Source organism: Dryas octopetala, chromosome 3, assembly GCF_963921425.1.
Source record: "Dryas octopetala chromosome 3, drDryOcto1.1, whole genome shotgun sequence".
Classification (NCBI taxonomy): Eukaryota; Viridiplantae; Streptophyta; class Magnoliopsida; order Rosales; family Rosaceae; genus Dryas; species Dryas octopetala.
The window spans coordinates 15414695-15481537 of record NC_141368.1 but is presented as its reverse complement, the minus strand read 5'-3'; the positions used below and the strand labels follow the sequence as shown (position 1 = coordinate 15481537).

At 34.4% G+C, this 66843-nt stretch overlaps 6 protein-coding genes across 15 annotated transcripts; 3 read left to right on the top strand and 3 right to left on the bottom strand.

Moving 5' to 3' along the window:
* Window positions 1-6577: 6577 nt before the first annotated feature.
* Window positions 6578-25173, top strand: LOC147291301 (cytochrome P450 87A3-like). 10 transcript variants are annotated; one of them, XM_086238159.1, is made up of 7 exons: window positions 6578-6713; window positions 7050-7211; window positions 7329-7469; window positions 7556-7645; window positions 7756-7834; window positions 10281-10379; window positions 11020-11444. In XM_086238159.1, exons 3-6 carry the CDS (start codon window positions 7380-7382, stop codon window positions 10301-10303), a joined length of 282 nt encoding a protein of 93 aa, XP_086094285.1. In that variant the 5' UTR covers window positions 6578-6713; window positions 7050-7211; window positions 7329-7379; the 3' UTR covers window positions 10304-10379; window positions 11020-11444. The 10 variants fall into 10 exon arrangements, 8 of the variants coding, with proteins under 8 accessions (XP_086094285.1, XP_086094284.1, XP_086094290.1 ...); XR_015121351.1 differs by lacking the exons at window positions 7329-7469; window positions 7556-7645 and adding an exon at window positions 8143-8222 and having other exon boundaries at window positions 6603-6713; window positions 7050-7106; window positions 10281-10425; XM_086238158.1 differs by lacking the exon at window positions 6578-6713 and having other exon boundaries at window positions 6791-7211.
* Window positions 17607-20342, top strand: LOC147291302 (uncharacterized). Its single transcript, XM_086235913.1, has 4 exons — window positions 17607-17928; window positions 18509-19000; window positions 19092-19241; window positions 20107-20342. Exons 1-4 carry the CDS (start codon window positions 17607-17609, stop codon window positions 20340-20342), a joined length of 1200 nt encoding a protein of 399 aa, XP_086092039.1.
* An 8504-nt stretch (window positions 25174-33677) lies between the features above and the next one.
* Window positions 33678-35963, bottom strand: LOC147291300 (uncharacterized). The gene is made up of 2 exons (XM_086235912.1): window positions 35517-35963; window positions 33678-34316 (listed from the first exon to the last, which is right to left on the bottom strand). Exons 1-2 carry the CDS (start codon window positions 35961-35963, stop codon window positions 33678-33680), a joined length of 1086 nt encoding a protein of 361 aa, XP_086092038.1.
* A 961-nt stretch (window positions 35964-36924) lies between these two features.
* LOC147291299 (uncharacterized) lies at window positions 36925-40049 on the bottom strand. Its single transcript, XM_086235910.1, has 3 exons — window positions 39731-40049; window positions 37166-37651; window positions 36925-37079 (listed from the first exon to the last, which is right to left on the bottom strand). The coding sequence occupies exons 1-3, from the start codon at window positions 40047-40049 to the stop codon at window positions 36925-36927; spliced, it is 960 nt and encodes a 319-aa protein (XP_086092036.1).
* A 16099-nt stretch (window positions 40050-56148) lies between these two features.
* ATX1 (homolog of anti-oxidant 1) lies at window positions 56149-58302 on the top strand. Its single transcript, XM_086236618.1, has 3 exons — window positions 56149-56302; window positions 56966-57041; window positions 57939-58302. Exons 1-3 carry the CDS (start codon window positions 56291-56293, stop codon window positions 58112-58114), a joined length of 264 nt encoding a protein of 87 aa, XP_086092744.1. The 5' UTR covers window positions 56149-56290; the 3' UTR covers window positions 58115-58302.
* A 1664-nt stretch (window positions 58303-59966) lies between these two features.
* LOC147291297 (uncharacterized) lies at window positions 59967-60689 on the bottom strand. Its single transcript, XM_086235909.1, has one exon. It carries the CDS (start codon window positions 60687-60689, stop codon window positions 59967-59969), a length of 723 nt encoding a protein of 240 aa, XP_086092035.1.
* Between the last annotated feature and the right edge of the window lie 6154 nt (window positions 60690-66843).

Genomic DNA, 66843 nt, shown 5'->3' with positions numbered 1-66843 from the left:
AGCCCTTAATTTATAAGAAATTTTTTTTAATTCATAATAAAGTCATTTTAATTTATAAAAAAATCATTTTAATTCATAATAATAGTTATCCCCCGATTTGAAGGGTATTTTCCCCGATTTGAAGGATATTTTTCTTCCTAAGGTGTAGAGTTGGTTTTATAGAGGCTGCATGTTAACTTTTAACTTCGGAATTTTGGAGGTGATCGATATCTTGTTAAAATTTCCACCTGTATCTAACAATAAAGGAACACCTATATCTCCATTATTTCCACCTCCGGGATTTTTTTATCTAACAATAAAGGATCACCTGTATCTCCATTATTTCCACCTGGTACTGTGAATGCTACAGCAAACATGATGGTAATAACCAAAGCACCAACAACTGTAAAAGAAGTTGCTATTTCTTTCATCCACTTTTCTCCATCCTTCATTAAGTCCTTGCGATTTCTGGTAAATAGTTCACCTGCAGTGATACCATCCGCATTTAAAGATAAAAGAGCCTTATAAGGTACAATTCTCCACCTCCTGCATTTCAATTAAACAAAAACCTAGAGATGAGTGGCACAAAGTAATATTTAATCAACTCTCTTCTCCCAACCAACCTTTAAATTCCTTTGCCCTCTAAGAGGCCATATAAAATGAAAGGGTTAATGGTTGGTCATTAGATAAAGTAATTAAATAAAGAGTCATTCACAAAATCACAACTAAATCCAAAAATATAGTTGGTAATTGAGAAAACCAACGTGGCACGGTTTTTTCAATTTCAAAATTTCCCCTAATGTTATCTAAAATATTTACTTCTATAATTAATGAAATTTAAATCTCACAAATTGTGAGATTTATTTACCTAAAAAAATCATTAACTCTGTACCAATAGGTGATTGAAATATACATTTCAATTATACCAATTCGTGGTTGGCACATTTCAAAACTCTAAACTTATACATAAACCCTAAACAAACACCCTAGCTAAAATCTATAATCATATATCCTTAACACTAAACAAATACATGGTTTGTCTCTTAAAATTAACCTAAATTATAAATTTATAATCAAAGGCCTCTAATGGTTCCCAAAGAAGATCAACCAACATTTCATGGATATGTTCATTATTCTTTTTATTTTATTGGATTTTATGAATTCTTTATTCAATTTCAACATAAAATGAATTGAGAGTTCGAAAAACATATTTATTCTGACTCAGATAGAGAAATGCACTAGATCGAGTATGTAACATTTACATTTTTTTGAAGAAATTACGATCGATCACATACTTCGTTTGACTACATTTTGGATTCAAACCATATAGACTGGAATCTTATTTAAGATTGAGGTCGAAAAATCCTAACACATTAGTAACTAACAGGTTTTTAAAAAAATTGTAATTATGTAACCCACCCTTAGAAAAATAAAATCGTAATCATGACACATCAATAAATATTGATTTTTTTTTTTTTAATAAAAAAATTGTAATTGTCTTTGCCTTTTTTTCTTTTCTTTTTTTGTTCTTCTCAGCTAAAATGATCTCCTCTTAATTTTAAGTTAATGAATATAATTTGATATATGTATGGATATTAATTAATGAAGATTATCTAGTTTCAGTTTATATTTGAACGATTGAATCCATATAGACATCACTCAAAGGTTTGGACTCTAATAGATTATCACATGCGTGCTCTCTTTTTTGTTGGGGGTACGTTGCATACACATTTCTATCAATCAAGGGCAAATGTTTACTTTATGTCACATCGATCCTCCATATTCACAATATATCTATACATATGTGGATATGCATACAACAGGTCCATGATTTTAAGGTAACAGAATAATTTACTAAAAAAGTTAGGAACACGAGACTTGTATCTCTTAATATTCAAACCCTAAAATGTTAAGTGTCGTATAATTGATACCTAGACATATCAATCCAGTAAGAGCAACATGATATATTTTTACTGAACAATTTTAGGTTAAGAAAGACTCATAAAATGGACTAAACTCTAAGGCCCCGTTTGGGATTGCGGTGGAAGACCCAAAAGCTACTGTGGATGACAATTCTCAATCACCTACAGCAGTTTTGGTGTTTGGTAAAAAAATTAAAAACTGTTTTTTCTCACAATTTTCAACTCCCCACAACAAAAACAGAAAGCAGGTTTCTAGGTGCTTTTGAAAACTGTAGTGAATCACAGCAACAATGAATATTTTATTTTACCCATAATATCCTCATTGATTTCTATATTTTTAATTTGTTTATTTTTAATTTAAAAATATGTCCATTGTTAGTTGTATTTTATATTGTAATAATTAATTATGATATTTTATTTGCACGATTAAAATTATAATATACCTAAAAAAATAATAGACATTCTTATTTAATAATGTTGTTCTTAAAAAAAATTAATGCTAATAAAAATTTGTAGCAAAAAATTTTAAAAAAAAGTAAAACACATTTTATTTTTATCAAACAAATAAGTAAAAGACACTTTTAGCATCGTATCTATTTTAGTAATTATACACAGTCACAGCACTTTTATATTAACATTTACCAAACACTTTGATACTGTTTTTTGCACTCACAACACTTTTGAAAACATACTTTACCAAACACTCAGCTGTTTTACTTTACAGCTGACTTTACTTCACAACTGTTTTACCTCACAGCTGTTTTTTCACACAGCAATACCAAACTGGCCCTAAGTCTCCCTTAATATTATGACCAATTTTGGATAGAAAACGTCAACGTGAAGGTTAGATTTTTTTTTTTAGCTCAGCCAATCCTTATATATTAATATGGTATTAGTCTATATATAGATGACATATAAAATTGACTAAACTGAGAATGACCTTTTATAAATAATTGATGCATATATTACTCTATTATAAATAATGGACCCTTATATCAAGTATACAATACTAACAATTTTTTCTTCAATTTCATTATTAAAAATAAATACCCAATTCAATCCATGGATGTTCATGTATGTTGTGCCCTAAAAAAATTTGGCACAAAATATACTGAACGAAAGACAACAGTAGGTACTCTACCTAATACCTGATAAAAATTAGAGGAAATTACAGATTTGGTCCATTTATTTTATACCTAGTTCAATTTTGGTCCATAATCTTTTTTAAGTTTTGTTTTGGTCCACTAATTGTTCCATTTGTTCAATAAAGGTCCAGTTCGAAAATTTCAGTTTTGGGGTTTATGATTTTAAATCATTTGAGTTGTGTTTTCTTTAATTATAATTGAAGTATAAGTCATATTTTTAGTCATAAAAACCAATTTGGAGTATTAGATCGAAGAGAATTGAAGTTTGGTGAAGTTTGAAAAATCCAAAAATTTTCTGGGAAAAAGTGGCTGTTTCGGATACCCTATTTTGGGGTTAATTATCTTGAGTTTTAGAATTTCAATTTGAATGATCTTTATATGGTTATAAAGAGGAGATATGATCTTTATATGGTTATAAAGAGGAGATGCATAGCTTTAAAACAAGTATATGTTTGCTAAATTTGGGTGAGATTTGATAGGATAAAATGTGGGCTAAATTTAAGAAAACAAGTATGGACCTTTATTGAACAAGTAAAACAATTAATTGACCAAAACAGAACTTCAAAAAAATTGTGAACCAAAATTGAACTAGATATAAAATAAGTAGACCAAATCTGAAATTTCTTCTACAAATTAATATAAAGAGTACTATATAAGTTATAGTACTACAAACTTGTGTTAAATATACTAATTAATGTATGTCCCTCTTACTTATAATTTGATCCCATTTTGGTTTATGAACTTTAAAAGTTTTAGGGATTTGAACCCAAGGTCACATACAATGCTACCCAAACTCTCAGACCAATCATACAACTATCGCATGTTATAAAAATTTAAAAACACACACACACACAAGATCCATAGTTAGGAATGTAGGAGAAATCCCTTTACCTATAATCCAATGCTCTTCACGTATTCTCTTACATAACCTATGCATTATCATCCGTCTCGAATCAATCGCCTTCTTGTCACGTCACAAATTAAAGAAATCCTTCGGTAATTGGTGTTCCTGGTTGTAGACCTTCAAAGTTAGACTCCACTCCTAAGGAACTCTTCCAAACTTGAGTCTTCTCCTCCATGAGAAGACCTCAAAATATTTTAATAGGAGGGAGCTTCTAAAAAATATGAGCTTGCTCCAGAATAGAAAGAATAATAATCTTTCTAGAGAGAGAAAGAGAAACCAAAGTTAGAGTGAGAAGCTCTCAAACTCTATTTAGTGGTGCCAGTGAAAATGAGGTACAATGGTTTTTATTTATATGCACAAAGGAGTGGGAAGAAGTTGTGAGTTTCCAATGTAGGATAAAATGCTTAAAAGTGTCAAAAATAAGGGAAAAACACACAAGAATTCAAAATGGGTCTTACACAAACTGGTGGACTATCCACTTTGTCTCACAAAACGGATGTGGGTCGCCCAACTGAAGGACACACGGGTTAAGACTGACCCGGTTGCTATAGTACTGCGCGCGTCTAAGGGAACAGATGGCTCAAATTAAAGGAGCTTTAATGAGCTTCAATGGCTGGATTAAAACAGGGTGATCCCTAGCCTATAAAGCAGCGCACTGAATGGTCCAGTACGCGCGGATCCTTGCGCCAGCATAACGTCTATGTCAGCGCCTCCAGCCAATACACGCACACCACGTGTCGCTCCGTCAGTCCAGTCAGCAAATTTTTCAATTTCTTTTGATTTCCTATTTTTTTCTATTTCTCCAAACTTCCAAAATTCACCAAAAATAGTTCATAACTCTAAATAATTCCCAAAAAAATCCTACGGACTCGTATTGATGAGGACTAATTTCCGATAATCTTAAAATAGTCAAAACACTTCCAGAAAAATTATGAAAATTCCTCATCTCATAATTCAATTTCGGAAAATGGAAACAAATTAAATAATCATCAAACTCTTGAATTTCCTTTTTCAAGAATTCACTTTCACACAACTAAACACAACCAAAAGTCTAAGTTAGTTAAAACAAAATTAAGAAAAACTTTAGGGTGCGTTTAGTAACGTTTTTCAAAATGATTTTTCATTTTACAAATTAAAAAAATGACAAAAATGCATTTGGTTATTGTATGAAGAAAACAGTTTTTGAAAAAATACAAATAAAATTTCCAGTTTATAGTGTAAATTCAGAAAACGACTAAATGATGTTTTCAGTGAATTGTAAAAACATAGAGAACACGAGATACAAATAAAAAAAAAAAGCAAATTATCCGTAAGTACCTCAACTATACACTGATTTTCAACTTAGTATCCCAACTTTGAAAACTTGACAAAAAGTACCTCAACTTTCATTTTGTGTCAAAATAGTATCTCTGTTAGTTTTTCTGTCAAATAAACCATTATATGTTGACGTGGCAGAGGTGTTTTCGTCTTTTTCCCCACATTTGAAAGATAATAATATTTTAAAAAACATTTTAATAAATAAATTTCTTAAACAAATTAAAAGAAAAATAAAATAAAAACCTTTCCCCTCCTCCTTCCCCAGCATTGTCCTATGCAGTACGTACCCCTCAGCCTCAGCCCCGTCCCCCTCCCCTCCCCAGCCTCTCTCCCTACCCGACCCACCTTCTCCCCCCACCCCAGTCCGGTCGCACCCCCTCCCCCCCAGCCCTAACCCTGTCGCACCCCCTTCCCCCAGCCAGCCCCTCTCCTTGCCCGACCCACCCTCTCCCTCCCACCCCACACCACTACAATTATATAAATAGACAACGGTAAATGGACAACGGTTCTTATTTTGTCCGTTATCTTAATTTAACACACAACAGGTTTTAAGAAACCGTTATATGAAGGTATCATATCCAATGCTATTTGGTTGGATAGATTGTTCTAATTATTAAAAACAATAGTTTTAGGAAAAACCATTGTGTAGGACAAGTTATACAAAAATTAAAAATTTGCGGGTCTTTGTATTTAACAAGCGCACGCTAGCTTTAATGAAAAATTGATGGCGCCTTAAATATATTCTTTTGGGTCAAACCCTCTGACTTCACCCAGTCATCAGACACAACACTACTCATCCCCCGTTCGAGAAGCACTGGGACTGAAGAAGCACTCAGCCACCCCATCGAACACTCCATCTCTATCCTCAATCTTCACTCCAACCTCATTCGTACACTCATCGCTCAATCTTCACTCATCACTGGGATTGAAGAAGCACTGATCGCTCAATCTTCAACACTTCTGCCATCGCTCAATTCCTAATCACCCATCTTTGTCCGCCTAGCTCATTCCTTATCCCCCATTTCTATGCCCTAATTTCAACACTAATCGACTAAAGAAGCACTCACATTCATCATCTTCGCCTATCACTCAGGTAAATTTGGTTTAGGGTATGAAATTTATTAAATAAAATTAGATATATATATCAATATGGGTATGAAAAATCAGATTTCAATTGGGTCTTTTCCTCTTTAAATAAAAGCCCCAAATTTGGGTTAGGGCATGCATTTCTGTTTTTTGGTTAGAAAAGCCCCAAATATTGGGGTTTTTTTTTTCTGTTCGATTTTGTGCTTTGTTTAGAACTTGATAACATGTCTAATTAATTGACTTTCAGGCGCTTTCTCCCTCACGTACTTTACTCTTTTGTTTTTCCTATGTGCTAGGGCTCTCACATGAAGTTCTCGGTTATTTTCTCTGTGCTAAGGATGTAGAAGAAGTAGCACAAAGGTAAGAAAATGAGAATGATAGTCTGAGCCCATGTTTCTCAATCTCTCTCTCTGTCCCCCCCTTCTTTTCTGCTTCTTTCCATTCTCAGCCGCCATTGAAATGCTTAACCAATGAAGCTTAGAGAGAAGGTTTTCCTCGGTCTCTAATCTCTGAAGCTCATCACTTATTTGATTAGGCTGGGTTTTATCGTGTCTTTAGATTTTCCTTGACTTAGGATTTTGGGTTTATATGTGGGTATAAAATCATGATTAGGATTTCATTTTCATGATGTATAAAATCATAGTACTTGTGATTTTTAATTGGAGATGTGGGTATGTTTTTTTTTTTTTTTTGTAGTTGTTGATGTTTAGGGAGTATTGGATGAGCAATTCTTGCAGCTGCAGCAGGTCCAAGGTGAGAGCTCCCCGAACTTTTTTTCTGAAGTTGTCAACATATACTTCCATATATGGGTCTGAGAAGCTCTTAAGAAAGCAGTTGAGAAAAATAAGTGCTGGCTGGGTAAACTTTTTTCGTGTTATGTTTTTTATTAATATTTTTTTCTCCCTTCTGCAAATTGTTATATTAATTAACAAGTATTTCATTCATTTATTCATCATTTTTTTGACTTTTGAGTAGTTTTAAGGATCCATCATCCTATGGGTAAAATTTAGAAACCAAGGGTCCTCAATGTGTGCTAGCCATGAGACTACTTCTATAGCCTTCACATTGGCTGTGAAGTTCATTGCTGAAAATCCTAAAGTGCTAGAAGAATTAATGGTGTGCATCTTCTTCGGTTGCTTAATTTTTTCAACAACTTAATGCCTCTTTTCATTGAGAAAAAAATATTTTCAAATTAATTGCAGAAAAAGCACGAGGCAATTATTCGAAGCCATGATAATGAGGTCTCTGGAATTACATGGCAAGAATATAATGCCATGACTTTTACACATATGGTGAGTTGGATAATGCTAAAATGCTCTAGGCCTCAATCATTTTGTGTGTTTGTACGTGTTTTGGATTCATCTTTCTAATGGATTTGTTGCTTTCATTTTGAATTGCATAGGTTATTAATGAAATAAATAGGCTTGCTAATCTTGGGCCTGGACTTTTTAGAAAAGTTGTGAAAGATTCTGAGTTGAAAGGCAAGTTCTATATCATAGCATGAATCTTTCTCATTAAGTCATTGCATGCTGTTTTTAGTTCCTTTGACAATAATCTAAAGCTACAAATATGTTTGTACAAACTTAACAAAACTTCATTTTTTAGGAATGAAATACTTTAGGATTCTGTACTGGCAGGACATTTCTTCACATCTACTAGCACTTTAGCACTTTAGTCACATTGGCTGGACATTTCTTTTCTCTTTTTTTTTTGATAACTCTTGTTGCCTTTCGATGGTAATTGCTCTACCTTATATTCTTTTTTTAAAAAAATGGTTTTAATTTGATAGTTTGAGAAAGCATTGAACAGCTCAAAAGCAGAAAGTGGGAATGAAAGCTAGCTTGCAATTTACAGAGCTTGAAAGTGTTGGTAGCTCTCTGTCTCTGTCTCTGTCTTTGTCTCTCTCTTTCCCTCTCATTGATCAATCATTTGGTTGTGAATTGGTATATATGACTAACCTTATTGCATGAATTGGTTGATGAATTTGAATAATCAAGGATATAGATTGACATTATAGCATGACAGATGACAATCTAAGGATTAAAAAATAAGGTGTGAATAGGTGATAATCTAAGTCTTGTTTTTGGTAATTTCTTTTGAATTTTTTATTACTGGTTTATGGATTTTCTTTATGGTTCAAGTCCTACTTTGTAAAGAGATTTGATAGAAAGAAGGTTGCAAGCCTTTTTAGGGAAATTTTTTTTAAAACTCTTGAAGTTTTATTTAAAGTTGAGTTTGTAAAACCCTTAGTTTTCCTCGACAAGCCTTATAACAGAACTTGGTTTATGAACTAAACTTTCTTCTGTTTTAAAAAGTCTCTTCAAATAGAATTTGCTTGTTCTTGTTTGGTAAATTTAATTTATTTGAAAAGTAAAAGAAAGAGCAACCATACACTTTGGTTTTTCTGTGTGATCTTCCACAACCCCTCTAACTGGTGTGATACTTTGTAACCTTTAGGGAATCAAGCATGTGTATGTGTATTGCATATCTGGTTTGGTTGCTACTATGTTTTATTTCAACCTACTTCTTGTATAAATGTATGGCCTTCAAGTGTGTGTAATGTGAGTTACTGACTCACATTGAAATACTTAGGTTATTAAAGGGAATGTTGCAAATAAAAAGAGAAATAAGAAATAAGCTATTTTAATTAAGTGAGTTAATAGTTCAGCATAAAATCAAAGGAAAGGTTCATTTTCAACATAATGTTAAGATTTGGATTTATGGTCAATAAGACAGATGAACTTGATTACAAAGAATGACTTTTGCTGCATAATGTACTTAATTGATCAAACCAGTAGGTCTGCAACTAGTCATGCTTTTAGTAATTTTGACTTTATTATATAGTGTTATATGAGCTACAAACTGAATTATTTGAAATGAATTTATATATTGATTCTTATTCCTTGAATTCCTTTTTGCAATTTGCATTCTTAAAGTCTACCTGACTGTGCATGCTCTTCATGTTTGTAAATTTGTGATATATATGCGATGATATTAAGAATCTCTTATTCAAACTTTGTACATTGTACAGTAACAAATAGAACTATGTCTTCAAATAGTAACAGTATATGTATGCACTACCCTTCACTTATACCAATTTCTTTCATTAAGTGATCAAATAGATCTTCCTTAAGTCATCAAATAGATCGATCAAACATTCATAATACACTCAAATGCATGAATAAATCAAATGGTATGGAAACCATGTTTTCAAAACCTCACAGGAATAATTAGGAACACAGTCCCTTTACAATATGATGTATTGCATTAATAAATTTAGAAATTTCAAGGTGTTTGCTCTGTGATTTAAGTTTATATGTAGAAACCAAGACCCTATTTCTTTGGCTTTTCACTCTATTCAACGTAGATAACCTTGCTCTAAAACACAAATAACAGATTGCCTAATGGTTTTTAATTATTATCTACCCCTAAATTTGAGTTGTGAAAATCGAGCTACACCCTGTGGTAAGGGAACCTAAGTTGAGTTGTGAAACCTGTAAAACCCCTTTGATGATGCATTTGAGTATGTTTGCATGTTTGGTATTGGCAAGAGAGTCTAAGGTTCTGAGTTTTCATACAAAAATCTCATTTCACTTGGTTTTGGTGGTCTCTGACCCTGTTGCACTAGTTTTGAAAACTGTACTGTTTGGTGAGGTATTTTGATCTGAATTTTGGTGAACAGAAACTAGACACCCTAATGGTTATTTCAAGACCGAAATCATCTTAATCTGACATCGGATGCATTTTTGGTGTAATTTCTAAGTTTGCCCTGAAAATCTGAAACCTGACAGCAATATTCCTCTCTTGCATACCTATGTTTTTCACTTGCCCTTATATTCCCTGTGACTTTGCCCTTAAACATCAAATAACAGATTGCTAAATGAACTGTATATGTGCTCATTCTAATTAATGTTTATTTGTATTTAGGGCATTCCTCAACAACCAAGTGACAATGAGTGTGGTTATTTTGTTATGCGCTTTATGAAGGAAATAATTGAAGATGAGGGCTTAGCTTTTGTGAATAAGATATGAATTAGTCAGCCAACCTGACATTATGTTGGTCATGTTTTTGGTATGAGCAGTGATATGATAATTGTCTTTTACTTGGACATTTTGAACCCTTGGTACTCTTAGGAGCTATATAATATCATGTCAAAATGACTTATAAATTGTTTAAACCTTGCTGGGCATTTATAAATGGGTATTCGAATCTCGAGAAAGAAGTTAATGTATTGTTGCAATTTATAATGCTTTAATTTGTTTTGTGGCTGAAAGCTTGAAAATGTAGTAAAGGAATAAAAGGAAACAAATTAGTTGGGGGAGTCTGTTTTGGGTGCAGATTGGAAATATTTGGTGGATTCTTTCAAAATTGTGGAAGTGGACAGGTTATATTGGCCCCTGTTTGATGATCACTTGTGTTAATATATTGGAGCTTGATTCTGGATATAGGCCCCTATTTTATCTTGTGGATGCTAACTATATATATATATGCTTGCTACTGGATGTTGAAACCTGACAGGGGCATATTCTTCTCTTGCATGCCTTTGTTTTTCAATACACCTACTTAGGGGCGTGCATGTTCTTTATTTTTTTCTTTCTACTGGACTGTTTGCATTTTTGGTTGAATTTTATTTTTAATTAGTACTCCATCTTTGCCTTGTTTCAGTGGGAACGAAGGCAAGACAACACTTATACCCAAGAAGATATCGATGAAGTCCAGGCTGAATGGGCAAACTTCGTGGCCAGTTTATGTAGACATTTATGGTTGGATTTTTGCATGACACCTTTTTGACGTAGGCCATATGTTTAGCTAGACTAGCTTGAGGTATATATGATATATTGATTACTTTGCTAGATTAGCTTGGGATGATTGATAGGCTAGCTGCTGGATAATATTTTGATATATATATGGCAGCAATTAGGTTGATTAATTAGATTGATGCCTAGTTTTTTGGAAAGGTATATATGGAGGGTTTTTGTTTATGGCATATATGGCTGGTTTTGTGAATGAAATTGGGTTAAGGGAGCAAGGTACATATATACAATTACTACCTTCAAATATCTTATATTATTTGGTACTTTAGAAATTCCAATCCTTTATTATTGTGAATTGGTATTTTGTAAATGTATAATTTATTAGGAATGTTAATTATGAAGGAAATCAATTTGGAACAATTAATGGTTGTACCAAAACAACCTATCTCATCAATCAGATTGTGCATTGTTTGTTCATAATTGCATTGTGGTCAAAGACAATTGGGAGTTTCTAAAAACAGATGTAAACATGCACATTATACAACAGTTTTTCGATCAAAAGCGTGGTCTGTGCCCTTGACTTACAATGGTTCAATATCATAAACCATTGTCTAATTCTTAAGCATACCACACAAATCTCAAAAAGCCATTGTGCTAAGTGCCTTTATACAATAGTTTCTAACCCAAAATCGATGTACCAAATAAGTATATACAACGGTTATATGGTTAATATTCAATTTTCTTAATGCATTAATACAACGGTTTCATATAAACACCGTAGTTTGAAAAACCTATAGACATGGCAATACACCTATTTTCCAATAGCTTACACAACGGTTTTTAACAATACACAGTTGTTTTAATGACTATTTCACCTCGTGTTTCTACCTAAAATAGTTGTAAAACCAATTCTTTACTTAACGTAACCGTTGTTTAACATATCTCTACACATCGGTTCTTAACTATAAACCGATGTTTAAATTGGTACTCAACAACGGTATCCTCCAAATCATTGATTTTAAAGGTTGTATATACAACGGTGGTACATCTATAACCGTTGTGTAGGTGCGCCAGGACAACGGTTTTTATTCGTTGTCTATTGTGGTATGAATAGACATCGGTTGATTAGACGACGGTAAATTAGAAACTCACACAACGGTTAAAATCCGTCGTCTGATTGCTATTTTGTAGTAGTGCCAGCCCCCACCCAGCCCTCCTCCACCCATCCTCTCCCCTTCCCGCCCCCACCCATCCCCTCCCCTCCCCTACCCATCCTCCCACCTCTCCCTGCCCAACCCACCCTTCCCCCCACCCCACCCCAGCCCTCACCCATCCCCTCCGCCCCCACCCATCCTCGGATCCCACCTCTCCCTACCCGACCCACCCTCTCCCCCCCACCCCAGTCTCGTCGCACCCCTCCCCCCCATTCCCAGTCTCGTCGCACCCCTCCCCCCCACTCCCAGTCTTGTCGCACCCCTCCCCCCAAGCCCCAGCCCCGTCGCACCCCCCTACCCAGCCCCTCCCCGACACCCTCATACAGCTCCTCCCCGACCCACCCCAACCCCAACCCAACCCCCTCACCGCACATTACCCAATCCTGACCATCCCTACCCATCCCCCAAATTTTTTTAAAATTTCTAAAAGTTTTAATTTTTTAAGAATTTTTTTTATTGAAAAGTTTCTAAAAATATTATTATCTTTTAAATGTGGGAAAAAAGACGAAAATACCCTTGCCACGTCAGCAGATAATGGTTTATTTGAAAGAAAAACTAACGGAGGTACTTTTTTGTCAGGTTTTCAAAGTTGGGGTACTAAGTTGAAAGTCAGTGTATAGTTAAGGTACTAAATTGTAATTTGCTCTTTTAAAAATATTATTATCTTTTAAATGTGGAAAAAAAGACGAAAATACTCCTGCCACGTCAACAAATAACGGTTTATTTGACAGAAAAACTAACGGAGGTACTATTTTGACACAAAATGAAAATTGAGGTACTTTTTGTCAAGTTTTCAAAGTTGGGGTACTAAGTTGAAAATCAGTATATAGTTGAGGTACTTACGGATAATTTGCTCAAAAATAAAATTACAACTAAAAAAACAAAAAAAATAAAAAAACATGCGATCTGCACCTCCTCCCCACCAAGCCAGACCCACCTCCGGTGGCAGCCTAATCCGCCGCCGCTGCCCACCTCACCCATCTCTCCTCTATTCCTCTATTTCTTTCTCTTTCTTTATCTATTTCTCTTTCTCTTTATCCATCTCTGTCTCTCTGGGATGTTGAGAAAATACATCCGTTCAACTAGATCATAAGTGATTGCAATCTTGTCTCCATGAATAACATGACCACCAACAACTCTTCCACCTCCAAGGTAGTCGCGCCGACCGAGGTGGGTAAGGGTTGAGTTTTATGAAACTCCTATATTTTTTAATTATTTTATGAAATTGATTAATAATAATTTATAATTAATATCTTTTGTGAATATAATTATTTGGTTGTAATAATTGGTTAATATAAAATGTGTTTTCGTTATTTTTGTTTTTCAAAAGGGTAAATTACAATTATATACCTCAATTATACACCAATTTTCAACTTGGTACCTCAAGTTCAAAAAATTGCATTAAGGTACACTAACTACGAAATCGTGTCAATTAGGTAGCTTTGTTAGTCTGACCGTCAGAAAGGCCGTTATCTGATGACGTGACACACCACTAAAAGGCTTCATTTCAATTTAGTACCTCAACTTTACCATCTTTTTCAAGTTCATACCTCAATTTAAAAAACTTGCAAATAAATAAATGTTTTCCAGTTTTCCAGTTTTTATCTCAACTTCACCCCAACTTTTGACCTATCAAATTTTCACCAAAATCAACAATCTTATACTCATTTTGAAGCTATGAAGCTCCTCATTATAACCATATAGACATAATTCAAAAAAGAGCTTTGAAATGCGAGATAAGTAGTCACAAATTAGGCTACCCGAAATTGCCAATTTGTTTGGAAAATTTGGCAGTTTCGGGTAGCCTACTTTGTGACCAATTATCTCGGGTTTCATAACTCATTTTTGCATGATTTTTATATGGTTGTAAAGAGGAGATTCATAGCTTCAAAATGAGTATAAAATTGATAATTTTGGTGGAGATTTGATGGGTCAAAAGCTAGGGTGAAGTTGAGATAAAAACTAAAAAACATTTATTTATTTACAAGTTTTTGAACTTGAGGTATGAACTTGAAAAACATGGTAAAGTTGAGGTACTAAATTGAAATGAAGCCTTTTAGTGGTATGTCCCGTCATCAGATAACGGCCTTTTTGACGGCCATACTAACAGAGGTACCTAATTGACACGGTTTCGTAGTTGGGGTACCTTAATGTAACTTTTTGAATTTGAGGTATAAAGTTGAAAAGTAGTGTATAGTTGAGGTATATAATTGTAATTAACCCAACAATTGTTTTTCAATTACGTTATCAGACATCTTCTCATATTTGAGAATGCAAAATTTAATTTGTCATTTCATTTTACAATACAGTTTTTAGAAAATTATTCTGTAAAACGTTACCAGACGGACCTTTAATTCCTTAAAACAAACCTTAAGAACAAGGTTAGAGGCTTAAGCTAGTAACAAAATTAACATAAGCCAAAAATTCAGGGTCTTACAACTCACCACCATTTTTTGTTCACCACTATCACCACTTTATTATGTGGGCGACACCTATAATGTATATTAAAAATAATTCACTGGGGTTAACTTTTTAGAAAGAACATATTAAATATTATTTTTATGTGAAAGAAAAATAATTTAGGAATAAAAAATTGAAAAAATAAGAAAACCCATCTAAATCCCATCGAATCTACACAAGCCGTCCCCTTCGTCCGGCCATTTTTTCGGCTGCCCCTCCCTCCAACATCGACTCCCCAAATCCAGCCAGTCACCACTCATGTCCTTTCTCTTTCTCTTTCATTTTTTTTTTCTCCCTCACACCACTCATGTCCCGAGTTCCACTATTTTCAACCCAAATACCCACCCATTCACAATTGGGTGTATCAGAGCAAATGCCCTCCCAATTCAACTCCCACAAGCAAAAATTGCATCCTGTACTCCACCCACAAATTGAAAAAATAAAAAAAATCAAGTCCAAATATTGACATTGATATGCAAAAATTGACTTTAGGATTTGGATGGTGTATGTGAAGAGTCTTTGTGGGGCAGTCGAGTCTTTAGCAATATTTGGTTTTGATGGGATGAAGGAGATTTGGGATTTTGAGAGGCATGATTGGTTGGGTTTGTGGAGAAGAATGAGGTGTTTCATATTAACCATGGTCCATGGAATTGCATGGTAAATATCTTGCAAATCTGGGTAATATATGGAAGCTCATGTATGGTGAAGTTTCATGGTCAGTTTATTACAGTGATGACATGTTTACTAATCCGTAATTGTAATCAAAATAAAGAATTGGATTCCGATTACGGATTACTTATTTGTTTACTAACCATATGAGAATAAAAACATAAGTGAGGCCCATACGAAATTAGGAATTCAACTCCTTATTTTGGAGGAATTGGATTCTTGGGTGGGAGGTAGTAATCCAATTCCTTATTTTGGAGGAATTCAATTCCTTATTTTTTCCCATTATACCCTCACATTTTTAATTAGCATATAAAATAATTCATTTAAAACAAGGGCATTTTAGTAATCAAATGCTCATATGATATCATTCCTACTCTGATTCTAAATAGTTTAATAAACTGCTTCAATGGGAATCCAATTCATCCTCAATCCAATTCCTCCTCAATTTAATTCCTCCTCAATCCAATTCGATCATCATCAATTCAATTCCTCCTAATCCGATTACGGATTAATAAACATGCCATGAAGTTTTAGACATTTGGGAGAAATCAAGACTTGAGAAATATTATGGTTGTTCATTTTGGTTAGAAATTAGTACGTATCAGGTAAAGGTAGAAACCAAAGGCTTGATAAGCTTATGCTTTGTAGAGGAACACAGAACAGTAGTAGAACACAACCACTCCATTTTCAATATCACGAAGCTCATGAGAGACAAAGAAGAGGGAAAGAGAAAGAAATGGAGAGAGATGAGGGGAGGGTGAACGTCACCGTTGCCAACGCCGGAGTAGGAGAGTCGCCGGTGTCAGACCGACTGGCGTCGGTGGTGGAGATGTGTGCAGCTGCTGGTGGGTTGGGTTCTTGATTTATTTATTTATATTTGTATTTTGGATATTAATTTTCCTTTCATAATAGTTCAATGGGAATCCAATTCTTCCGTTAGTAAATAGTTTTAGCCACACCAAAGGTTTTAGAGCAAAAGTATATTTGTTAGTAGATCTATATTTATTCATTGATTGTAAGTTGTGATTAAATATAGCATTCATTACAAAACACATCTTATAAATCACTATACAAAGTTCCCTCAAATGTGGCATCACTTAAATCAACACCCAATATATGGATATATTGCTAATTCTAATATCATGAAGAAAATTAAAACATCTAACCCAAAACCTATTGACAATTGATGGAGAGACTCAATACTTTATAAATCACACTATGTAAGAACTAGTACTTGACTTTCTGATGTGGAATTCTTTCCCAAAATAATAGTCAACCTCCGCATGATTGGCTATAGCCTGGAAGATAGGATTAGATAACAATGCCATACAGTTAATGATCGATAAAAGGAGATCGATTAGCTTAGAATGATAGAATTGAAGATCGATCCTTGAGCAATGAGCAAAGCCAGGTATGTTCATATATTGTTTGTGCTAATGATCGATATTGAACTTCTGTTAGTAACAGTTACTGTACTTTGCTTTTTGGTCCACCAAGGAATAGTGTCAGGTCGTTGGAATCACATTTTGGGGTTAGCCAAAAGATTGGTTAGTGCATTATTAATTTACTTATTTACTTACCCATTAGTGTTTTGAACAATCTACTTAACTAATGTTTAAAGTTTGGTAGTCGAAACAAATTTCCCGATATATGATTTGAGCGCGAGTTTAGAGCTACTTCTAGTAAATCGTATTGGTCAACCAACATAAGGGTTCACATGGCCAACTGTAATACGAATGAGCATCTTCTTAGTCCATGTCAAGTCTTTTTTTTTTTTTTTTTTTCTTAGTGATGTCAAGTCTTTCTCAAATTGCTGATTAACAATGGTAGTTGCGGTCTTTATGGCTGCCTTCTATTTTCCAATTGAAACAACGTTCGATTTATTGTTAGTTTATGTATATATTAGGAGAAGTTTTGATTTTCTTTTTCTTTTGACTTTGCTTAACATCAAGTCTTTCTTTAATTTCTGATTTACAACTTGCGATTTCTTAATTATTTTCTGTTAATCTATACATGAGAAGTTTGAATCGTCTCATTGTTGACTAGACCAGGTTACCACCAAACCAGCTTAATTTGTTTTGATAACCCCAACTCAAAGTGTGAGTAGTTATACTTTGTTTCTGGATAATTAAATTGATCGAAGTACAGATTGAACATGGAAGCTACAGTGATCCCTAGTGCAATTGTTCTTCAAGTCCTGAACCAAAAAAACTATGAGGACTGGAGCGTACGAGTCAAAACCTACTTGTTAGGTGAAGATCTTTGGGACGTTGTGGAAGCCACCGCTGAACCTCCGAAGCGCGAACATGGTGAAGCTAAATTTGTGGCTTGGAGGAAGAAAAATGCCAAGGCTTTGCATGCCATACAGATTTCCTGCGGGCCTGAAACTTTTACTTTGATACGTGACGAAAGTGTGGCCAAAATTGCTTGGGATAATCTGGCAGCAAAGTTCAACCCAGGACTACCAAATAACCCAGGTATCTCTTGCTCTTTAATATATCAATTAATTATCTCCAATTGTTTGTGCTTCAAATTCAAGTAGAATCACAAAGAAAAATAACATATTAGTGGACCAATTTCAATTTAATTCAGTAGTACAAGACTACAAGGCTAATTACGTTGTTGGTCAATGTAGTTTAAGTCAAGTTCCAGTTAAATTTCTATAATTTCAATTGTGTCAATTAAATGATCATATATGCATAGTTTTCTATAATTGGACACACTCTTAATTCTATTAATTTGTTCGACAAAAATAGCACGTGAGGCACATGAGGGTATTTTAAGACTTTGGATGGATTAGCTTTATTTTTGAAATTTAAACTACCGTAAATTTTGCTAGTTGCATGCTTAAGGATGTGTCCTTAAATTGCAAATATTAAAAAACTAGAAGAACAAAATTAACACAATTGATACTACAATAAGCTTAATAAACTACACGGACCAAAAATATAATTATTTTTATTGGCCAGGGACCAAAAACATAATTTAACCATACTAGAGTAATGATTATGAGGAGTCGAAAAAACAATTAGTTATGAAATGACAAAAACTTGACAGGACATGACAGCAATGCCGACGACTTTCGTCAGTATGATTTTCTCTACAACGCTGTGAAGAACGGTAATTGGGATGCTGCAAATAAGTTTCTTATCGAACATCCCGATGCAAAAGGAGCAAGAATTACATATTTAGGCAAGACTGCTCTTCACACCGCAGCCGATAATGGGCACACCGATATAGTGATAAAGTTGGTGGACATGATGCAAGAGAAAGATTTGGAAATAAAAGGGTATGATGGTAAAACAGCCCTTGTTATTGCTACCAATAAAGGAAATACTCAAATGGTTGAATGCATGGTGACAAAGAACAAGAATATAGTTCGCATTGCCGATGCTTCCAAGAGATTGCCAGTTGTTTTGGCTTATCGCAATAGCAATTGGGATTTGGCTTGGTATCTTTATAAAGCCACTCCACTCGAAGATTTAAAGCCAGAGAATGGCCCAAATGGTGCTACACTTGTTTCTCAATGTTTTTATGCAAAAAAATTTGGTGAGTATACTTTTAAATATAACCAATTATTACTAACATTCATATTTTTTGTCGCATAATTTTTATGTGTTTTAATTTAAACTAAATACAGATATTACGTGGGATTTAATTCAGCGTTATCCACGCTTGGCTATCACTAAAGACCTCTTTGAGGTATCACCTATATATGCATTGGCTTCTGTGCCTTGCGTATTCCGAAGTGGAAAGAGACTCAACTTTTGGCAAAAGAGGATTTATGACAGTTAGTAGTACAACATTCTCTTCTCATGCTATTAACTAAATCCTTTCAATACATATAGCTAGCACGTATTTTTGGGACAAAATTAATGATGCAAAAATGGACAATTGTATTTGATCTTCATAATTAATCTTTAATATATAGCCTCCACCTTGAATCAATTCACAATTCTTGACAACCTCCTCGATCTCTAACCCTACCTTGAGCTGTCAACCAAACCTAGTTGTCCAATGTCTCTAAGCACGCGATCATCCAATTTGTTAGCAGTTGTCAAGTTCAACACCAGCGTGAGCTATTCACTGGTCCTTACAACTCTACTTCGAATCCAATCATAATTATTTTCTTAAGTCTGCTCCACTTAATGCTCCAAATTTGTATCTCAAACGTCATTTATATATGCTCCAACTCGAATCATCACATGCCATGTATCCTAACCGATCCATCAACTCTGATACCGGCCACTTGTTGGGGCCATATCTTTCGAATCCACGTTGTACTGATATTATCTTGAATTTAACGAGAAAATATCCCTCTTCATATACCTAAGGATACATCAACGTGATAAATTATCTGTAACCTTAGCCGTCACCTCTATTTTCTCTCTTCTCTCTCCTCAAGCCCTCCCACAGTCGCACATTCCAGGGAGGGTGAGGGGAGCTAGCCTTCCTTCCAATCCACTCCCCTCCCCTCCCCTCCCCTTCTCTCCCTTCCCGTCCCCTTCTCCCCCAACTCAGGGATACTCTCCTCCCTCAATAGTGAGAGTTTTCCATACTTCCATTTTGGAAGTCTTTCCTACTGCATCTTGCAGCTTTGTTTTTCTCCTTTATTTTCACTTGTTTTGGCTTGTTTGGTGCTTTAATATTCTCAGGTTTTCTCAGACGCTCATCTCAAGGTGTTTGGTTGGCACTATTTTCGCCGGTACCAGTCATGTTTCCACCAGTTACTACTGCTCGATCTGCCATTATGAGCTACTATCGGCCTCAACTTAGAGTTGTTGGTAAGATCATGGACTCTAACGCGACAAGTTCGCTAAGTCCTTCGGCGCCTCACTGGCTAAATGTAGCTCCGTTTGGTGGCTATAATGTCTGCTCAACACCAATGTGATGAGATCTTGAAATTTCTGTGGGCTTTGATGCTCCACTTCTGTAGGCTTTTGCCTCCTTGTAAGCCGTTGGGCTCTTTCTTTGTATTTACTCTGCCTTTTGGCTGATCTAATGCAATGAGATGCTTTATAAAAAATAAAAAAAATAAAAAATAAAAAAAATAAAGATACATCAACGTAGAATAAATCTATTTGTGATCCACAAAACTCCTAACACATACAAATATATTTTGAATGGAGCATGTAATAAAGTGTGAAGATTTCCGCCTAGGGAGAAAAGAAACACAAACAAAAAGGAATATATATATATATATATATATATATATATAAAGAAGATATCCCCATGGTAAATATAAATTTTTTCATATCTTTTTGCTTCACTAGCTATTTTATTTTATTTAAATTTAATTGTGTTGTTTTAATAGTGATGATGACGAATAGTTCAAATTATTGATTTGGTTTTGTTCCTTTCTTCATCGGTATACACATACGACCTACTCCTGTAATTCATGACGTCAATGATATTTCTGTAAATGTTCAACATTCGGAAAATGACCAAGGTAATTAAACAAAAATATATAATTCAATTAGGTTTGTGGCATCAACATAAAATAATAATAATAATTTATCAAAATTTGATCTTAAACAAATAATCCAAAATGTTAACTCAGCTTGCATTCTTTCTTCGTAGGTATACAGCTACAACTTGCTCCTCCTTGCTCAGGTATGTTGCATCTCAGTAGTCGTACTGATCTGGTTGATCTGTTTAGCAACATTTGAAATCATGTTTTTAATTAATATCCCCTTTTTCTTTTTAGTGATACGTTTGTATGTTATTTTTTTTCATTAAGAGTAGTTGAAAACAAAACAACTAATCTTAGATTAGAACTAATATGTCTATGAACATTAACTCAAGCAACGTGGAGTAGTACAATTTTTTTGTTGTCAAAATGCATGTTAAATTACACTACTACAATTATATAAATAGACAACGGTGAATAGACAACGGTTCTTATTTTATCTGTTATCTTAATTTATCACACAACGGTTTTTAAGAAACCGTTATATTAAGTTATCATATCCAATACTATTTTGTATGATGGTTTTTCTAAATTATTAAACACAATAGTTCTAGGCAAAACCGTTGTATTGGGTAAGTTACACAAAAATAAAAAATTTGCGGATCATTGTATTTTCCAAAGCGCACGCCCGCTTTAATGAAAAAATCCTCGCGCGCCTTAAGTTTTTTTGGGTCTAAGCCCTCTGACTTCACTTTACCTACTTTCAGACACTCACAACACATCCACATTCAAACTCCATCTCCATCCTCACAACTCTCAGATCTTAGCCCTAAGATTTTCACCGTCCTCATCGATTTTAGCCCATTCCTCGATCGCCCATCCCTGTCCTTCTTACTCATATGGTCCCTCGATCTTAGCCCATTCCTCATTGCTCATCTCTGCCCCTCTAACTCAGTCCCTCGATCTTCACAGTCCAAATCGTCTTAAAAGAGCGTCTCTGATCGAAGTCGTCCATCGATCTTCACAAATCAACTGAAGAAGCACTCCGCGTTCATCATCTTCGCACATCAGTTTGGTTAGGGTTTGAAATTTATGGCAAGATTGGAAGCAAGATCAGTTTAGGGTTTTTCAAATTCCAGGTATATTTTTGGTTAGTGTTTGAAATTTTTGGCAAGATTGGAAGCAAGATTGAAATTTTGTTAAAATGCAACATGATTTCTCCTAGTTATATTTCTTGTGGTTTATGGACTCTTAGTTCTGCATTTCTTAGTTCCCCCTATTTTCAAAGAATTTATATATATAATCAGAGGGAAAGTCTGCTTTGTGTACTCGATCCAATTGGCCTTGTAGGGAATTATAGTCAATTGATATTTGTCTCTAACTGGCCTTGCAGGGAAGAATAGCCAATTGATACTTGTTATGTAATGAATAGTTAAAACACAGGCGCAGAGAAAGATGTATATTTTTATGTGTTTTGTGCAGCCCATCCTCCCACCTGACTCACCACTGAGCCACCAGCTTAGGTAAAGCAAAAAAGATGTATATTTTTTTCCTGGTTTTCTGTGGTTTGCCTTTTTAGTCATTCTCTCACTAGTATTTGTTATATATATGTGGTGTTTTTTAGTTTCGTATTCTTCTATAAGAATTGGGTTTTTTCTATTTGAGATTCATTAGTTTTGGTACATATGAAATCAGTTTATATATATGCTTTTAATTTATGAGTTCTCTGTTTGGTTGATGATATAAGAGTGAGGTTGATCATTTTCTGGAATATAGGTTCACGTCTAACATCTCGACTCAACCTAATCACATGCATGTTCTTATTGAGAAATATCCCTTTTTAGTGTAAAATGTAATGGTTTGTGCAAACAAATCAACAATCTCTAAATGTATATTTTTCAGAAATTACAATTTGTGAAAAACTTTTCATGATTTTACAATTATGCTGTAGTGAAGAATGAAACAAGCACACTGGTGGAGGTGGTGTGGTCTAAACTGTGGGGTCAAATAACTTTCAATATATGTTTGTGCCAACTTTCAATCTCCATCTGGAGGACAGGTGCGTTGTGAGTCAAAGTACGATTTTGTTTGAAGTAATTACTCCACTTTTAATAGTTTTAATTGGATTAGAAAATTACTTGTCATTGTTTATAGAAGTATATATAGTGATAAAGGCTTGGCTTAGTAAGACGTACATTTATCATATATAGCTTTGATAATTTGGTAAATGAAATATTTATGCAGTATGTCTAGCACACAAAACAAGTACATCAGTCATATACAACTTCTGATATATTACCTTCGGTAGTCAATCATCTCTTAATTGATCGTTGTCATAACTTGTAAACTGTGACCATTAATAAGAACTTAATTCCAGTAATTATATTATCTTTGGTCTCTTATTCATTCACATAAACTGTTACATCAAATTCTGTTTAAAATTTATTTTTCCCCCCCTAAATGTTTGTGCAGGTGATGAAAATGTTCCTCTTGTATTGTCACTTGGTTTATTAATGGTTTGCATTTGACTCTCCGATTAACAATTCTTCTCAATCTGTAGGAAGTTTATTGTTAACGAATTTTGCTAGTTGTAGGCTGCTTGTTATTTAATTATGTATTTATTTCAATTCTTGATTGCAGACTTTGGCTGCAGGCTTAGCTATGATTGGTCGCATGGGAAAGCGAGCAAATTTCAATCAAGTCAAAGTCGACCCTAAAACCACTAAGACTGAGTAGTTTATAGCAAAACAATTCTTCAACCTCAGGTTTTTCTTTGCATTAAGCTCACTTTTAAATGATCTTTGACTTTATTTATTTATTTTTTTAGTGGAATACATTTCATATTACTTGTAGTTTTAGGTAAAGTATGTTATTTATTTCATTTTGGGTCAGATTATAGAAGTTTTGTGCCCCAACAGAGAAATAAATGCTTCAAAATTTTTTTGATGAGAAACCAAATTTTTATTAAAAATAGAGGAAGAGTACAAAGGAAGTAAAGGATAATACTGAAAACATGACAATAAATGATGTATCCAATATGCAGAATTAGAGTCAAGTATATATGTCTGGGCCAAAAAAAAAAAAAAGAGTCAAGTATATATGTGTGTTTATTTATACATCAGTAAGGTGTAGAACAATTTTAGTCATTGGTGTTAATTGGAATTTGGAATCAAATTGAATCATCACATGCGTTAAATGAATTTATATATTGATTTCTTATTCCTTGAATTCCTTTTTGCAATTTGCATTCTTAAAGTCAACCTGACTGTGCATGCTCTTCATGTTTGTAAATTTGTGATATGCGATGGTATTAAGAATCTCTTATTCATACTTTGTACATTGTACAGTAACAAATAGAACTATGTCTTCTGTTAGTAACAGTATATGCATGCACTACCCCTTATACCAATTTCTTTCATTAAGTGATCAAATAGATCTCCATTAAGTCATCAAATAGATCGATCAAACATTCATAATACACTCAAATGCATGAATAAATCAAATGGTATGGAAACCATGTTTTCAAAACCTCACAGAAATAATTAGGAACACAGTCCCTTTACAATATGATGTATTGCATTAATAAATTTAGAAATTTCAAGGTGTTTGCTCTGTGATTTAAGTTTATATGTAGAAACCAAGACCCTATTTCTTTGGCTTTTCACTCTATATATTCAACGTAGATAACCTTGCTCTAAAACACAAATAACAGATTGCCTAATGGTTTTTAATAATTATCTACCCCTAGATTTGAGTTGTGAAAATCGAGCTACACCCTGTGGTAAGGGAACCTAAGTTGAGTTGTGAAACCTGTAAAACCCCTTTGATGATGCATTTGAGTATGTTTGCATGTTTGGTATTGGCAAGAGAGTCTAAGGTTCTGAGTTTTCATACAAAAATCTCATTTCACTTGGTTTTGGTGGTCTCTGACCCCGTTGCACTAGTTTTGAAAACTGTACTGTTTGGTGAGGTATTTTGATCTGAATTTTGGTGAACAGAAACTAGACACCCTAATGGTTATTTCAAGACCGAAATCATCTTAATCTGACATCGGATGCATTTTTGGTGTAATTTCTAAGTTTGCCCTGAAAATCTGAAACCTGATAGCAATATTCCTCTCTTGCATGCCTATGTTTTTCACTTGCCCTTATATTCCCTGTGACTTTGCCCTTAAGCATCAAATAACAGATTGCTAAATGAACTGTATATGTGCTCATTCTAATTAATGTTTATTTGTATTTAGGGCATTCCTCAACAACCAAGTGACAAGGAGTGTGGTTATTTTGTTATGCGTTTTATGAAGGAAATAATTAAAGATGAGGGCTTAGCTTTTGTGAATAAGGTATGAATTAGTCAGCCAACCTGACATTATGTTGTTCATGTTTTTGGTATGAGCAGTGATATGATAATTATCTTTTACTTGGACATTTTGAACCCTTGGTACTCTTAGGAGCTATATAATATCATGTCAAAATGACTTATAAATTGTGTAGACCTTGCTGGGCATTTATAAATGGGTATTCGAATCTCGAGAAAGAAGTTAATGTATTGTTGCAATTTATAATGCTTTAATTTGTTTTGTGGCTGAAAGCTTGGAAATGTAGTAAAGGAATAAAAGGAAACAAATTAGTTGGGGGAGTCTGTTTTGGGTGCAGATTGGGAATACTTGGTGGATTCTTTCAAAATTGTGAAAGTGGACCGGTTATATTGGCCCCTATTTGATGATCACTTGTGTTAATATATTGGAGCTTGATTCTGGATATAGGCCCTTATTTTATCTTGTGGATGCTAACTATATATATATATGCTTGCTACTGGATGTTGAAACCTGACAGGGGCATATTTTTCTCTTGCATGCCTATGTTTTTCAATACACCTACTTAGGGGCGCGCATGTTCTTTATTTTTTTCTTTCTGCTGGACTGTTTGCATTTTTGGTTGAATTTTATTTTTAATTAGTACTCCCATCTTTGTCTTGTTTCAGTGGGAACGAAGGCAGGACCACTTATACCCAAGAAGATATCGATGAAGTCGGGGTTGAATGGGCAAACTTCGTGGGCCAATTTATGTAGACATTTCTGGTTGGATTTTTGCATGACACCTTTTTTACGTAGGCCATATGTTTAGCTAGACTAGCTTGGGGTATATATGATATATTGATTACTTTGCTAGATTAGCTTGGGATGATTGATAGGCTAGCTGCTGGATAATATTTTGATATATATATATATGGCAGCAATTAGGTTGATTAATTAGATTGATGCCTAGTTTTTTGGAAAGGTATATATGGAGGGTTTTTGTTAATGGCATATATGGCTGGTTTTGTGAATGAAATTGGGGTAATGGAGCAAGGTACATATATAGAATTACTACCTTCAAATATCTTATATTATTTGGTACTTTAGAAATTCCAATCCTTTATTATTGTGAATTGGTATTTTGTAAATGTATAATTTATTAGGAATGTTAATTATGAAGGGAATCAATTTGGAACAATTAATGGTTGTACCAAAACAACCTATCTCATCAATCAGATTGTCCATTGTTTGTTCATAATTGCATTGTGGTCAAAGACAATTGGGAGTTTCTAAAAACGGATGTAAACAGGCACATTATACAACAGTTTTTCGATCAAAAGCGTGGTCTGTGCCCTTGACTTACAATGATTCAATATCATAAACCATTGTCTAATTCTTAAGCATACCACACAAATCTCAAAAAGCCATTGTGCTAAGTGCCTTCATACAATAGTTTCTAACCCAAAATCGATGTACCAAATAAGTATATACAACGGTTATATAGTTAATATTCAATTTTCTTAATGTATTAATACAACGGTTTCATATAAACACCGTAGTTTGAAAAACCTATAGACATGGAAATACACTTATTTTCCAATAGCTTACACAATGGTTTTTAACAATACACCGTTGTTTTAATGACTATTTCACCTCGTGTTTCTACCTAAAATAGTTGTAAAACCAATTCTTTATTTAACTTAACCGTTGTTTAATATATCTCTACACATCGGTTCTTAATTATAAACCGATGTTTAAATTGGTACTCAACAACGGTATCCACCAAATCATTGATTTTAAAGGTTGTATATACAACGGTGGTACATCTATAACCGTTGTGTAGGTGCACCAGGACAACGGTTTTTATCCGTTGTCTATTGAGGTATGAATAGACATCGATCGATTAGACGACGGTAAATTATAAACTCACACAACGGTTAAAATCCGTCGTCTGATTGCTATTTTGTCGCCATACCCCTCGCCGCCCCATCTCCCACCGCTGCAGCAAACTCAGAAAAATCCAATGAAAAAAAACTCACGACACCCAGCAAAACCCAAAAAAAAAAAAAAAACCCAGAAAATGGTTGATTTTTTGAAAGATCAAACCAATCAAAACCCAGAAAATTTTCAGATCTGGTAGAATTTGTAGTCGCCGTATGGCCATGTGGCGACCACAAATTCGACCAAATCGTGCTATAGCACATTCCGACCACCAGATCTAAGTTTTCAAAATTTTTTTTTTGTTTTTTTTTTGTTTTTTTTCAGATTTGGGTTGGGAGAGAAGGGAAGAAAGATAGAAAGATAAGATGATGGATCGCTGGCTGGTGCCCACCACCATCCTCCACCTCCCCCACCGACATCTTATCTTTGTCTCACTTTCTTTGTTTCTCTCTTTCTCCCCTTCCCTCGCAACCTATTTAGAGAAAAACTCAGATCTGAGTTTTCGAATTTTTTTTTGTTTTTTTTTTTTTCATATTTGGGTTAGGAGAGAATGAGAAAGAGATACAGAGAGAAGATGATGGGTCGTTGGCCAGTGAGGGAGATCACTCTCCATGGCTGCTGTAGGAAGAAGGCGGAGGAGGGTTTGGCTACTACAACAACTTGTCGAATTTTTGGTCGACACATGGTGGGCTCTGGCGACATTTTCGTATATAAAGGGGTGTTTTGGTCTGAAAAATGCAAAAGGGTAATTATTGTTAGTTTTAGGGCTAGGGAGTCCAAAAAGTTTAAAGGGTATTTAAAAGGGTTATTGAATAAAATTTCTCATATATGTAGTGTACCTCCATGACTCTGTTAGTAACAGGTCTCTAAATTACACTAAAAAGTTAGGGCTCGTTTGGTACGTCGGACTGTACTGACTAATTTCTGTCGGATGATATTAATCTATTCCGGATAGTATTGATTGTTTATCCAAAATATTATCAGACGTTTGGTACTGTTCCAGATAAACAGTCTAACTAAGTTATATTGTGTTTGGTGCTACATCAGATAGCAGCGTATCAGACTATAAATTTTTTAAATTCTTTGATAACTTAGTGAAAATTGAAATTCATATGACACAAATTATTTTTGGCAAGATTCATATGACAAGAACATTTTTTTTCTTTTGTTTTTGCCAAGATCTATAGGACAAGAGGACATGAACTAACCAATTCTCATAATTGTAGGACTTAAGATCATATGTTTTATATATAATCATATGTTTCAGTGAAGTTTAAGAGCTCAAAAAAGTGTCTATTCTTAGCAATATGAACCAAAAGCCTACTCTGATGAACCACATCTTCAGTGATGCTAGAACTCATCTTATCCCAAAAATAATGATTCTGCACCACAAAGTCCCAAGGAACACAATCAAACAGCGCAGTACCACCTTATTCATACACAATGATTTCTAAACCCAAATGTTTACATGAACTTCGCAAAACAAATGAATTCAACCCATTTTCCAAAATAACCCCCGCACCCAACTGGAAAATTCCAAATTTTTTATATCTTAAGCCTCGATATAACCCCAAACTACCACAAACCCACCTCCAAAGTTTGCAAATTTAACACAATCTAAACAGCCCACCAAGGATTTTATTGAAGAAAATCAATGATTGCCATCGACCAACATTGAGAACTTCAAAAAATCCTAACTTCAACAATACCCACCAGAGTTTTCTCATAATTGTCTGCAACTTTGAAGAAAAACTCTAAAAAAGATAAACAAAACCCTATTTGAAGAAAAACACTACCGAAGCAAAACTTTGAAGAAAAAATCATAACCTAATTCCCATAAAAATGTAATAAAATCTGAATTAGATGAGTTTTCATATAGAAAGCGTAGAAAGCATGTTTTTGTTTTCCCAAATCTTTATAATTAAGCGTGTATTATCTAATCCTAGGTGTATGTGTTGTATTAGTTAGTCAGGTAAAGAGAGTATTAAAAACCAAGTTCGGTTTACATAGTCAGATAATTAATTAATACAAGTTGACATCAAACAACTGACATAGACTATTTACTCGTATTCAGAGTCTAATACGGTGTACCAAACATGCCCTTAGATCATTAGTTAGTCACAACAAAGTTTGCTACTACAGTATCCATAGAATTTGTCGCTAAATGTATTACTTGTGAATAGTGCCATGACTACCTACAAGTTTTAGTGACAGTTATTGGCATTAAAACTGCTTTAGTTACATAAACTTTCGTTAGTAAATAGTTTTAGCCACACCAAAGGTTTTAGAGCAAAAGTATATTTGTTAGTAGATCTATATTTATTCATTGATTGTAAGTTGTGATTAAATATAGCATTCATTACAAAACACACCTTATAAATCACTATACAAAGTACCCTCACATATGACATCACTTGATGCAGTACAATCGACCAAGGTTTACAAGCGTAAACCTAAAAGAACAAGAATCCTGAAATCCACCAAAAAATTGAGAGAAAACCCCAATAGTTAAGTTGATAAATTCTGAATAATAATCATTCAGCAATTGTAAAATTGCTTAAATACGCTTAAGAAATCCTAGGGAGCAAATAACCTTATAATTAAGGCCCACAGGTAATTACAAATCCAAATGAAATATAAACAAAAATAAATAAAATGTCTGAAAGTTTAAAACGCAAATTTGAGGCCCTAAACGACCTTGGAAGGCCGAAAAAGCTCATATATCATGGCAAAGCGATGAGTTAGACTCGTCTCTCGATTCCCTTCGAATCGATATGCAATAGTGCCACTCTCAGAGCCAAATCTGCCGACTAGTAGAAATCATTTTTCGGATTTCTTGGATTTGCAACGATCAAGTTGTTGCATAAATTTTTCCACCAACTATTCAGCATCATCACTTAAGCCAACACCCAATACACCCAATATATGGATATATTTCTAATTCTAATACCATGAAGAAAATTAAAACAGCTAACCAAAAACCTATTGACAATAGATGGAGAGACTCAATACTTTATAAATCACTATGTAAGAACTTGACTTTCTTACGTGGAATTTTTTCCCAAAATAATAATCAACCTCCGCATGCTTGGCTATAGCCTGGAAGATAGGATTAGATAACAATGCCATACAGTTAATGATCGATAAAAGGAGATCGATTAGCCTAGAATGATAGAATTGAAGATCGATCCTTGAGCAATGAGCAAAGCCAGGTATGTTCATATATTGTTTGTGCTAATGATCGATATTGAACTTCTGTTAGTAACAGTTACTGTACTTTGCTTTTTGGTCCACCAAGGAATAGTATCAGGTCCCCTAAAAGCAATCTCATGCTAGGTTCCCTATTATGAGCTTGAGGCGGGCTGTTAGTGTATGAGTTAGTAGTTAATAAGTTTTACTGTTACAGTTAGTTATTAAGAGTATATAAAGTCATGTCCTCTCCCTCTGTAATACTTACATGAAGCAATGTAGTCTCTTTAAATTTTTCGTACTCTCTCTTCTCTCTCTTTCTCTCATTTTCTCAGCAATCCTAACATGGTATCATAGCCATCGGCTAGCGCCATTGACGATCCTTCAAGCTTGGATGTTTGCGTCATCTTCTTCTTCTTAGGTTCTTCGTACCTCACTTCTCTGCTTCGTATCTTCCATTTCTTTTCGTTTCTTTAATCCAGGTGCTTCGATTCTTATCTCTCTTCATTTCTTCAATTTCTTCCTTCGTTTCTGGATTTGGTTCTTCATATCTTCCTATTTTTCTTTAATTCTCTGTATGGGGTCTTCGATTCTTCTCAAATTCTTGCTATAATCTTCGATTCTTAGAATCTTTGTATCTTCATTCTGCTACACTTTCCTCGATTCTCAATCCACGTTCTTCGATTCTCAACATTTCTTGTCAATTTCTACAACCTGAAACCAAAACCCCAATTCTTGATTCTGAAATTTTCTTCTTTCTTCGATTCTTATCTTTCTTATTCTTTGATTCTGACAAATTATGAAATTCCAATTCAGTATTTCGATTTGCATTTCTTGTTCTTTGATAGTTTATCTGTCCATTTGCAAATCCTTTTAGTAAGTTCCCCATTTTTTAACCCAGCCCCAATTATTGGTTCTTGACATTTTCTCCATTCCTTGGATACCCATCTATTGAAATTTGGATTCTTTGAATACCCATTTTGTTCTGATCAATGGGTAGGACTGAAAGTCAGCTAATGGATGCCAAGAGTGATGGGGTTTTCTCTGTTTGTCATTTGGAGTTTCACTCGAGTCCACAGAGGGGAGTGATAATCACTCTGGTGTGAGTCGTCTGGCTTCTGGATCATTGCAATTTGCAATGGCCGACTGGGTTTCTCTATGGTTGATGTCATCAAGCACAAAGGTTGTCACCAAGCCTGATTCAATCCACTCTTCATGCTGCTAATTTGAGTTGATACAAAGCAGCAAAACTAAAGTTGTTGATCATGGGTACCAGAAATGCAGTTGTTGATGAGTTATTTGCAATGACTGACAGAGAAATATGCTCAGTCCACAGGAATGACAATCCGTTTATTGGTAATTTGTGTTATATCTATACTGGGCATAATTTGGAGCATGAGAAGTCCTTGGGTGTCACAAAAGGTTTTGAAGAATTATTATGCAGGGTATTGATCAACCAACAGCTAAGGACAGTGAGACTAGGCAACAACAATATTGGTGGCTCAGTAGTTTGATCTGTGGGCTGCTATTGTGCACTTGTTTGAGCTTGTTTCCAACACCTTTTGTAGCCACTAAGGAACTAAAGGCAATCTCATGCTAGGTTCCCTATCATGAGCTTGAGGGGGGCTGTTAGTGTATGAGTTAGTAGTTAATAAGTTTTACTGTTACAGTTAGTTACTAAGAGTATATAAAGTCATGTCCTCTCCCTCTGTAATACTTACATGAAGCAATGTAGTCTCTTTAAATTTTTTCTACTCTGTCTCCTTCTCTCTCTTTCTCTCATTTTCTCAGCAATCCTAACAGTTAGAAATACAAAGGAACCAGATATAGCTCATCTATTAAATGGGCAACCAGCCCAATTAATTAGCACCACAATAGGCTTCTAAAAGAGGTGTGCATGGAACCCTTATAGATGAAAATGCGATGGCAGAGAGTTCATTTTATATGTGTAGCTTAATTAGAATGCGTAGTTTCACAGTGGTTGGTTCGAGGAGAATGCATAAGTTTGTTAACAATCAATCTATGCTGAGTCAACATGCTTAGTCAGCATGCTTAATTAGTTAATCTTAGTCTTATAAGCTGTGATGCTGCCACTTGTCAATCAGATTAGTTTGTTAGGACAGCTGTGTTAGTTAAGCCTGGTGAGCTAGCTTGTTTGTTGTGCGGTTGTTATACAGCTTTAGCTATATAAGCTTCGCTACTCACTCTCTCTGTTATTCGGTTAATCACATCAAGAATCATCAAAACTATTTTCTCTTTCTTTCATTTTTTCTCTCGTTTTCTCTTTCTCTGAAACCAAACAAAGTTGACATACATCATAACTTCCAAAGCAATATTAAATCTTGTCCAAGTTAAGTATTGAAGCTAGAGTGACAAGTGGGTAATATATAATTGAACTAGACTCGAGTCACTCGATCAACTGCATGCATTAGTAATTTAGTATTGTTGAAAGATACCCCAAATCAGAAATATAATGTCATGAACCTTTCACCTATTGCTAATTGATTTTAGATTAGAAAATTTAACTTTTAGTTGTACATGCTTAATTCATTAAAAAATTGTTCAAGCTTAGTACTATTAGTAGATCTCGCAGTATATTTCTTGGACAACAAGTCATACTATATTTGAATTGAGAGAGGACTACATATGACAATATATTGCTTGCATGTCTATGAACTTCAAGAGCAATAAATAGTGGAGTCAGGAACGCGGCCCAGATCTTTGAGAGGAAACATGATGTTGAGTTGTTGACTAAAGAGCTTTACAATCCACTAATCCACATATGAGCTACTAGTGATAACAATAAATATATATAGAGCATAATGAGTGCTTAGTATATGAAAGGATTAATCTAGAGAACAAAACGTGTTGTAGCTCTTCATACCTATAGTAACTATATAAGAAGAAAGGATGATTAATACTAAGAAGAATTTTAGGTTTGACGATACAAAATTTTGATTTTGGTCAATGGTTAATTTATTACTAGCTATAATCATTGTGTACGTAGGGATGAGGATTTAGGGTTTAGTTGTCTGCCCAAAACTCAGGAGCTTTACAATAAACCCCTAATTGAGTGCCAATTGAACCACTTGTGAAATAAAAAATAAAAAACTTACATTGTACATGTATGCATGTGTTTTTGTGTAGAATATTCTCTTGTGATAAAATCTGAAATGTTATATTATCAGGTTGTCCACTGATTAAATGGACTCTTATTTGAATGTGTAGTGGTAGATTCACAATATGATAACATATCTTAGGAAAAAAAAAAAAAAGGGCAATCTAGTAATACAACATATTATTAAGAAAAGTATAAGAACGTACAGAAACGCCATATTATTTTACTCCGACCAATTATTCTCAGACAAAACACCGGATATATATGCAAGTCATCGTTTGGGAGATGCATCTGGTATTTGTAACCACTTTTCAACTTCCTTGTTAAAAATTCCTGCTCCTAAAGTACAAATTAAAATCTTACGAAAGAGGCGAATCTTCAGTACAGCAAATAAGGTGACCGGAATAATAGAAAGAAAAATAATTGGAAAGACGGTCCACGGTTTTTCTTTGAGAGTTAGGAGAACGGCAGCACAAAAGGCTATCATCATGGTTGCAATGGAGAAAAAAAGGGTGAAAAGCCCTATTACCATGTTTATGGGCAAGGACCTGAGGAAATCGTTTTCTGAATAACGTGATGTGAGGATTCCCAGAAACATCAATGATGAAGTTGTGGCAGAAAATAGCGATACAGCATCTGACAGTATAAATACCATAAATAACCTTTCGTTTATGAATATGGGAAAGCCTGTGATTTGGTCGTTTCCTCCAGGAACTGTGAATGCTGTAGCAAACATAATGGTAACGATAAGAGCACCTACAACTGAAAAAGAAGTTGCCGTGTCTCTCATCCACTTTTCTCCATCCTTCAACAGTTCTTTGTGATTCTTGGTAAATAGGTCACGAGGTGTCATATAATCAGTGTGATTCCCTATTTCAAGAAACTTTTTAGGTACAACAGACTCCACCTCCTGCATTTGTTGGAATAAGCAAGTCAATACTCCATTACGTGGGTTCACATGGCTTGGTGGCTGTCTTCATTAAACAACCCACAATTAATGCTTTCTACTTTGTCATGGTTTCACACTAGTTTGCATGAGTATATATTGGTGGCCTTTTTTTTTCATCTACCCACCCTTGTTTTAGCTAGCTGCACCTAGATAGGCTAGATATGATAGCTCTACTTCTATTTATTGTGTTCATTAGACTTTCTACAACTTGCATTAAGTATGATTGTGTCTGTAAACTCCCTATATAAGGGATGAGTCTGTATGTTTGATTGTAAGCAGTTTTCATTCAATAATAAGAGAAACATATTTTCTCTATAAATACGTGTTCTCAGTATTTTGTGAGTGTTCATCAGTAAGTGAGTGAGTTGGAGGAGAAAGAGGGTGCAGACTGAGTTCGAAAACTCAGAACAAGAAGACATCCCAGAACCGATCAATTGGCCTTCCCAAACAGACCAATCGGTTTTGCCTTTTTATCATGCTGCTCTGTTTGTCTTCTTCGCATTGGGTCGTTGCAGTTTATTGTATTGTGTGTGTTTAGTTCGAAAACTAATCACCCAGTGAGCTTGGTTATCAAGTTTGAGAACCAACGGCATTTTCATTGAACAAAATCCTAAGAGATGTGACCACAAAGTATTTAACTTTATTTTTCCAAGAAACAATATTGATAACATGGTGTTAACATAATAACATATATGGTTTCTGATTTTTTTCTTTTAAATTTTCATATTTATTCTTTTATTGTACAGTAATTGGCTTATTAACAACTTTTTGAAACATGGCTGGTGGCTTTTTTTTCTTAATTTTAATATTTAGTTTTTCTTAGACGTACAGAAGTTGGCTCAAGAACAACTTCTTATTGATTATGGTTGTTGTTATTTTACGAATTTATCCATTTTAAGTAAAAAAAAAAATTCTACATGACATTTTTATTAACCATGGACGACAATTTTGAAAGAACAAATGTTTCACCAATGACCTTATATATAAAGATATGTGACAAAAAACTTTTAAAACTTTAGATATCCTAAGAAACTGTTTTACTCAATTAATTTACCATTTTACCATCAACATATAATAAAAGTGATTTATAAATATTGTTTCATAATATCATACATATATGGAGAAAGTAATTAATTTAGAAAGATATAAAGAAATTCTAACCTTGAACCATTGTAGTTCTCTCTGCATTTGCAAAGCTGCACCTGAGATGTCATTAAATCGTGCAAATGGGGACATGAATGCTGCCATATGTAACATGCTATTGTTGGAATTATCTGTAAGAGTTGTAATCGCATTTTTCATATCGAGCCCGTGGATAAGATTGTAAACTTTTTCTTGACGACATTCAATGGCATAGTGAAATATGCTCCTTCCCATATCATTAGTGCTCCGCACGAGTTCTCGATTCACTTTACATATACGTTTAATAAACTCAGGAATCCCTCTCTCCACAGCTCGAAATATTGATGCTTGTACCATGCCATCTTGCATATTTTTCTTATTTAAATCTTTTATCACTTCACACATGTAATCTAAAAATTGACTGGATCGGCTATGGATCAATTTCATTTCATATATGCGGTTGATTCCTAATTGAAATTGAAACATTTTTTTTTTTTTGGCCAAGGAAATTGAAAGATTAGTACGCTTGAAAAGGTCCATATATGTTACAAAAAATGTCAAAAACAAAATTAACAATATGATGTATGGCATGCCCAAAAGCTGACGAAGATGCCAAACAAGCCCTCGCAATAAAATTAACTTTAGAGTAATCTACTGTTAATATAATTATTAAATCTCACTTTCTACCTATCCATTTTCTTTTTTCTACTCCCGGCCCACACCCTTTTTACCCTTCATATTGTAACTTTCCATCACTCTCCACATGCATTGCATGTGTGACTTTTCTACTTATTCATTATTAGATGATGAAGTCGTTGATGATGCAACATACCTGACTTAATTACACCCTTTCGGTTAGTTTGACTATTTTCTGAATTAGGAACATATATAAAATGATCATCGGGAGCACGAGCAGGAGCAGGTTGTATCTGTATCCCTATGAAAAAAAATAAAATAAAATAAAATCAGAAAAAGATAAATCAATACTTTGAACATTTTTTATGGATTAAGTATTCATCATCATCACCATCATCAATATACCAAACTTATGGTTTGGTGAACCTCAAAATCTCTATAATTTTCAGAGAAAAACGGTTAATAACGCAATATTATTGAAAAAGTAAATAGTAAAACAAAAATTAGTTACAAATAAGCATTTTTGTATATATATATATATATATATGTAAAATAGGAAAAAAATAACAAAAATAAAAAACCCATAAACCTTAAACCTAAAGAATTGGTGCTTTAAGGAGAGAGCCCTAAGCATGGCCTATGGCATGGCCACCGGAGAGAACGTTCATATCCATGGGAGTCAAGGACATGACCATAATATCAGTTATTATTATTAGTGTTATTAATTCCATTAAAAATGGATCGAACTATCATAAAATATGGGCTATAACATTGAAAGTAATTAATTGCAAGAGAAAAGGGAAAGTTGTTACTAACAGTCATAGATCCATTGCTTCCAAAATATGAGACGCTCTCCACTCTTAAATGCGGAAGGCACACCAGCCAGTGCGTATATAGGGGATACCCCATACAGATCTTTTGTAATGGCCAAACTTGGGCATTTTTGAATTAAATCCCATGCAATATCTATAAAGAGAAAAAACGAAATTATGCAGCAACAAATTAATTTGAAGTTTCAACTAGAAATTAGTTATATTTCAAATTACTCTTACCAAATTTTTTTGCATAAAAACATTGGGAAACAAGGGTAGCACCGTTTGGGCCATTCTCTAGATCTTTAGGTGGAGTTTTAGAATAGAGATAAGAAGCCAAATCCCAAAAGCCATTACGAAAGGCCAAGACAACTGGCAATCTGTTGTCAGCATTGGCAATGCTAACTATTTCCTGGTTCTTTGTAACCATGCAGTCAACCATTTCGATGTCTCCTTTATTGGTAGCAACAATAAGAGCTGTTTTACCATCATCCCCTTTTATTTTCAAATCTTCTTTTTCCATCGAGTTCACCAACTCTTTCACTATATCCCGGTGCCCAGCCGCAGCTGCGGTGTGAAGAGCTGTCTTCCCTGAATATGTAATTTTTGCTCTTACTGCATCAGTATTTTTGGAAATAAACTCTTTTGTAGCATCCAAGTCACCACTCTTCACTGCCTTTAAGAAATCTCGATAGTCACATAAGTCATTGGAGATGTTGTCACATCCTGTCAAATTTTTCTTATTCATTACTGTTTTCCTAATAATGAAATTTTAAAACTCACCAAATGACGTGTCATTACATATCTCAATATCTTAGTTATATATTAGAAGATTAAGAGTGGCTTCAGATTTGAATAAATGAAAACAAAATTAAATCATTTGATAAACAAATTTAATTAGTGTTTCAATTCCCGTACCCGTCAAAATCCTTGTTGGGTAGTGCTAGGGTGCCCTAATGACATGATAATGTTAAATACATCTAATAATGTATTTGCAACATAAGCTCTTAAAAACACTCATTTAACCAATTTTAAAATCTTACAAAACTTAAATTAAAATTAAAAAGAAAAAGAAAGATTTCAAGACCAAATAAAATTAAAACCTAGCTAAAAGTACACGTTCATCTCTTAAAAAATTTGGCCCCAATTTTAGAACCCTAAAAAACTATTGCGTCATATCTCTTATTGCATTATGATTTAGAAGAATTTTTTTCAATTCATTCATTAAGGTATAATTCACTCTATCGAATCATTTGTGATAGTTATCTATATCTAAGAAAGCAGTTATTCATCAAGATCAAAGAAACAAAATGGGAACCTCCAATGAAGAAATCAAAGAAAAGTGAAAGAGAAAGGCATAACCATTTTCCTAATTCACATAATTTGAAAACAAAATTATAGCCTTCCTACATGTTTTGTATAGCCATTTATATATAACATAAACTTAGAGTTTTTAAAAGCAATATTTTTGACATTCTAAATTTCTAATCTCTTTTCAATTTGATCTTCACGTTCATATGATAGAGGACTTGAATATATTGGGGTTCAAAGCTTTCTTAGGGTTTGAGTTTCAAATTTGAGAAATTTTTTATTTATGGTTTGAAAATAAAATTAGAACCTCCTACATGTTTTTTTAGCCATTTATAAGTAAAACACATGAATTGAAACATGCTATTCGAGTTGATCAATTTAATTAGTCCATACATTTTTGAAGAAAAATGTATGGATCATTTTTGGAAATCGGTCATTTTTAAGTCAAACTTGCGAGTTTAAACAAGTTATTAGTTTTAATTTGAGAAAAAATTTCAGTTAGGTGCAATTAATATTGCAAATGACGTAAAGCCCGATGACCATATTAGCAAAATTTAAACCACTAAGGCCTAATGTGATTTTAGGTTAAAGCACAATGACTAAATATGTAGTTTACTCTTGATTTTATACCTTTCATATTCGAGTTATTTACACTTACAATCCTTGAGGTTTATTGTCTTTTCACATATACTCCTCTAAAGTTTCAAAACTGTTACATATAACCCCTTGCAAGAGAAAACAATAAATAAACAAAGAAGAAGATATTTGTATTAATTGAGGTTGAATCTTATACCTTGAGTAATCTTATTAGGCCATTCCTCCCCCCTAACATGTCATTTTGCTTACCTTCTCATCATTTTTCGTCTCACAGTACAACAGTTTTGAAACTTCAGGAGGTTGTATGTGTAATTTTTAAAACTTCAGGGGTGTATTTGAAAAGAAGATAAACCTCAAGAGGTGTAAGTGTAAATAATTCTTTCATGTTCAGACCCAAAAAAAAAAAAAATGTTCAAATAGTCAATTTTTAAAAGCTATTATTAATTACAAGCTTTAAAGCCCGGCCCTATTAATTTTGTTTATTGAAATAGAGATCTTACAAGTTACAATGAGCTTGAACATCACCGGTTGATCGACGTGAAAAACTAGACGTTTCACAAGTTGACATAGTTTATGATTTGGACTAAAAGTGCTAATAGAATGAAACAACAGGGAAGAAAAATGCAGAAAACAAAACTATAGGGATGAAAATGCAAACTGGTTAAACTACACGGATGGAAAATTGCCTTTCAGCCAATATTTAAAAATAAACACAAAACAACCCCAACAAGACATAATTACGAGAGTCTAGTATCTAATATACATACTTAATTAGTTAATTACTAGTGAAAGAAAACTTAGAGAAATATCAATAACATAAGTACAGAAATTTAATTAATACCTTGACTTTGAGTTCAATATTTTTCCTTAAGTACTTGTTTTGATGAAGAGAGATACCTGGGTTGTTACTTGGCTTGAACTTTGCTTCCAACGTATCCCAAGCACCTTTAGCGGTCCTCTTGTCAAAGATCAAAGAAAAAGTATCTGGCGTGCCAGAAATCTGGATTGCATGCAAAGCCTTGGCATCGTTCTTCCTCCAAGCCTTGAATTTAGCTTCACCATGTTGTTTCATAGGAGGTTCAGTGGTTGATTCCACCACCTCCCAAAGATCTTTAGCCAACAAATATGTTTGCAGCTGAACACTCCACTTCTCATAGTTATCTTGGTTCAGTGGTTCAAGAACAACTGCACTTGGGGTCTTTACTGTAGCTTCCATGCTGATGATAATATCTATCAGTCTATCAAAACTGATCGATGATCATTTAATTTTGTGTCCAGCATATTTGGAAAATAAAAATTGAGAATTAAACCCAAAACGGATGAAACAAAGTATAAGAACTACTCACAGATTGAATTGGGGATATCTGAACAAATTAAGCTGCAGCTTGTAAATATATTCATGTATATGTGCACATATATATAGTAGTGGTTTGCTGCTAACCAGCTGCCTTGGGTCAACAATGAGATAATTCAAACTTCTCGTATATAGATAAACAAAAATTTTCAAACTACACATACGTACACCACCAACTTAATACATCACATACAGATTCAAACCATCTAATTTTTAAAATTTTTTAAAAAATATGCTGATTAATCATTTACACGTAAAAAATTAGTCAAATTAAAATCGATTAGCCATATATCGAACTGTAAGCAACTAATATACAAACGCAAAAAAACTGAAATAATTATTATATCAAATGACTAATATATCAATTTAGCTTATTGTTTTGCATAGATGGTCTTTGAAAAATACTTAAAAAATTAACAATTTGGATCATAAAATTATATCGTGAGGTGGACTAAAGAAATTGAGATGTTCCATTTTAAGTGTTTGAAAATTTCTCCTATTGATAAACAAATAACAAATTGCACATTTTAAATCTGCAATTAAAGAAAGACTTGACATCAATGAAAATAAAAACTTGACGTCACTGAAAATAAAAAAGACTTGACATTAGTGAAAATAAAAAAGACTTGGCATGGACTTTGAAGATGCCTATATTCAAATTACAGTTGGCAGCCCTGTAGACCCTAAATTTTGTCCAACTGTTACGATTTAATAGAAGTAGCTAGCTCTAAACGTACTCCTGCTTAGATCGATTAGAGAAATTTGTTTCTTAGATTAAAAAATAAAAATAAGAGAGAGAGAGAGAGAGAGAGAGAGAGAGAGAGAGAGAGAAATTTGTTTCAACTACCAAACTTTAAACATGTAATCAATTAACTAGGTAAAAATTAACTTTAAATCAATCAAAATCCTATTTTTGTAAATAAATTAATCAAAGTCAGCTATAAACACAGAAAAGAAATGGACTTATATACAAAGAGAATGTATCATTGCATAATCTAGTACAATTATTCATTCAGATATAGAAGCTACGTAGAAGCTGAAAGGCATATATAATTATTAATTGTATATTTGTATGATATCATATTAGTATTACATGCATGTAGGCTTGACATGCATCAGCATATATGTTGTACCTTGATTACATATACAATTTAATAAACACTTTATTAAATCAAACTAGTTGCATTAGATTATGCAATTGGTTGAGCTTAAATATGCATAATTAGTCCGGCTTTGGAACGATATATGATAGTTGCACAACCACAAATTTCACCAGGAAGGTTCACTTTATATATATATAGGGAAAAATTTACAAACATGACACATATTTTGATGGTTGTTTCATTTCAGAATATTAATTTTGATTCATGTTAATGAAGGACACATACTTTTATTTTGTGTCAATTAAGGACCCTGTTTTATCTCAACTTTGACCTGACATTGGACCCATCAAAACTCCATCAAATTTAGCAAACTTATACTTGGTTTAAAGCTATGCATCTCCTCTTTACAACCATATAAAGATCACTCAAATCGGACATCTACAACTCCAAATAATTGGCCCAAAAATAGGGTACCCAAAATTATCCAATTGAACCTCTGGAAAAAAATTTGAAAAATCGGACAATTTCGGGTACACAACTTTGGGGCAGATTATCTGAAGTTATAGAGATCTGATTTTGGTGATCTTTATATGGTTATAAAGATAAGATGCATATCTTTAAACCCAGTATAATTTTTCTGAATTTGGTGGAGTTTTGATGGGTCTAACGTCAGTCCAAAGTTGAGACAAAAATTGAAAAAAAAAATATAGTCCTTAATTGACACAAAATGAAAGTATGTGTTTTTTCATTAACACATAACAAAATTAATGTCTTGAAATAAAACAACCATTAAAGTATGTGTCATGTTTGTAAATTTTTCCCATATATATATATATATATGAAGATTTCTTATGGGTTGGAGGAAGTTCATGAAATCAGAGGTGAGAAATTTAAAATTTTGAATAGAGGGCAATGATCGGTCAAACAAGGATACATACATGAATCTTGTTTTTTTTTTTTTTTTTTTTTTTGAGTAAGACAGGAATCTTGTTGATTATCTAAATGTAAAAATAGCTTTGGCCAAAAAAATTAATTATAAAAATAGCTCATGCTGGCATTTTTCATTCAAAATGTCGGGATGATCAACCAAAATTTAGAGTGAAATGAATGAGGGAAAAATGATGCATGAGGAAAAAATTATAAGATCTAAATGGAAGGAACCATTTTGCCTCAAAGATTTGGATGAAAAATGTGTAAATTGACCGAAGAACCTCAATTAGCAAAATTGAAAAAGTCAGGGTCCTTAATTTTCCAAATTAGAAGTCTGGGGAGCAAACTGATACAAGTGTAATAATCTGGGAAGCAAAATAGTATTAATCCTTTTTTATAATGGGCAGCACTTTGTCCTTTTATTAATTTGAGTTCGGCCCGACCCAAGGAGTGGCACCAGCCCGGCCCAAAACATGAATATTAGGCTAGCCCAACTAAGCCTCTATTTTTACCCATCCGTTGCAATCTCTCTCTCTCTCTCTCTCTCTCTCTCTCTCTCTCTCGCCATAAAAGGAAGCCAGTATGAGTGAAAGGTAAAAAAGAAAGAGATAATTAAGGAATGAAAAAGGGGTTGGAATGAAAAAGGGGTTGTAGAGAAGGAGAGGAATGGGGAGGAGGGGAAGTCTTCGACAAGCATGGCTCTGAGATGGTGCGGACTGTGCACAAACATTTTAATTTAGCTACGATTTAATCATGGTGATAATCAAACGGATAAATAATTTTAAATTCAATTGATTATTGCATGAATGATATTTCAAAGGAGACAAAAAAGTAAAAATAAAATAACAGACAGTTTAAATGATCGATGTTAGAATCACATTTGGGGTGAGCCTAAAAGATGTTGAGAGTAATGTGGAGCAATGTCTCACATCGGAAAATTAGACCTTAGCATATGTGCTTATAAGTTTTGGGCCTCTCCACCCATTGCCAATTAGTTTTGAGTTGGATGCTCTAATTATATCATGGTATCAGAGCTTGGTTATCCGCGTGTAAGGCTCAACGGCCACACGTGCTCCCACGTCACCCAATACAATTTGTTCACGTGTAAGGCTCAAAAATCTCGTCATACGTGCGGGGCCGTGTTGAGAGTAATGTGGAGCAATGTCCCACATCGGAAAACTAGAGCTTAGTATATGTGCTTATAGTCTTGGGCCTCTCTACCCATTGCCAATTGGTTTTGGATTGGATACTCTAATTTTATCAAAAGATTGGTTAGTGCCTTATTAATTTACTTACCCATTAGTGTTTGAAAAATCTACTTAACTAATGTTTAAATTTTGGTAGTCGAAACAAATTTCCCGATATATGATTTGAGCAGGAGTTTAGATCTACTTCTAGTAAATCGTATTAGTCAACCAACATTAGGGTTCACATGGCCAACTGTAATGCGAATGATCGAGCATCTTCTTAGTCCATGTAAAGTTTTTTTTTTTTTTTTTTTATTGATGTCAAGTCTTTCTTTAATTTTCTGATTAACAAGTGGTAGTACGTTGCAGTCTTTATGGTTGCCTTCTATTTTCCAATTGAAACAACGTGCGATTTGTTGTTAGTTTATGTATATATATTAGGAGAAGTTTTGATTTTCTTTTTCTTTTGACTTTGCTTAATATCAAGTCTTTCTTTAATTTCTGATTTACAACTTGCGATTTCTTAATCTATACATGAGAAGTTTGAAACTTTGAATCGTCTCATTGTTGACTAGACCAGCTGGTTACCACCAAACCCTCACATATATACAAGCTGCGCTTAATTTGTTTTAATAACCCCAACTCAAAGTGTGAGTACGTAGTTATATATACTTTGTTTCTGGATAAATTGATCGAAGTACAGCTTTATTTTCACTATTTAAAGTACCCTAAATTTTGCTTGTTGCATGCTTAAGGATGTATCCTCAAATTGCAAATATTAATAAACTACACACAATTGATTCTACAATAAGCTTACCCATTAGTGTTTGAAAAATCTACTTAACTAATGTTTAAATTTTGGTAGTCGAAACAAATTTCCCGATATATGATTTGAGCAGGAGTTTAGATCTACTTCTAGTAAATCGTATTAGTCAACCAACATTAGGTTTCACATGGCCAACTGTAATGCGAATGATCGAGCATCTTCTTAGTCCATGTAAAGTTTTTTTATTTTTTTTTTTATTTTTTTATTGATGTCAAGTCTTTCTTTAATTTTCTGATTAACAAGTGGTAGTACGTTGCAGTCTTTATGGTTGCCTTCTATTTTCCAATTGAAACAACGTGCGATTTGTTGTTAGTTTATGTATATATATTAGGAGAAGTTTTGATTTTCTTTTTCTTTTGGCTTTGCTTAATATCAAGTCTTTCTTTAATTTCTGATTTACAACTTGCGATTTCTTAATCTATACATGAGAAGTTTGAAACTTTGCATCGTCTCATTGTTGACTAGACCAGCTGGTTACCACCAAACCCTCACATATATACAAGCTGCGCTCAATTTGTTTTGATAACCCCAACTCAAAGTGTGAGTACGTAGTTATATATACTTTGTTTCTGGATAAATAGATCGAAGTACAGCTTTATTTTCACTATTTAAAGTACCCTAAATTTTGCTTGTTGCATGCTTATGTATCCTCAAATTGCAAATATTAATAAACTACACACAATTGATTCTACAATAAGCTTAATAAACTACATGGACAAAACACATAATTTAACCATACTAGAGTAATGATTATGAGGAGTCGAAAAAACAATTAGTAATTAATGAAATGACAAAAACTTGAAAGGACATGACAGCAATGCCAACGACTTCGATCTGTTAGTATATATGATTTTCTCTACAATGCTGTGAAGAATGGTGATTGGAATGCTGCAAATAAGTTTCTTATCGAACATCCAGATGCAAGAGGAGCAAGAATTACATATTTAGGCAAGACTGCTCTTCACAGAGAAACCGTGGACTGCATGTCATTCCAATTGGACCAATTGTTTTGCTTTCTTGTGTTCCAGTCACCTTATTTGCTGTGATGAAAATTCCCCTCCTTTTTCAGATTTTAATTTCTATTTATGGAGCAGGAATATTTGAGAAGAACTTCAAAAGTTGGCTATAAATACTAGCTTGTTGATGCATGCTACGCCATGTATATCATTGGGTTTGCTTCTAAGAAGTTCTTTATGGTACATCGAACATGATCATGTATATTGTCTATATCTTATTTAAGAACTGAGATGATGGTGGCCAAAAAAAAAAAAGATCGAACTGAGATCGATGATGATTATGATCGTGATCGTGATCAAGATCATATATGATGATGACAAGTGTCTGAATAATGGAAGGGTTTTTTATTCCTCCATTATGTAATGTAGATTTGATCGAGTACTAGCTACGTTAGTCCAAAAAAACAAAAAAGAAGAGTACTACGTACGTACGTACTTTGGTATTACATATTACTTTCAGAGCTAAAAAATTGTTGTCTCCAGAGCAACATACACTCCTCGATCACATACATATGGTACAACCACTACATATCCATGTAGTGTTCTGGAAACATCAATTTTAATAACTTGGACAATAACACTTCTAATTAAAAGAGTAGTGCGTAAAGTACTTAATACTTTGATGCATAATTAGCATATAGTTGTTGATCAACGAGCCACCACAGCAGGACTCTGTTTGGGAAATTCAGGCTTACTTTTGGAATTAACAAATGCAGATTGTTTCCTATGACTTCCCTGCTCGCTCTCCTCTTCGATGGTTTCCAACCTTTTCCCGAAACTCGGCCTCCGAACAAGACTGGGCGGCGCTGCTTCAGATCCCTGCAGTGTGAACTGATTTGGTGATCTTGACATGTCTCTAGCTTGCTCTCCCTTCTCTTCAAGTTCTCTCTATGCAATTATTTGATGACTAGCTTAATGTTGTTTTGAGGAACCACCAGAGTAGACCCTTATAAGGAGAGGAAGCTATCCCACTTGCTTGCGTCATATATTCTAGCTGCACTTAAAATCTCATCCTTTTATCATTGCATGGAATTTATTCATTATTTTCTTTTGCCAGTTAGTAAATGTGGTCCAAATAATTGAATTCAATATTAAAGCTCTCAAAGAATAGTACCTCTTGTGTGTTAGCTGGTCTCCAAAGCTTTCAGGTCAGTAAATTTGTCTCATATATCTACCTACTATCATCTTAAGACTTACGAGTAATGGCATGTGGGAAGGGCCTTGAACTAGGTATAACATGTAATTTTCAGCTATTTAGATCGAAGTAGAGTTCGTGTGTACTGTTAAATCAAGTTTGCTCACCAAATAATGTGACGTACATTATATTTCAATTATTTTTAATTTTATTTACTTTTAACAAGTAAGATATTAATCAATAAATTTGATGAGTTTAACATTATTGTTAGAATTATTAATATACGAAAACAAATAACTTTTTATAAAAGAGTGAATATATCATGCTTAATTGCGCAACTTAGCCCACTTAGAAGTATTATTCAGGAATAAATAGCTTTCAAAGAGTAAGCTAGTAGTGATTGCCCAACTTGGTCAAATTGGAAGGTTGTAGTTTTGGATGCCATTATTAATAATATTGTTGCGAAACTTGGCCAATGAATATAAGCTGGCCATTCAATATGCCCCAGATATGCGTTTCGATCTGTCATCAATATTATTCTCATTGATCAAATCAGAATCACCATGATTGGATGATACATGCACTTTCAAAGATTAATCCATGCATGAGATGGATCGATATATTCTCAATTGGAAAAGTGAATTTTGGATGCTCACGCTTAGATGGATAAAAAGGGGAATCTGTTCTCTTCCTTTTTATTAATTTTCTTCTGTGGTGGTTTGAATAGAGAATGTAAAAGATGAAAGATGACTGAATTCGTGGTCCTGTTACCATTTGTGGGCACCATTTATTCTCTAGCTACAAGCCATTTAACTATATCATGTGCATATAATATTATGCAACAATATTTAAATATCATAAACCAAAATGTTCTTTTATCAGACAATTTGGTAATATAATAATGTTATATTATCTGAACTCATCGTTCAAATAATGCATATTATTATTGTTATGTTATTGATCATCTGATAAGAGAATATTACTCCTATTAATATTAGACCGGTAGATGAAGATTCGAAAAACTTCTATAACTTTTAGTGAATCAATTAAGATGGCAATTAGGCTGGATTTTGAAGATAATCAAGCATAGAAGTATCTAAAGAGTATGACTTGATAAAGCAGTATTTATGTAAGGATTCAATTTGATAATTATAACGACTATCTCAAAAAAATCAGGATATTAATTATTTCGGAGATCTGATCTAATCTAATCAGACATCACTTTGACACAACATATTCTAGAAGTTCTAAGTCTTTCTTAGTTAAGTTGTTTTTTAGTTTTGCTAAGATTCTCATTCCAGTATTGATTTTAGTTCATGCAAAAAACTTCAAGTTCTTTGTTACTCATTTCAAGTTTTAACAAAAAACTGGTTGCAATTGGTATTGATATCATTCTAGTATCGATCTTGTTGCTTTAATTTTTGGGCCCCTTTTGTGTCTTATGGGCCTTGGTAGTAGTTTTGTTGTGTTGGGCCCTTATGTTAGGATTTCCTCGGCTTTTGGGATTTTAACTTTGACGGCTTGGTATGTGAAACTAGAGAAATTCGTACACATGTTATAAGTGGATTGGTAACAATACATCATCATGTCGATTATTTGGTGTTATAATCACATACAATAATTTTCTGTGGAACTGATCAGTAGTATATATATTCTAGGACCAATTACAAAAAAAATCAATAAATATTTTCAATATTACAAATTAGTCAATGAATTTTTTAAAAATACCATGATAGTCAGTATTGACCAAAATGCAATTAAGGAGAAACAATGTGAATTAACAACTAGACAAAAACAAAAAGAAATTTACGGATCTTGCCACTGTGCTAACATGCTGCTAACATCACCAATTTTTTTTTGTAAATTACATGTAAGTCAATAACAACCATATACTTTTTTGAAATGGTAACTATGTGATAATTATCATTATTTAATTGGTAATTGTGTGGCAGTTATCATTTTTATGCTCGGCTCTCTGATTTGCGATGACGACACGCTTAACGAACAAATTGTGTCATTTAACTTAAGGATATTTTTGGCTGTATTTATGATTAGTTGTCTAGTAGTAGGAATTAATCAACTTTTTTTTGTATTTATGAAGGGGATACTCAACTTACCAGTAGAACTAGATTTAACGTACTTTAACCAAGATTCGAGGTGAGGTTCCAAATATGAGTTATGGATCCCTCGTATATGATTTCGGGTTTTAGTTTAATTTATTCATTGGCCCTCCTTTCTTTTGTTTGTTTTTTCTTCATACCCTTATCCGGCCGAACCACTAAGTTATGATAAAAACAACTTTCATAATGCCAATAAGTATTCACATGCCACACTACAACAAATTATGGCCAAAGTCCTCTATTTTTTGCACCCATAGATGAGAGGGTGCCTATTGACAAATGAGGTGGTCACTAATACTTATTGTTAGTGATTACTATGTTTATAGTGGAGATAATAGTTGCCTTAGAACCCACTAATTTGTAACATAGTTGATTTTTTGGTAACTCCATAAACATAGTAACCAAATTGGAAAATTAGCGGGATAATTTTTCTTTTCCCACCCCTAACCCAAACTAAATTTATAAAGGTAGTTGTGCACAAGACCTCTTTTCTTTGAAACTAAAGTTGAAAAAGTGACAATTGACATTTTGGGTTTAGGGATGAATTTATAAAATATTTCATTAAAATTATTTTTCTATGAATTTATAAAAATTTTTGTTTTAAAAAGAAATGCTTTTATAATTAAATTGGTTTAAGGTTTTAATTTGACAAAATTAAATGTTTAGATTTTAAATGAGTTTTTGGTCTAGCTGGATAGGGCTCAGGACTACGAGAGTGTAGACACAAAGAAGACGTCAAACGGAGCTACGACCATCAAGTTTCGGGTATTTTAAGTTAAAGGGAAATTTTGTAAAATAAACGGTCCAGATCGTTGGAAACACGATTGAGATGTGAGCTTCTAAATATAAGTCTATTATTAATTACTCTATAATGTTATATACCTATCATTGTTTATGTATGTATAATTATATATAAATTTATATAAAGTTATAAACTAGTTAGTAGTTTTTTTTTTTCCCATGAAACTAGTTAGTAGTTATATAAAGTTATAACTTATAAGCTTAAATTGTTGATATCCTAATCCTAATGTTTTTTTTTTTTTCCCAAACCCCAATCTAAACCCTATTATTTATGTTAATATCTTAATACCCAAAAATGCTCTAAAGCTAACTAGTTAGTAAGATAATACAATACTAACCATCATTTTGGGCTCACTACACAATATAATCTTATAATCCAAACCGTTCATATTTTAGGTCTCTATTCAAAGATTAACCTTGCAAAAAATCAATCAAATCAGAAATCATTTAGCCATTCGATTATCATTACAATCATTTCATGTTTTATTGAAAAACTTGTGTTCGTCCATTTACATGAGCACAATTAGCTTACTAATAGTTGGCTAAATGATTTCCGATTTTGTTACTTTTTTTTAAGGAGGATCTTTAAATGAGAGCCTACAAAATAAACGGTTCAAATCATGAAATTACATTACCTAGTGGGCTCAAAATGATAGTTAGCGTTATATTATCTTACTAAATGGTTAGCTCTAGAGCACTCCTCTCTTAATACCTATCATTATTTATGTAAGTATAATTATATATAAACTAGTTTTTTTTTTTTTCCCAAACCCCAATTTGCCCAACCAAACCCTAATCACCCAAATCCCAACCAAACCTCAATCAAACCCCCATTAAACAAAACAGTAAAATGTGAGACCCCGTATTTTTACAATATTTTATTTTGAGGTTATTCCAAAATTTTGGCGAATTTATTTGAAAAATAAAAAGGTTTTGGATTAATTTTAATTTTTGTTTTAAATTAAGTTTGACCGAAAATTGACTTTTTGTTATATTGGGCTTTTGGTTTCGAACTTGGACTCGTTGGATAGGTCTCGAACTAACGAGTCCATGGACTCGAACCGTAGATTCATCGAAGTTACAGATTGAGAGTTATGGGCGTTTGAAGTGAAGGGCAGTTTTGTAATTTTGTGACTTAGGGTTTAATGAGTATAAAAGCTTCATTTTCAGACCTTTTCCCTCATTTTTCTCTCCCAGTCGTCACCCTCACTCTCTCTTTCTCTCTGTTCTCTCTCCCTGTCTTTTTTCCTCTGCAATCGGCGCCTGCGCGTCTAGCGAAGGATGCCGGCGAGGCCACCACCCAAAGAAGCACCACCTCCCTTTATGTCTTCCCCAGTGACCCGTTAGCCCATAAAAACCCCAGAAAAGAAAACCCAACCCCAAATCCGATCCTAGCACTCGCTGGCGATCTTAGTTTTCCGGCGGAATTAGATGGTCGGACCACTTGGGTCCTCTCCCTCTTGCCAAGGCGAATATGGTGGTTTGTTCGAATTGTTCATCGGACCACCCCAACTGGCCAATCAAAGCCAGAGAAGTCGCGGCTGCTCCGGCTGCTTTTCTGGCAAATCCAACAGTCGATTTGAGTCGACTCAAGTATAGAAATCGATCCTCTCAACTTGCTCTTGCTGTTTGTTGGCTCCGATTTTATAAATTATTGAATTGATTTTGAATTTGGGTTTATTTGTGTTCTAACCTTCTACTTAATTTCTAGATTTTGGGTTATTTGTGTTCTAGACTTCTAGTTAAATTGAGTTCAAAACTCTTGTATAATTAGTTTATTTTCTGGATTTTTTAGGTTTTTGGGTTCAATTAGTTTCTCCTTTATTGCTGTAAATTTATGGTAATGATCAAAAGGTATGTTTTCACTTCTATTAATTATAACTTCGATTATGGCATGTTTATAACTCCAAAATATGGTTTTGTTTATATTTAACTTTGACCAAACAAAATTTCTTTTTAACTTATGTTTCTTTCCCTTGTGAGTTTATACTTTGTGGTTTTGCTTGGTTGTGATTTAGGATAAGAAGACCAAGAAGAAGACTTGAGGACCGAACCTCATAGGAAAGGACCGGACCTCCAGAAGCTGAGAAGAAGATTGATGACCGGACCTCATGGGAGAGGACCAGACCTCTAGTAGCTGAGAAGAAGATTGAGGATCGGACCTCCAGAAGCTGAGAAGAAGATTAAGGACCGGACCTCCAGTAGCTTGAAAGTGCAAAACCTCCATCTTCATTTGCACTTTTATTCTTTCTTCCTTTCCATCCTTCACTTTTTTAATCAACAACCCCATCCTCTTCATTTCTTTTTTGTTCTTTATCCCACAAACCCCACATGTTTAGTATTGTTTTGTTTATTTGAATTCTTCTCTTGTATTTTTCCTGTAAAAGAATGTTTGGTTGTATTTGTTAAAATTAATGAATATTGAAGAAAATTGGTTCCAACTTCTGAGTACGTTTTTACTCTTCTTCTTTGTGATTCAAAGAAGGTTCGTCCCTAGCACAATAGCTAGTCCCCTTCCAGCTTTTGCTGCATGGAATGAGTTTTAATGTAAGATTTAATCTCACTGCAGGATATGTTTGGTGGGAAAATGAATTTTGAATTCTAATTAGTTAGTCACCAAAATTCATGGAGACATTGTCTATTGCTTATGTTCTAACACTAATACAGCAACCTTACATCTAATGGTGAAGGGAAAAACCAATTAACTGGAGCATTAGTGAGAGTTGAGAAACTTCCCATAAAGTAATTATCTTTATGGAGGGATAATTTTCCCTCCTGGAGTCTTGGTTGTTAACTATCCTACACGAGGAAAGTGTTTCTTTAGGCCAAGAGCTGTAATGAGAGTTGAGAAACTTCCCATAAAGTAAAAAAAATAAATAAATAAGGACTTAAACTCTAAATAATGTTGTCTGTTGACATTAAGATGGTGACATTAATGGTAAGTTCAAAACATATGTAATGGGAAGTGTATACATTTTATGGAAATTGGTCACACCACATCAGCATGCAACACAGTATTAGGAACATACTCAGTAATTTCTCCCAAACGTTTACATAATTCTTTTAGTCAATGATGTATTTAATTTTTCTTTTTTGTCTTCTTGTTTTGCTCAGAACGAGATTTGAAGTAAGATTTAAGGAATATGAGCAAAGCAATTTAAGTTGAGACAGATTTGAAAAAATTATATAAAGTGGATTATATATAACAGCCTCTTGTTTGAATGGACATAAAACAAATGAAAAAAAAAGATTGAGAACGTACGAAAGATCCTTTTTTCTTTCCTGTACAAATCTAGCTCTTCATTATAATAAAAACTGATCCAGAATCCAAACACAGATTGGCCAATCGAGCATCTGCTAACTTGATATGTTGCCATTCTGTTAGCACTTTGTTCCTAGAAAATTACTTTTATTTCCATGGCAAGCATTTTATGCAATAAATATATGCGTGATAAATCCAACTCAAAATTCTAGCGTCCAATAATTTTATTCTCACAAAAAATCAAACTAAAGAATCCCAAACCACCACCAACTTGATAAAGCTACAGTTTATCGTCATCGCAGTTATATTTAGTCCTTAACAAAAAAAAAAAAAAAAAGGATTTATTACACTGATATATATGTATATCAAGAAGTTTCAAGTATGAGATTTCATATTTATGGGATCTCAATATGGGGCCCATTTCACATTGTATTTCAATGATCTGAACTGTTTATTTTTAAGTCTATATTTAAAGATCATCATTGTAAAAAATTAAGCAAATCGAAAACCATTAAGCTATCAAACTTATATCAAATAAATAGACGAACAAAATATTTTTGATAAAACACTTAAAATAGTAATCATTTAATCAACGGTCAAATGATTTCCGATGAATCTAATTTTTTGCAAGCACGATCCTTCAATGGAGACAAAAAAACTAGACGGTTCCGATTATCGAAATAAAATGTTGAGTGGGTCCCATAAGAGATTCCACAAATAAGCTTAAATGTGAAATCTCACACCTGAAGGAGGGGCATATATATATATATATATATATATAATAAAACATAACGGATTTTGAATTATCTCCGGATTCGAATGGCGCACTAAGATCGTTTCGGCTTAAATCCAATAATCTGTTATCTATTTTCCAAATTTACTTTTCCGTCCATGAGAATTGGTTTGCCGCCTCTCTCTTCTTAATTAATTGCTGCATCTCTCTCCTTAATTAATTTTTCCAAATTTATTTTCCGTTATCTATTAAATTGATTACGTATGCTTAATTGCCAAAATATCGGTGTTTGTGCAATTGAAAAAGTTTCCGTTATCTATTAAACTGATTACGCTTGCCAAAATATCGGTGTTTGCGCAATAAAAAGAGCCGACTAATATATATATATATATATATAAGAATAATCTAAAACTAATTGGTTAGTAAGTTAATACAAAGCTAACCACCATGTTGAGCCCACTGCACAATGTAATCTCAAAATCCGAACCGTCTATTTTTTAGGCCCTACTTCAAAGTTCAATCCAGTAAAAAATCTCTAAAATTGGAAGTCATTTAGCTATTTGATTATAATAACAACTATTTATATGTTTTTATCGAAAATATTGATCGTCTATTTAGTTGATCTCAATTAGATGACTACATGATTTTTGATTTAGTTGATTTTTTGCAATGATGATCTTTGAAATATGGCCTAAATAATTGATGGTTCGGATTATGAGATTAGTTATGTGGTGGGCCCAAAAACTACGTACAACAATAGAAAGAGAAAAAGATGAAAAAATAAGAGAGAAATCACTTAAATTACTTACTAGCCATGGCTTGTATTGAAAGAGTCTTGGATTGAAAGAGGCTTGGAGAGCATGCTGATGATGGTATGGACAGAGCTATGGACAGATGTATGACACATGAATGAAGGGAATTGGGAAACACATCTGAATGAGATTGAAAATTGATGAAATAGATTATTTAATTGGGGCCATTTTAGTAAAATAGTTAAACTAAGAGCCTGTTTGACACTGCTTCTTATAAGTATTTTTACTTAGTATCGCTTTTATTATAATCGCTTCTGCTAAAAAGCACAAATATATTTTTATAAATTCTAAAAGTAGTTCATGCAAAAAAAACTTCGAAGTGCTTCTTGAAAAAGGACATGTTAGGTACTTCTCAAAAAACCCCTTAAAATCGATTTTATAACCCAAAAGTACTTTATAACCAAAAAATACTCTAATTTATTTTTTTCAAACGCTACTAAAAGCGCTTCTACTAATCTGAAAGCGCTTTTGGAAATTCTAAAAACAGTGTCAAACAGGCCCTAAATACATAATATTTTTTACTCAGAAAAATGGAGCAGGGACACGTGTCCCCTTTGGTCCCCACGTGGCTCTATCCATGGCACTATGTGATTAGGTCTAAAGCTTTCATATATGTTGACTTCAATTTTTTGTTTCTTTTAAATTTGTGAGAGGAGAAATGTACATATATATAGTTGGCTTATATAACGTCTCTTTCACAATAACTAATTATACGACTTTCACATGATAAGTGACCGTAAAAAGAATATTTGTATACACTCTTCACTTGAAAGATTTGCTGTTTTGAGAAAAAATTGTTAGTGGAACCTATTGAACAACTTCTGGTGAGGAGCCAATTACTTGACCTAGCAAAAGGATATATGATATATCTGTTGGTGTACCAACAAGTAGTGTGTTTAATTAGGTTCAGAAACCTTCCAAGCTTCAACATGTAGTACAGCTTGAACAGAGCGTACGTTAAGAAGTTGAAGTACTTCATGGCCAAAAAAAAAAAAAAGAAGTTGCAGTACATAGTACATTCCAAAAGCTTGTACTTTTTCTTCTTTCTATTGAGATCGAAAGTTGTACGATATGCACCAACCAAAGGTTCGTATAACTTTTGGCCTTTCCAATCCCATATATGAGTGCACAACCCAAAAGGAAAATTCCCTTAAAACTGCAATGTAGTGTTTAGTGCTTAGTGTTCGAACGCTGACAGAGACAATGGGGATATCCACAATGGGACACATTTTTTTATTTATAATTGGATGACTTTGATAAGTGAATTCAAAGGCAACCTTAAAATCAAATTAATGACATAGTCAAGTTTAGTCATGTGCATTATGTTGGGGGAATAAGAGAAAGTGAATTGCTATTTTTATTCCTAATCAAGTAAAGGTCACGTGCTTGGCACTTGACTAAAACTAATAAAAAATATAGACGGAATTGACAGAATGAATCTTGTGGAGTGCCAAAAGCTGTGTTTAGGTTTATAAACCCTTAAATTTTTATTATAATCAACAGTAAAACCCTTAAATGTTTATTGAGATTGGCCGGAGGGTACATAGTAGTGTGACATGAGAATTTTATTGCCTCGAAATTACAACATAAAGATTCTCAATTTATTATGATTAACCCAAATAATCACGACATACTACTAGATATTATAATTTGCAGAAGTCCAGAAAATATTGTTACTATTATTATTTCTAAAGATGATAAATTATTTTCTAAACATTCAGTAACCAACTCTATACAATAACAAACTCTCATTTTATAGACTTAACACTGTTTATTTTATTTAAAAATGGCAAGACTAGTTGTAAAGTATAAGAACAGATATTTGTTTCAAAAAGCAAAAACAGTTATTTATAATTGTTTGATCCAATAGGACCAATACAATAGATAATATAAGTGAAAGAAAAAGTTTACTGAAAACGAAATAACAATAAATATTTCTTTTACGTTACGTTATGTCATGGGTGATAAATCCAACCCCAAAATGCGGGTCAACCACTCAACCCTACCTGATCCTGACTCCACTAACCCAACCCAACCCGACCCACCGCCAAAAACAATATGATTCGTTGAATCGTTTTTCCCCATTATAAAAACAACACCAAATCGATTTTATCATACATTCTCCAACAACAAATCTCTTAATTCTCTGTTGCTTCTCAGAAAACCATATAGCCGAAGATGGCGTCTCAGGTACCCTGCTCTGCTCTTCTTCTTTGATTTAACACTGTCATGTATTTGGGTTTTCTTGTGCTTCTTTCAATTTGATATCTGGGGTTTGATTCAAAAATTTGTATTCCATGGGCTGGGATTTGAGATTTTAATACCCAATTGAAATTTTAGTGGGATTGTACAAAATTTGTTGAAGTAAAATGTTGGGTTTGATTTGAGATTTTACTCTCTCTCTTTATGTAGAGAATATTATGCTTTCAGATTATCTGATTGTTCGTCTGAGCATTTACTTGAAGCTTGTCCAGGTTCAAATGTTTTAAAAAAGATTTTTTATCGTCCAAAATCAATAAAAGAAAGACAGTTATTTGGTTGAATAATCTCTAAAGGAAAATTTTGGGATCGTGAAAGCTTTTTACAACTTCAAGAATCTTTTATGGTCTCAATTTTGTTTTGTTCTTTTTTGGGTTGTGATTTCTTCAGAATGAATTGCATAAGTTGAGAGGAAGAAAGGAAACTGATTATGTCTTGAGATCAAGATGATATCGGCAAAAGTGATTGTTGAGTTTTATTCATCATGATAATGCAAATGTGTTAGCATAGGTTGGATACTGTGAAATGGGTATATGTTAGTTCTTCTTTTCTCCAATATGGTTAATTCAATCCTGGATTTGGTTCTGGGTGCAGACTGTAGTCCTCAAGGTTGGTATGTCATGCCAAGGCTGTGTTGGGGCCGTGAAAAGGGTTCTTGGCAAGCTGGAAGGTTCGTTGTCGCTCTTGCATTTAATTAGTTCCTTTGTCTTGTCCATACTCTTTGTTACAAGACTTGTTTTCATTGGAAAGTTTGCTTTTTAACTGTGTTGATCAACTATGAGAGTAGCATTTGAAAAATAACCAAATGCTCTAGGGATGCTTTGCTGGTTTGCGTTTGTGTGTTTGTCTAGACATGCATACGCTAATATTTATAATTACATTTATATTGCATTATTGAGATTTGAGGCTATATAATGCATAGATGACATATTGAAATGCATATTTTACTAAATTATAACAATAAACCATTAGGCAAAGATCTGTCATCGTGTGAATATCTTCATAAATGTCGTTTTTATTGTTTCAAAGCAACTTTCTTTGAAAGTATGATATATCTTTGTGGTGTATGTTGACACTAAAGCTCTACCAGTTATCACTTCAGTACTCTAACTGAAAAAAGAAAAAGAAATAGATCATGGTCCTTGTATCTGACAGCTAAGAGACCATGAAAATTGTCCCAGTTCCCCTAGGTGGTTTAGTGCTTTGCATCATGTTCCAGCTCTCCCATAGCTCTTTTAAAAATAGAGGTAGAGTCTCCCAGATTTGGTTTTAGTAGTAAATATGCATCACCTGGATTTAGTTTTTAGTTAAGCCGAAGGGTTAGCCTTTTGAACCAAGAAAAATAAGAACTTTGCTTCTAGTTCACCTGCCTTTGTGAGATTGCAAAAGCATTAAAGGTAGCATCTAGATTTTGTATTCTGACAATCAGTTATGTAGTTAGGGCTAATTTGGAATCTTGCTACTATCGTCGTTCTCACTATTAACAGAATGTAGATTCCATATTCAGTTGATTTCATATCATCTTGGTATGAGAATGATGAGACATGTTATTTCTTATCATATTCAGGTGTAGAATCATATGACATTGATTTGGAGGCACAGAAGGTGACTGTGAAAACCGATTTACCGCCTGAGACAGTTCTGCAAACCGTTTCCAAAACTGGCAAGAAGACTGCCTACTGGGAAGCTGAAGCACCAGCAGAACCCGAAGCAAAGCCTGCAGAAGCTGTGGCTGCTGCTTAGTATTTTCCCATTTAAATTGTGGAATTAGGTCATTTAGTATGTCCAAGATTGGTGAACTTGATATGATGCCCTGTAAACTATGGAGTCTTCATTGAACTATGGCTTGTTTGTAAGCTACAATATTTCCTTTCTAAGCTTGTTGTATGACTTCCTGTATAAATAATTGGAGTGAGACATTGTGTTGTGTTGCCCCTTCTCTCAACCCCTTTATTACTTCGTTTTTTATTGAAATTCCGATGCTTGCAACTCTAGGTCTGTTGAAAACTTTAGTGCATGGAAGACAAGGGAATTAGTATAAATCTACTCAAGTAAGGTGTTATGTCTTTGTGTATTATATCTATATAAAGTTAGGTCTCACCTCTATTAAAGTCGTAATGTGTATATTTAGCATTACTTGTGAAGTATTAAGGAATAATAACTCACCACCAATGCATGCTGTAAGTTTTATCCAATACTTAATACTCGACTCTAATTTCTCACTATTCTTGAAAAGTTCTATAAAGATTATTATTTTTGAATCATCCTTTTCTCAATTATTGTTATGTAAAAGGGATTGAACCCTTGGACGTATACTAAAATCCTAATTATAAGCCATTTCTCACTCTCTTTCGCCACTTAGGCCAACCCAAGGCTTGCTTAACAGTTGAAGAGAAAACTATCTTTGGGCTGACTCTCCGCAGCTCTGCACGGTGGTGCAGCCATCTAATACCGACAACTGTCCTCTCCTCTCTCCCCATTCTTCGAAGCAACAGATCTCCTCTCTTAGCCAGCCATTTATCAACAACCCGATCTCCATTTAAGGCCAATGATCCAACCAAAATTTTGTGAAAGAGCCAAAGCTTTATCCTCCATTTTAAGGCTTGAATTTAGCAAATCAGAACCTGAAATAATACTTTCCTGGTAGGAAGAACCAGATATAAGCTCATCAGTGAAAAGGGCATTGTTCATTAACCTTGCCTTTTTAATTAAGCCCAAGGGGCCACCTTTCAATTTTGGGCAGCACGCCTTATCCCAATTAACCAAGTGCGGTTCGGACCTCTCTTCCACATTGTCAAGGGAATCACAAGTACTAGCTGGGAGGCTGACAGCTTGCGTGGTGTAGATTGGTAAAGCTGAAATCACAGCCTGAATCATGGTAATTCTTCCGGCCATAGATAGACAAAAGCTTGCTCTTTAAAAAAAAAACTTGGCCAAAAAAAAAAAAAACAAAACAAAACAAAAGTATAATGTTAAAATAAATAAAAATAAAAATAGCTGTGTAGCTTTTCCCTATTGAGCAGTTAACCAAAAAAAAAAAAAAACTAAAACTCGATCTTGGGGTTAATCAGAGTTTGGGTTGTGTTGTTCAAGCCAACTTTTGTTTGAATCAAGACCTCTTGTATGCAAAGATGAACCACCTTTTCTTAAAGGGCACCCATTTCTTTATTTGTTACGTACAAAGAATATAATCTTTTCATATTTGACAAGCATTGAAATGCAAATCTATTAATGACAATTTTTATTCCGGATATATTTGCATTGTTAAGTTAATAATCTTTAGAGGCTGCCATTGACGAGCAAGGTGAGTTTTAATTTGGCCGGGGCTGTTTGTCACATTATTCGATATGAGAGAGCATGAAAGAGCAACAAAAAGGTTTAGAAATTTAAAACCCAAAGCCAAAAGTATGTCATCACTAGTCATTTAAGCAAAGCAGAGAGGATATATCCTCCAAAACTAACATAAATGTAAACAAAATAACACCAATTCCAAAACAAATATGCATCTAATTAAGAGAATTCTGATCGAGAGTGTGTCGATCCATTCCAGTAGGCAGTAGCACTTGAAGGGCAAATTAAGTTTCGATTTTTCGATCTAGTTCCCGAGGAAAACTTTTGTGAGAACTGATTTTGACTCCAATGATGCCTTAAGCAATTTCACACCCTCATCCATGCCAAGAGGAACCACCTTCTCTTCAAGAGCACCAAGATCAACCTTGAACCTGTGGAAAAGAGCTACAGAGGACATGGTAGACATAGGCTTCACTTTTAGATCATCCATTATCATGTAAGTAACAACTTCTTCGACATACCCTCTTGCGCCGGAAGTTTCCACTTCAGTATCCCACGGAGCAACATAAATCGTCCTTTGGTTCATGATTTGATTGCATGATGGACATACGGCTCTAGGGTCATCAGTTATATAGCGGCCACTCTCATTATTGTTGCGCAGCGCGGTGTAGTTGCGAGACATGGGGAGGCAGCCGTTATTTGAACATGTGTACATAATCTTTGTAGCATTTGAGTTTGATTGGGCGTTGGTTAACAAACCAAGAGTATTAGGTTCAACTGGTTCTTTGAGTTTTAGCAGATTGTCTTTGAAATCGGGTTGCATGTATGTAGGAGTAAGATCTTCGATGCTCTCATAAAGATTGCCTAAGCTACCAGCCATGCCATCCTTAGAGAGCAACCTAATGAGATTTCCAACGGGCAGATATAGAAGAGTTAAGAGAAAGTTCACAGCGTCCTTACCCGCTTCAGCAAACAAGACTCTTTGAGTCTTTGTATCAATCAGAAGCTTCAAACTAGAGGTTGCCATTGACGATGTGACTGTTGATTTGGAGGATATGCACAATTGTGATTGAGAGTACTTGATTGATGCCAAAAATTGGAACAACGATTTAGGGTTTAGGGACTAAAACCCTAAGTAGAGAAGATTACAATTGTATTTGCACTACTCACAATCTCAAAAAAAAAATTTCGCATTCTAGAATTGGAGATTTGTTGCCTATTTATAGGAGAGAGTTAGGAGAGGATATATTTCTCCCCTTGTGACTAGGGTTCCTGTGAAAACATCTAGAATCACTAGTTGACTTGTTCTTTCTTTTACTCCAAGTAATCGGATATAATTAAATACCTATAAATTCGTAATTTCCTTTTAATTCGTAATTACGTTGTTGAGTCCAGATAATTATTGGACAACAGCGAACAAAATGGGGAGAGAAGAGTATCATGTTGTCTAGCCCATATGATTATTGGACTCGTGGGTTCTGGGCTTCTGGCCCGTGTTTCGGACTCAGCTAATGGATAGATGAGTGTCCCAAGCAAAGCAACAAAACGCAGCAAAATTACAAATTCCACTCCAAAAACAAATATATCTCACGCATATGCTCCAAAATAACATTTCCACTTAACCAGACAAAAAAGCCTAAATCTTCATCATGCAGCTTTCTTCCCAAGGAACACATTGGTGAGAACCGAACTAGATTGCAAAGATGCCTTCAACAAACTTAGGGTGTGTTTGGTAACGTTTTACAAAATAGTTTTTCATTTTACAAATTCAAAAAATGACAAAAATGCGTTTGGTTGCCGTATTAAGAAAACTGTTTTTGAAAAATACAAAATAGAATTTCTAGTTTACAATGTAAATTCAAAAAACGACTAAATGATATTTTTCAGTAAATTTAGAAAACATAGATAACACAGATACAAATAAAAAAAATTTATAACTAAAAAAAAATAAAAAAACATGTGATGTGCACCTTCTCCCCACCTAGCCAGACCCACTTCCGGCCACTGCCCCCCTTCCCCTCCGACCGCTGCCCTCCTCACCCATCTCTCTTCATTTCTCCTATATTCCTCTATTTCTTCCTCTTCCTCTCTCTCTCTCTCTCTCTCTCTCTCTCTCTCTCTCTACCCATCTCTCAAAATATATACTTTGTAATCCTTCTATAGTTTCTAATTCTCACTTCAATAAACGAATCAAGACTCCTTGTAACATCCATGGCAGGAAGCTCACGAGCCTTAACAACCCTTATATAGAAAAAATACATTCATTCAATTAGATCATAGGTGCTTGCAGTCTTGTCTCCATTAATAATACGGCCACCAACAACTTTTCCACCTCCAAGGTAGTCGCGCCGGCTGAGATGGGTTGGGTTGTATGAAACTTCTCTCTTTTTTAATTATATATTTTATGAAATTGATTAATAATAATTTATAATTAATATCTTTTGTGAATATAATTATTTGGTTGTAATAATTGGTTAATATCAAATGTCTTTTCATTATTTTTGTTTTATATAATTGTTTTTCAATTATGCTACCAGACGCCTTCTTATATTTTGAGAATGCAAAATTTAATTTATCATTTTCATTTTACAATACAGTTTTAAAAAAAAATTGTTCTGTAAAACATTACCAAACGTGTCCTTATACTCTGAAAGAAAACCAATAAATGATCATTTAGGATAACATATAGAACAGTGTATATTTCAAGCAATCGATTTCTTTTACATATTGTCCACCAATATTGGTAATTAGCTTTATTCAAGGGAGGACTTCACAAATATCATACATATATCATGAAGACTAGCTACTATATAGTTCTCGAATGAATTAAAGATTGTTAATCATCCTTGGCAGAGTATTCAAGATACCATATATTTCTCTACTCTATATTCGAGATAGAATATATGTATCTCTTTATTACAATTCATTGGTACAAAGAAAAAAGAAAAACCCCTTGATTCCAGTTATGAAGAAACTAGATTCAGTTTGATCACATGTGTGTGAGTGTGTTTGTAATTGTGGATTCACTTAGAATGGTACATATCCATCAATTAGAGATCAAGCCAACTCCTAGTTCTTGGACTTAATTTGAAATTTCTAGTGCGTAAATGATCCAGGCCTTGAAAAATTGAAATTTATTTGTGAGAAGTTTTTTGGTTGATTTGGTTGAAATAAACCAGATATTCGATTTGGAATGCGGTTGTATCCAGACTTAGAACTACATGTGGTTGGATTCTGCAATCTATAAGTTACCCATTTAATTAATATAAGTAATTTTGGGTAGGGTTTAGAAGATTTGAGAAATTAATTTGGACCCTTTATATATGCGGAATTAATTTCAGAAAAATTTGGGGGCTCTCAAGTAGGATTTTGACATCTACTAGTTCGTGTCGAAATTTCCTCTGAAATTAATTCCACCGGGTATTGAGAGCCCCACAAACTCTTCTCTGACTTCTCTTGTATTTTTTTTTTAAGGACCAAATTTTATAAATTCCATATATATTGCGCTAGCCGATCTTGAGCAATGTGAAAAAAGATTTGTTTTTTTTTTTTTAATTAGAAGGGAAGGAAATTGAATTTGGGTGTAGAGCGGACAAAACTACAGCCTTCCTCGATCTACTAATTTCTTGTGTACTCTGGAATGAGTAGATGTCAAATACATACGAAGTAATAGGAACATGAAATGAGCCTTTTGTCTCGTTCTTTATTAAATTGATGGTTTTGATAAAAAAGCCAAACATGGAGTGGAGCACAAAATAGAAACAGTCGGAAAACCCTCGAGTGAGAGATCGAGTATGGGGGAGAAGGAAGCAGACACGGTGAAGATTGAGAATGAGGTGGATATTGGCAAGTCTATGTATATCTGTAGCGTTGAGTACAAGAATGATGACATTTGTTACGTTATCCATGCCATCAAATTGAGCGATTTATTATCATAATCCTTGTGTGCGATTGTTCCTACTGCAACTGATGATCATGGCGATGATGCAACTAGCAGTATATTTGTTCCTACAACCAAATGCAACCGTTGCCACTTTCAAAAGGTGGCTTCCAGGCGTGACAAGGATCTCCCTTACTTTCCAGGTTGCGGTGTCTTGGGCTCAAAGATTCTTTTCCGCCGAGGGCTTTGAGCCCAGAACTCCAGATCCCCTATCTTCCTATGGAAGTATACGGTACGGACCAGATTACAGTATTTATAGTTAGTAGACCAAATTGAGAATCAATGTAAAGTTCGTGGACTATTTTTGTATTTAACCCTTCTTGTTATATAGGCTTGGGGGAAGCTATAAGTTGGGAGAGATTATTCAGTGAGACAGTCGTGTCACTTGTCTAGTGCGACCTTCATTACTATATTGACATGTGTCATTATTTCATTACTATAAAGTTTATAATTTTTAAAGAGTGCTGTTATTTGCACACTTTTTTTTTTCTTTTTGCACACCCCTTTCACACATCTTCTCACTTCACACTCCCACACTTCTCACACTATTGAAATTTCTCATGTACACACCCCTCCTAATTACCTAAATACCCCGATTCATTAATCTTAACAAATTTCTCTTACACACCCACCCAATTCATTCAAAAAATACAAACCCACCATTTTTTTTTTCTCCCGTACACACCCCTTCCCCCTCTTTTTTTTCTTCTTCTTCTTCTTCTTCCCCCTACCCGAGCCACCACCTTTTCTTCCATCTTTTCAGGGCTTCAATCTCTACTCTTCTACACATTACACACACACACACACACACACACACACACACACACACACACCAGTACACCACCAATGGAACCATCTTCCAAATCCAAAAGCGCACATCAACTACGAAGATTCAGCAACGTTATAAGCGATGGCACCACTGTGGTCACCGAGATTGTATCCGATCACGGGTCAATCCACCTCTGCCTCTACCTCATAACCCAGAACATCCACGACTACAAAGACATGGTTGTCGGGTTCGACACCGAATGGTCTTTGGTAGACATGGATGATGGCAGAGTTGAAGAACGAGTAGTCCTCAGAAAGCTCTTCTCTTGCATTGGATGCGTTCTCATAAGACTAGACAATCACGAGTCTCTTTCTCTCTCTCGCCCAAGCAGCCGAACCACCTGCGCCCAATTTTTTTTTTTTTTTTTGCTTACAAATAATCCTAGCATGACAGTGCTGCAATCTAAGAGAGAACAGAGAAGGAAAAAGGACTCTGGGAGAGGAAAGAAAGAGTTATGAACCACATTTTTACTGTTGTGTTGTCTTTATTTTGTATGGGATGAGAATGTAACTAAAAACTAAAAAATACAATGAATGAGCACATTTGTAAGTTAAAAGAGAGAGAGAGAGAGAGAGAGAGAGAGAGAGAGAGGAAAGAAGAAGGTGGTGGTGGTGGCTGTTTGGTGGTGCCGTCGTGGTGGTGCATGCGAAGAGAGAGAGAAAAGGAAGAAGGTGGTGGCTGGCTCAGGTAGGGGGAAGAAGAAGAAAAAAAAGAAGGAGGGAAGGGGGTGTGAACGAGAGAAAAAATAGAGGTGTGAACGAGAGAAAAAATAGAGGGAAAGAGAAATAAAGAGAAAGAGGGGAGGGGCAGTATGGTCTTTTTACTTAGGTTTATTTTTTATTTTTTATTTTTTAATAAGAGTGTGCAAAAAGAAAAACAAAGATGTCCAAATAGTAACTCTCTTTTTGAAATGGTATTATAATATTAAGGCTTATTATGATTTTTGCCCCCTGAACTATGATCCCATTCCTAATGTGCCCCCTGACTTATTAATTTTATCAATTTACCCCCTAACAGTTACAACGTTAGTCTAATGTACCCCTTCGTCCAATTTCCGTCTCAACTTCCGTCTATTTTGCTGATGTGGCAGGGTAAATTGGTCATTTCGACCTCCCTGGGACCCACCCCTTTAATTTAATACAAAATTAAAATTTAAAACAAAAAAAAAATTTAAACTCTAATATTTAGAAAAAAAAAATAATAATAAAAAACCAAACCCACCATCCCAACCTGTGCCCAGAAACTCACCCCGATCAGAAACTCACCCACACCACCCTCTCCTCCCGATCAGCCACCTGCACCAGCCCCACCACCATTCCCAGCCAATGACCCCCCTCTTTCCCCTCTCTCTCTCTCTCTCTCTCTCTCTCTCTCTCTCTCTCTCTCTCTCTCTCTCCCTCTATTTTCCCCTCTCTAGATCTGCAAATTCAGCTTTGTCTTCTTTGTTTGGGAAGGGCGGCGAGGACTGATGTCTGGGCTTTGGTGGGTGGCCGTCGGAGGGGATGATGAAGGTGACGGTGAAGTTGTGGTGGTGGACAAGAGAGTTGGTGGGTGGGTGCGACAGTGGGGCTGGGTGGGTGGGTGGGTGGGTGCGACGGGGTTGGGTGGGAGGGGGGGTGTGATGGGGCTGGGAGGTTGGGTTTGGGGGGAGGTGCGACGGGGCCGAGAGGGGCTAGGTTGGGGTGGTGGGGGGGGGGGGGAGGGAATTGCAGAAGAAAAAGAAGAAATAAGGAAGAAGGAGAAGAATAAGAAAAGGTGGGGTTCGTGGGTAGGGGGGAGGGTTTTATTTTATTTTTTCTTTCATTTGTTTATGGCTGGAGAACTGGAGTCCAAATCATCCCAGTGGAAAAGGTGGGTTCCACTTCTTTTGGGTCTATGTGGCAAAATGAAGGGTGCTGATTGGTTTAGAGAGGTCGAAATGACCAATATGCCCTGCCAGGTCAGCAAAGCTAACGGAAATTATGACGGAATTGAGTCGAAGGGGCACATTAGAATAACGTTGAAACTGTTAGGTGGTAAATTGATAGAATTAAAAAGTAAGGGGGCATATTAGGAATGGAATCATAGTTCAGGGGGCAAAATTGATAATAAGCCTAATATTAAATGTACGCAGCTCTGCTCCGCGATGCAACCATCTTCTATCCGCAGCTCTCCACTCTCCATTCTCCGACAACGCAACGGATTTCCTCTCTTGGAGAGTCACGTTTCGACAACCCGATCTCTTTTCTACTTCTTAACATTCTACAATCACAGAAAAATTTCTCGGGAAAACCATGTCTTCTCTCTTGAGCAGTAGGTCTCTCTTCCATGGTAGTTGATTATTCATAGGCGTCTCTCTTTCTTCAAATATAATGACTCTTTACTTTTAAAATGTTGATTGCCTTCTTACTTCTCATTTTTTCTGGTGAGAAA

Bases quoted from the DNA above. Each gene is read 5' to 3' on its own strand.
- LOC147291301 (XM_086238159.1), top strand. From the start codon at position 7,380: ATGTGTGCTAGCCATGAGACTACTTCTATAGCCTTCACATTGGCTGTG. The intron at 7,470-7,555 runs GTGTGCATCTTC...AATTAATTGCAG, and splicing joins AAGTGCTAGAAGAATTAATG to AAAAAGCACGAGGCAATTAT. The intron at 7,646-7,755 runs GTGAGTTGGATA...TGAATTGCATAG, and splicing joins CCATGACTTTTACACATATG to GTTATTAATGAAATAAATAG.
- LOC147291302 (XM_086235913.1), top strand. From the start codon at position 17,607: ATGGAAGCTACAGTGATCCCTAGTGCAATTGTTCTTCAAGTCCTGAAC. The intron at 19,001-19,091 runs GTGAGTATACTT...AACTAAATACAG, and splicing joins TTTTTATGCAAAAAAATTTG to ATATTACGTGGGATTTAATT. The intron at 19,242-20,106 runs GTTAGTAGTACA...TAATATTCTCAG, and splicing joins GCAAAAGAGGATTTATGACA to GTTTTCTCAGACGCTCATCT.
- LOC147291300 (XM_086235912.1), bottom strand. From the start codon at position 35,963: ATGTTTCAATTTCAATTAGGAATCAACCGCATATATGAAATGAAATTG. The intron at 34,317-35,516 runs GTTAGAATTTCT...CAACAAATGCAG, and splicing joins GAGAACTACAATGGTTCAAG to GAGGTGGAGTCTGTTGTACC.
- LOC147291299 (XM_086235910.1), bottom strand. From the start codon at position 40,049: ATGGAAGCTACAGTAAAGACCCCAAGTGCAGTTGTTCTTGAACCACTG. The intron at 37,652-39,730 runs GTATCTCTCTTC...AAAATTTGACAG, and splicing joins CAAGCCAAGTAACAACCCAG to GATGTGACAACATCTCCAAT. The intron at 37,080-37,165 runs GTAAGAGTAATT...TTCTCTTTATAG, and splicing joins TTTTTATGCAAAAAAATTTG to ATATTGCATGGGATTTAATT.
- ATX1 (XM_086236618.1), top strand. The intron at 57,042-57,938 runs GTTCGTTGTCGC...TATCATATTCAG, and splicing joins GGTTCTTGGCAAGCTGGAAG to GTGTAGAATCATATGACATT.
- LOC147291297 (XM_086235909.1), bottom strand. From the start codon at position 60,689: ATGGCAACCTCTAGTTTGAAGCTTCTGATTGATACAAAGACTCAAAGA.